General features: G+C 35.5%; 1 long non-coding RNA gene across 1 annotated transcript; it reads left to right on the top strand.

Moving 5' to 3' along the window:
• Nucleotides 1-37,414: 37,414 nt before the first annotated feature.
• LOC130851303 (uncharacterized) lies at nt 37,415-60,004 on the top strand. The gene is made up of 4 exons (XR_009053165.1): nt 37,415-37,430; nt 39,205-39,315; nt 55,424-55,477; nt 59,972-60,004. It is a non-coding gene; the product is annotated as an uncharacterized LOC130851303 (long non-coding RNA).
• Nucleotides 60,005-69,655: the final 9,651 nt, after the last annotated feature.

The raw sequence follows: 69,655 nt of genomic DNA, 5'->3' as shown, positions 1-69,655 counted from the left end.
TGCCTCAGTGGTGGATGGGTATCTATATGACAAAATATTGTTTAATCATTTCTCTTTGTTAAACTGTGAACAAAAAAAAAGTTTGCCATTTCTAATATAGGAGCCACTGTACAGATACTGATCTGGGCACTTGGAGTACAAAACAGAGCACAACATAGCAAGTAAGAAAGAGAGTTCAGGATTTACAGTGTAGTGAATTAGAAGCAGATATGAAGTGCTGTCAAAGATAAACAAAGGCAGACACTAGTTAAAGTAAATGAAGATAGATTTTAATCAGTAATACCTATTGCAATAAAGAAAGAAGTCCAGCATGCACTGAACTCAACTTTAATTTGTACAGAGGTGACTCAGTATTTTAAAGGGAGAATGAGAGAGTAGGGAAGAGAGCAATAGAATTTTTCGGGGAAGTGAAAAAAAATTACAGAAAGCAAGATAGGGGCATTTGGTCCATATGAAATCCATCTGGGTTCGCTAACCAGCACTTATCAAAACCACAGTCCTACCCTCCCACAGAGACTGGGAGAGGGGGCCTTATCTTCAGTTGTTGGCTGGAACAAGTAGTGAGTTCTTTTGGCAGCCTTGAGCTTTCTCAGGCAGGTACTTTGAGGGGACTAGGGTCATCCTAGGGATGCGGCCTTGAGCTGTTAGAAACCATACTAGTATTTATTCAAATCTTTAAAAGCCAAGGTTGAAACCTAGTTGAGAAGAGGACTCAGAGTTTAGTCAACGAGGAATGTTTGTCAGTGCTAAGGAGAAATGTGCCTGGGAGGTCCCTCAAGACCTCACATCTGAAACCTCTAGAGTGAGGCATTAAAGTTTTCCCAGCAGACACAGTGGGGAAATTAATGGGGCCAAATTTAGTCAAGGTATGTGGCTTGTGGGGTGGCAGGAAATTAGGTTGAAAGGTAATCAAGAGTGAGATCATCTCAAGCTATCGAGTTTGGATTTTATCCCATAGTCCAGTGCTTTCCAAAGTGTGGGACTTGTCTACAGATGACCTTTTGATGGTACAAGGATGCTGCATTAAATCATAATTAAGTCACACAATGAAAAAATAATTTCCTTTTCAATTATCTTTTAATCCCTCTAATTTAAGGAGGAAAACTTAGGTTGATACTGTTTGTATCTGTGTCAAATGGTATTTGCGAATAATCTTTTTGAAAAAGAGGGAGTAGATTCCTACTAAAATTTATTGACATTGTTTTATTTTCATTGAATTTTTAAAGCTAATTTCTTTTATAGTAACTAATGGAGGTTTTTCATTTCAATTAATAACATGAAGATTTCCTTTTAAACACATTTAAGTTTTAAAATGCTGAGTCCATTTAAAGACAAATATTAGGTACACTAGAAAAAGGAAGAGTCAAGATGAATCCCTTATTTTGGAGTTACTCAAAGGAGGGAATAGTGGTATCATTAACTGAGATAGAAGTTACAGAAAAATAATCAGAGCAAAAAAAAGCAAAATAAAAACCAAGAATAAGAAATGCCTTGCCAGTTGTTACCGGATGTCCAACAAAATTTATTTAGACCTGTTGTCTTCCAAGGACCCAGTGGTTAAAGGTCAAACCCAGCACACCTTCACATTCTCTACTATACAACCAATAAAAGCAAGCCATGCAAATAGCCTTATTTGCAAAACCCACCTTCTCACTGCTCTGCTTCACCTACATCATGCTCAGGTAACTTTTCGTTCTGCCAGGCATTAACTCTAGATTATGTCCTTGGTTTCTAGTGTACTTTGGCCTTAAACTTCAGAATTTTCTTTGGTCTTTATTTTACTGCTTTCACTTTTGGGCATTTGTGAATACTATCTCCAGCCAAGTTTTGTACCCTTGTGTATCAGATCCTGGCACCAGTGCTCCCTACAGTAACATATTGTCTTGTATATGTACCCTCTGTCTCAAAGGATGATCCCTCCCTCTTGCATGCTAGCTTAATAATGGGACTTTGTAACATATGGCTTTTTGTGTATCATTCATTAAGGTATCTGAGGTCAAGAATGCCAAAGCTTTCTTCATCTTTGGATATCAGCCAGCCATTTTCCCCTTTTTGGAGTAGTTTAAAGCAAAATCTCTCTTTGGGAGAAAGACCTCAAACGTTTTTCTTTCTTTTGAAATAGATTTCTTTTCCTTTTGCGTTTCTCTTTGAGGCATGAATCTGAAGCTATTCTCTCTGTCTTCTGAGATGCTGTATTTTATCATATCAGAAAGTACACATATTATATACGACTATCATCACCTTGAAGATGCCTTTTCCCTGCTGAATGGCTGTGGTGAGGTCAGTCTGCCTTTTGGTTTCAATAGACCCCTTCAAATTGAGTCTGAGAATAGCGAAGACTTTAAATGAAAAATTAGCACAGTCATATTTTCAATTAATCATGTATTATTTGTAATCAAATGAAGTGCTTCATGTTTCTCATTTTCAACATTTTTGGAAATTTTGTTACATTTGGAAATGAAGTAATAGATGCACATTCTTAAATAAGTAAAGTTTTAAATTTTCATATGAAACTTATAGGTATAATTAAACACAAGAATAGATGCTCCTTTCTGCTGATAATCTATTTATTTTTCAATTATGGGCTTATTTTTACTGAAATTTTGACATAGGTGCCTAAGAATTAAAGACCTGCAAATGGATTAGACTTGTAAAAACACAAGTACGTACTTCCTGAAACATACATAAAGAAATACTTTGTCTTGACATATTTTATGTTAAATTTAACACTTCCAGTTTTAAAAATAGATGAGTCATTTCCTCTGTCTGGGGGATGACTGTGAGTGGTGAAAGTCTGGATAACTATATTAAGGTCACAGACGTTTGTTAGAGTACAGGATCCACGTTCAGTTTCTAATTTCATCTTGACTTAAAATAAAGCTATGCTGTTATTAAGATAAATCAGTGAAGAAATAACTGAAGGTTAAATGAAGGTAAAATTTTAACTCTTTCCCTTGTTACCATCTGCAGTAGAAACAGGTGATATCCCAAGCCTTGGGTTTCTGAAATTCTCTTCTATGAGTCTGTAATGAGCTTAATTTCTTCCAAAGACATATCCTCCTTGTTTAATTTTTGGTCAGTTTGCAAATGCAGAACCAAGAATTTAAGTTAAAGAATGATGTCATAGCTATAACAAAAGAGATGTTAAAGAAAACTTATATGTCTATTCCAATCTTTATTTCAGCATTTCAGCAGAATAAATGTGAACTTCACCTACCCTACTTAATAGTTGTGACCTTGAGCAAGTTATTCAGTCTCTTTCAGCCTCAGGATTCTCATCTCATTTATTTCTTGTGAAGATTCAATTTAAAAGGTTATTGAATGTGGTAAATTTGTAAAATGCCTCAGATGTCAGCTAGCATATAGTTTTGTTTTTTTTCCCCCCAAATTTCCCATATTATCCTCATTCCTTCCTTGAAAGAGAGAGAAAATATTTTTCTTCTCAGTGTCATCCATTTCTTGATGGAAGATGATGTGTTAAAATCTATAAAGATGAATGATAGGTAATGATAGAAAATGACAGATAATGGCAAAAAGCAACAGATTATGATCTGAGTAAAATATCAGACTCCATTAAGCAAGATTGCCTTCTGCATTCACACGTATTACACATATGATAAGATAGAACAGTTTTTATTTGCTTAGTAGATGTACAACACAGTTTATTTGGAAAGTTCTTGATAAGTCCTTAGATGAGTTAAGTTTGTGCAGGTATAGTGTTGGCCTCACCAGGGGTTTAGGAGTAATCTGCGTGATGTAGAGATAAGGTTGTTTGTATACAAGGGAGCAGAGGAGGACAGAATTAAGGTATGAGAGGGATGAGAATGGGAACAAAGCAGAGGTGATAGGAGGTAGAAGAAAGCTGTTCTATGAATAACATTACTTTCCTCATGACCATTGAAGTTACTAGACTCACAGAATGCTTGTTGTGAGTGGGGTTTTGTGGATATCAGAAAAGTGACATGTCTAAATCCATGCCAAGCCAGCAGGCTGCATGGATTTAGGAATGGAAGCAACAGGGACCTAAAGCAAAGTAAACCCTAAGAAATTTACAGGTGTAGCAATAATCTTCACAGGGAGGATTTGGAGCATCAAACTCAAACCAGGGATTTGAATAAGACTCACTTGAATAAGACTCTCTGTGTGTGAGGGTCTCAGGTGACGTTTGCTTTTATCCATGGCCACATGACATTTCAGGCATCAGTATATAAAGAGTTATGATTTACATTACTGCATATATGAAAATCTGTGATGTAATATTCACAATAGAATTATCTTGAAATAGAAATGTAAATATCTTCTCCATACATAAAGCGAAATCCTTTAATAGAGTTCTAATTCTGAGTTATTCCATCATAACAGAACTAGTAAATGGAGATCCCACCCTTGCTCCTAGTTACCATCATTTGAGTAATATTTAGTCTTTGCTGTATTCAGGAAAGGTCTATTATGTACACTGACAAAAGATTTTTCAAGACCTACATATATATCTATAAAGACAAAGATAATCAAATGACCAACAAGGCTGTCAAATGAAAAGAAAAATATAATAGTGGAATGAGTAAAAACTGTTGCAGAGGGTGACTTTTGAAAGAAAACATAGAAATGGTTGACTTGCAATGCCATGGTTGATTGTAAATGATTTGTTTACACATGTCATTAAACATACCTGACTGATTTTTAAAGGAATGTACATTTTTATATGACATTTAAATCAATCAAAAGAATCTGAGAAGTGTTGGATTCTTACTCTGAATCTTAACAGATCTGTATGGAAAAGGCATACTTGTTATACTTAAGGATAATATAGAAAATGGCATATGCCTTCTTTTTCACTGCCACTGACCTAGCTCTGGTGAGGAACTTCAGGATTTCTGTGACAGTCTCATAATCATCTCTCTGTCTCTACTCTTTCTCTCCTCTGATTCATTCTCGATGACTCTGTGAGCAATGCTTTATAATCCATTGCTATTAAGATTAAAACGAAACTCTTTACAAGGCTCATTGTTCACCAGTTTCTCTTGTATATTCATACAGACATAATCGCCGTACATCACACATGTGCTATGGATACTGTCTCATCTTTGGGCTTTTATGTAAGCCTTCTGAACTTTCTTCCTCATCTCCCCAACACTTGCCCCTTCATTATTTTTTTCAGTCCCAGTTTCTTCCTTCAGAAAATCCCCCCAAGCCTTCAAGAGAGTTAATAACAGTTATACTTTATTGAGTTTTGTAGAGGGACTGGAGATGTCTTCACTGAGTAGGTAACATCTGAGTTGAGTATTGAAGGACTGAAGGGTCAGGCTGCTGAAGAATAGAAGCAAGTTTCAGGCAGGAGAAATGATCTCCATTAATATGAAGAAGAGGCGTGAAGGGATAAGGAGAGTCAGAGGAACAGACAGTAGTTTGGTATAGTGTAGGATATCAGGGCAAGGAAGGGGGAGGTTGTTGAGAATTAGGAATGTCCAATTGTGCTGGGTGTAGAAAGATTTTAATGCCTAACCAAGAAGTTTCAACTTATCATATAGGCTGTAGACCTTTACTAAGAGAAAGTTTAAATTTGCATTATGAGGCAACATGGTCAGACGTATTTTAGAAGATTATTCACCAGAAGTGGGGGTAAGGGATTAAAAAAATAGGCTAAGAGTGGTAATTGGGAGACAAGTTTTTGGTTAGGCACAAAGGAATGAATTGGAGAAAATGAGAGGGCAACAAAATAGTCTTAAAAGTGAAATAATCCTTGGCAGTATAGAAAATAGCTAAAAGGACAATACAGGTAATAAATGCTTATAAGATTTCAAGAAACTTTGTTTTTTCTTTAAACTTTGAGGGGAATTTATTGAAGGGGATATTAGATGATGACAGTGTATTGGTGGGGGTCATGGCTGGAAACAAAATTCCTCTCAAATGATTCAAATGAAGAGACATTGATGCAGCGGTTCTTAACCTTGGCTGTGTTGGAAACACTTGGGGAGCTTTAAGAAAACTAATGCCTGTATGCTGCCCCCAGAGGTTTTGGTTTAGTTGTTCTGGTTTGTGGCCTGGCCATTGGGATTTTTAAAAGCTTCCCAGCTGATTCTAATATGCAGCTTGAGTTGAGAACCACTGCTTTAATGAAAGGACTGATTTCAGAGTTGTGGGCAGTGTTAAGAAATAAAGGATGGTAAAACACCGGAGACTAGTAATGGAGAAGAGGAGGGGGTCATCACTACACTTGAGGCCAAGGGACAAAGAAGACAATAGAAATAGATTGACCCAATGAGAATTGGACTTGTGGAGAAGAAGCCATTTCACCGAGTTGTAGTTTGAGAAGGATACAGCTACTTCCAGACACTCAGTGCTGAAGCAGGGTGTATTTGTCAGGGTTTTCCAAGAAACAGAACCAATAGGCTATCTCTGTCTCTGTCACTACCCCACCACATACATACACACACACACACACACACACACACACACACACACACACATTTATCTTAAGAAACTGGCTCATGTAATTATGGGGACTAGTAAGTCGGATATCTGCAAGGTGGGTCTTCAGTCTGGAGACCCAGAAAGAGCCTATGTTGCAGTTAAAGTCTGAAGGCTGTTGGTTGGCAGAATCCCCTTTTATTTGGGGGAGGTCAGTCTTGTATCCTCTTTAGGCTTTCAGTTCATTGGATGAAGCCCATCCACATTATGGAGGGCAATCTGCTTTACTCAAAGCCCAACAGTTTAATTGTTCACCTAATCTAAACACCCTCTCACAGAAACATCCTGCACAATGTTTGACCACATATCTGAGTACTGTTGCACAGCCAAATTGGTACATAAAATTAACGATCACACAGGGAAGGAATAGAGAAGAAGTTGTCCAACTTCTTTTTCTTCCCTCTTTCTTTCCTTTGGCCACAGCCTCCCAGAAGGGAATAGTGTGGAGAAGAATGGATAGTGGATCTGAAGGGGCAAATGGAAAATGTTCTACACATACCACTAACTCATTTTTCATAGACTTGAGCATTATTTTGGATATGCCTTTTCTATTGTTACAATTCCAGTTTTGTTAGATTGAGCAATATTATAACATTCTTGAATTCATTGTTTTTAAAAAAATAGTTTTTCTTTTGACTAGAGTAACATAAGGAGGCCATATGTCACAAGCACTGATGTGGTTTTTATTAATTAATAAGAGCAGTATTGAAATTTATTGTCAGTTTAAAAGGAGATACTATCCTCTTAAATTTTATATGAGACAGTATGACAATTTTCAGATTTTTAGAAAAAAATGCATTGCATGTTATGTATTTTAGATGTTCAGAAGGAAAAGATGTCTGTGCATAAAGGTATAAAGAAGGTATTTGCTATACAACCTGGATGGTGATTGCAATAATTCAGGTGAGAAATAGTGTCCAAGTAAGCAGCTATAGAAATGAAAAAGAGAGCTTTTGAGTCCTGTGATATTTGGTCTAGCAGCCTCACCTATTTCTTGCTGTGTGTTATAATGTACTTCATTTATAAATGGAGGAAGAGCATGTTGATATTGATGTATCTGTAATTCACTGAAGTGGAGATAGTTGAGGGGCAAAGGAAAATCTTGTTTGAAACTTGGAAGAGGATTGTGGGATTGAAGTTTATAGACTGGGCAGTCATTGTACACCAATGGTAGGTGTAATAATGGCAGTGGAGAGGCTGTCTTAGACAAGAAGAGTGTACGGAAGGAAAGTAAACACAAATTAAACTCTGGGAGCCACTAATATTTAAGAGGTATATAGAGAACTAAATGAGGAATACTCAGAGAAGTGAGAGATAAGCTAAAAGAAAGAGGAGTTAGGAAAGCCAAACTAAGAAAGGATTTCAAAGCTGAGGTAATATCAGGTGATAAGGAAGAAGATGTTAACCTTAGTGAGAGCAGTTTCCATTGTTGCTATAAAATGTGAACTGCAGTAGACTGAATAGAGTGTGAAGTGAGGAACTAAAGATGGTGAGCCCAGATAGTTCTTTTAAGAAGAGTGGCCATTAAAGAAAGGAGAAGGAAATGAAGCAGCAGCTAGGGCAGATGAATGGAATTTCCTTCCTTCCTTCCTGCCTCTATCTCTCCTCTCTCTCCTGCTCTCTCACCCCTTCATCTATTTCTCTTTCTCTCTTTCTTTCTTTTTCTTTTCTTTTTTTTTCTTTAATGGAACAAACAAGTTAAAATAGCGCTTTGTACTCAGAGTTTAATATTCTGGAGGTGAGTTAATTTAAGAGGTTGACTAGACCCAGGGTATGACTTGTGGAAGTTGAATGGTGGTAAAGATCTTTGGGATAGAGGAGGTCAGTTGAGTAGCTATGATGTGGAATAGGATGTTGGATCAGTAAGGATGAAGACTGTGGGTCAAATGACAATATTATCATTAAATGTCAGGGAATTGCCCAAGCATTAGAAGATGAGAGCAGCAGGTTCAGGTAAATGGATGTAAAGCCATACAGCATGAGCTTAAAAGAAGAGACCCCTTGAATGAAAATAGATGTGCAATAAATAGAAAGTGGCAATTGGGAGCCAGGAGGATGCCAGCCCTGCCTCAGAAGCTAAGATGTTCATGTTGACATATGGAAGAATGCACAGCAAGCCCCTGCTGGAGAAGTCAACATGAGAAGAATGGACCTCCCATTGAGACAAGATTTCTATTTCTTTAAAAAGGCATTCAGGACATGCTCTGAGAGGGGTTAAAGATTTAAGGATATAGAGGGTTTGGGTTTGCTTGCTTCTTTTCAGAATGGAGAATTCTAAAGATCAGTGAAAGGGTCTGGAATGAGAGCAGAACTGGAGGGAAAGGAGCAGAAGTAAGGTGGGACACTAGGACTGATGGTCTTTATCTATGCTATCTAAGGTGGATAGGGAGGTTAAGAAGTTGTGGGTTAGCCAAAAGTGACGTAGATGGGATTCCATTTATTAATGGAAATTTGATTTCTAGTAATTTTAGTAGTGGCATGGACCCAAGTTTCCTGGCATCTGATTTCATAGATAGACTGCTTCCTATAGGTACTAAGATGACCCAGCCAACCAGGAAGGCATGGTGATCACTAAGTCCTCTTGTTGCTTCTTAGCCTCTAGCATGTGTCAGATGGGTCCAGGCTTCAGGAGGAATGAATAGTTGATACAGTTAGTGTCAGTCATTATATTAAGCATGACTAAATGCGGTGATTCCATTTTTTTCACTAATCCCTCAGCAGGACCTATGGGAATCTGAGAGATGCTTATGGGAAACCTGTGGTTGATCAGTGGGATTGTTGAGGAATGCTTATTTCCATCTCTTTCCCCACAGGAGTTAGCTGAAATTCCCCAGTAGCTTGATAACACAGAGTTAGTCCCTTTCAGTTCTAAGAGGGAAGAGGTAGGGATTTTCCAGGGGAAAGGAGAATCCCCAGTCTCAGTCCCACCATTGTTTATAATTATAAACAAAGGGACAAAATTCCTTGGGTCATAGCATATATTTTCATACCTCCACTAGAAATTCTCAGGGTATGTATTTTCACAATCCATATCCTGTCACCTCAAAAAACACATCTGGGTATTTGTATCTTATTGCAATTTTGTACATTCATGTCCTTCTTATCTAACAGATTATGTCTTTTTTAAAAATAGTTATGTGAACATACCATTTTTTAAAAATATATGATTCAGAGTGTATTTACTTCTTGATTTTTACTTCTTACTTTCCCCCAATATCTAACTTGGGACTGTGAGAGCAAATACTTTGGACTCTAAAGGCAATATTGCCATACAAGGAAAATTATTCCTGTCAATAGGCATTTATGGAAGCCACAGGGGAAGTACACTTCTATTGTATTTGAGATGGAGAGCAACTAAGTAGAATAATCCATAGGAAAGAATACTGGAAATGAAAATTATTGAAAATTCTTCAATATCAATTCTTCAACATTTCTACTAAAGTACATTTTGGAATCACTGGAAACAAAAATCAAAAATATACAAATGTATTAAGAAAACAGTAGGACAATGGTCGTAGCATCATACTTCATCTTCAATTTAGAAATTATTTTATGAAAATTATATTTGCATTTTAATGTGTCATTGCATTCATTTCAAGTTCAGTGCTATTGATGAACCCTAAAAAGGTTTATCTGGACATGATTGGATTCTGGGAAGATGATGCAGTAGGAGGCATCAAGAATTCATCATCCCACCTGGAGAGTAGTTACACAGAGTTTGGCTGATGTAACTATTTTGAAACCCTGAAGTCTAATGAAGGCTTGCTACTTCTAGGGGAAGGCTTGGACATTAAATTATGCTTAATTGCAATTTCAGCACTTATCAGCTACCCATCCACACTCCCCAGCCCAATGGCAGGCAACTGTGCATACGTTTCTGAAGCAGCTTGCACACAGCTTGCAGGATCCAGAGTGGCAATAAGAACCCCGTCCTTAAAATATCAGGGATCTATGTTCTGATCACTGATTGCTATTTCTGATCATGGATATGCAGACAGAGAAGTGGGCAACTATGTTTTTTGCACCACCCCTTATTGTTGGAAGCCACTCCTGCTTCCAGATGAAGTGAATTCCAGGAGACTTACAGGGCTGGCACTCCCCCAGCCCCACACTTTATTTTTCTCTTTTTCACATTTTTGGAGTCAGGCTTTAAAGATTAGAATATTCTAAAGCAACCATGTGTATGGCAGAAATTAGAAAGCTACCATCCATGCCCAGAGAAAGGTGGCTGCTAAGAAAAGACCTGGTAAGACCTTGAGTTTATACCTCACATTCATCTTTGACACAGGCACAGCCTACAGCAATCAGAACAAAACCAAACACCCCAGGAAACCTTGGGGAAGAGGGAGAATGTAATTTTCAGAATTACAGCATTATTAGATTCTAACGTCCAATTTCCCAAATAAAATCAGAAGGCACACAAATAAACAGGAATGTATCTCCCATTCAAATGAAAAAATAAAATAAACCAACATAAGCTTTCACTGAGAAAGATCTGATGGCAGATCTACTGTAAAAAGGCTTTAAAACAACAATCCTAAAGATGCTCAAAGAACTAAAGAAAGATGTGGAGAAAATCAAAAAAATTATGTCTGAACAAAATGGAAATATAAATAGATAGAAAAATCTATAAAGTAACCAAAAAGAAATTCTGGAATTGAAAAGTATAACAACTGAAATAAAAAATTCACTAGAAGGGTTCAGATTTAAGCAGGCAAAAGAAAGAATCAGTGAACTTAAAGATAGAAAATTGAAATTATTGAGTCTGAGGAACAGAAAGAAAAAAAGATCAGGGAAAAGTGAGCAGAGCCAAAAAGTGAATGCCACCATCCCCAAACCTCCATGTGTTCAGCAACCCTGTAGCTCTCAGAACAATATATAAAGTGGATCAACATATGTACAGTGGGAGTCCAGAAGGAGAAGAGAGAGTGAGAAAAGAGTAGAGAGAATATTTGAAGAAATAATAGCCAAACTTCTTCTAAATTTGATGAAAGACATGACTATATACATCCAAGAAGCTCGATGAACTCAAAGAGACTCACACTGAGACACATCATAATAAAACTGTTGAAAGACAACGAGTTGAAAGACAAAGAGTATCTTGAACACAGTGTGAGAGAAGTGACTCATCACATACAGGGGATTCTCAATAAGATAATCAGCAGATTTCTCATTAGAAACATTGGAGGCCAGAATGCAGGTTGATATATTTAAGTGCTAAAAGAAAAAACTGTCAACTAGGAATCCTATATCAGATAAAACTGTTGTTCAAAAGTGAGGGAGAAATTTAGACATTCCCAGGTAAACCAAAGTTGAGGTAGTTTGTTACCACTAGACCTGCCCTTCAAGAAATACTAAAGGAAGTCCTGTAGGTTCAAATGAAACTACACTAGACAGTAATTTGAAGCCATGTAAAGAAATAAAGATCAGAGTAAAGGTAAATGCATGAGCAATTATAAATCTAGTATCATTGTAACTGTGAGAGAAGAACACACTCCTTCTGTGTGTCTCCTTTATTCTCCGACTACTACTATACTCACAATACTTCTGACACTAGTTGTGTGGGTTTTCCACACATCAAACAATTCTCTACAACACCAACTGAGTGTTCTACAATTTAATTCTAACACTATCTTCCTGGAGATGGCATCAGCTTCCACAGTCTAAGGACTCAGTCCCAGAGGACTGCTCCCCCAACTACAGATGCCAATCTCAAGTCCCAGATTTTCACCCATACTTCTGACTAACTGGTTATAAATCAGGAATCCTATAACCCCCTTCCATGGGTTTGATGATTTGCTAGAATGGCTCACATAACTCAGGGAAACATTTATGTTTACTGGCTTATTGTAAAAGGATGTGATAAAGGATACAGATGAACATCCAAATAGAAGAGATGCATAAGGCAATGTATGAGTGAAGGGGCTCAGAGCTTCCATGCACTTACCAGGCATCCACCCTCTCAGTACCTCCATGTGTTCTGCAATCCTACATCTCTCAGAACCCTATCCAGTTAGAATTTTCAGGAATGCATGGTTGATTATTAACTTCTGTTTCCTTCTTGGAGGATGGAGGTGGCATGGGATGGAAAGTTTCAAACATATAATCATGGCTTGGTCTTTCAGGTGATGAGCTCCTATCCAGGAGTCTACCAAGAGTCACCACAGTAGGACAAAAGATGTTCCTATCACTCAGGAAATTACAAAGGTCTTAGGAACTCTGTGACAGAAATTGGGGTCAAAGACTAACTGTTATACTAAAGATTCTTCTATCACTCCTATACACAAAGTTTTTAAGGGCTATGTTTCAGGAACTGGGACATTATATCTATTGAATATATCTACATATCTATATCTATGTCTATATCTATATCTATATCTACTGGTCTGTGTTTCTCTATATCATTATCTATATGTATTTCCTTTTATTTGACAGTAACTTTGGCTTGTAACTCCACATTTTGGGTTCTACATAATTTAAGAGACTAATGCATTAACAAAACAATAATTAGTTTATGGTTTTGGACACACAATGTACAATTTTGTGACATCAAAAACTGAAGGTGGTGGGAATGGAACTGTAAAGGAGTAGAACTTTTCTATGTTATTGAAGTTAAGATGGTATAAATTCAAATTAGAGTGTTATACCTTTAGGATGTTGAATGTTATTGCCATGGTAACACAAAGAAAATAGCTATAGAATATACATAAAAGGAAAACAGAAGGGAATTAAAACATTTCACTATAAAAATATTAAGCACAAAATAAGACAGTGATGCAGGAGATGAGAGACAAAAAAAGCTATAAGACATATAGACAACAAACAGCAAAATGACAAAGGTAAGTCCCTCCTTATGGTAATTACTTTAAGTGTAAAAGGATCAAACTCTCCAATCAAAAGAGAGAGATTAGCAGAATGGATTTTTTTTTTAATCATACAACTATATGCTATCTACAAGAAATTCACTTCAGATCCAAAGACACAAGCAGGTTGAATGTGAAAAGGTGGAAAAAGATATTCCATGAAAATAGTAACTAAAAGAGCTAATATACTAAAATCAGACAAAATAGACTTTATATCAAAAAAGCTTACAAGAAACAAAGAAGGACAATTTATGTTAATAGAGAATTCAATATAGCAAAAGATAAAATAATTACAAACATTTATGTACTTAATAATAACAGACCATGAAAATATATGAAGCAAAAATTGACAAACAGTTCTAAATAACAGTTTGAGACTTTCACTGCTCCACTCTCAATAATACATAGAACAACCAGACAGATAATAAGTAAGGAAACAGAGGTCTTTTTTTTTTTAAGAACTTTTATTGAGATACAGTTAACAGACAATAAACTGCATATATTTAGAGTGTACAATTTGGTATTTTTTTTCTTATTAGTAATGTATATATGGCAATCCCAATCTCCCAATTCATCCCACGCCAACCCTCCCCACTTTCCGCACTTGGTGCCCATATGTTTGTTTTCTACATCTGGGTCTCTATTTCTGCCTTGCAAACTGGTTGATTTGTACCATTTTTCTATATTCTGCATATATGTGTTAATATACGATATTTGTTTTTCTCTTTCTGACTCACTTCACTCTGTATGACAGTCTCTAGGTCCATCCATGTCTCTACAAATGTCCCAGTTTCATTCCTTTTTACAGCTGAGTAATATTCCATTGTATATATATACCACATCTTTTTTATCCATTCATCTGTCAATGGACATTTAGGTTGCTTCCATGTCCTGGCTATTATAAATAGTGCTGCAATGAACATTGGAGTGCATGTGTCTTTTTGAATTATAGTGTTCTCTGGGTATAGGCCCAGGAGTGGATTTGCTGGGTCATATGGTAACTCTATTTTTAGTTTTTCAAGGAACCTCCAAACTGTTCTCCATAGTGAGTGTATCAATTTACATTCCCACCAACAGTGGAAGAGCGTTCCCTTTTCTCCACGCCCTTTCCAGCACTTACTGTTTGTAGATATTCTGATGATGCCCATTCTGACCCATGTGAGGTGATACCTCATTATAGTTTTGATTTGCATTTCTCTAAGAATTAGTGATGTTGAGCAGCTTTTTATGTGCCTCTTGGCCATCCATATGTCTTCTTTGGAGAAATGCCCATTTAGATCTTCTGCCCATTTTTTGATTGGGTTGTTTATTTTTTTGATATTGAGCTGAATGAACTGTTTATATATTTTGGAGATTAATCCTTTGTCTGTTGATTTATTTGCAAATATTTTCTCCCATTCTGAGGGTTGTCTTTTCGTCTTGCTTATAGTTTCCTTCGCTGTGCAGAAGCTTTGACGGTTCATTAGGTCCCACTTATTTATTTTTGTTTTTATTTCCATTACTCTGGGAGTGGATCAAAAAAGATCTTGCTGTGATTTATGTTGAAGAGTGTCCTTCCTATGTTTTCCTCTAGGAGTTTTATAGTGTCTGGCCTTACATTTAGGTCTTTAATCCAGTTTGAGTTTATTTTTGTGTATGGTGTTAGGAAGTGTTCTAATTTCATTCTTTTACATGTAGCTGTCCAGTTTTCCCAGCACCACTTATTGAAGAGGCTGCCTTTTCTCCATTGTATATCCTTGCCTCCTTTGTCATAGATTAGTTGACTATAGTTTATTATTCTGGGCTTTCAATCCTGTTCCATTGATCTATATTTCTGTTTTTGTGCCAGTACCATACTGTCTTGATCACTGTAGCCTTGTAGTATAGTTTGAAGTTAGGAAGACTGATCCCACCAACTCCATCTTTCCTTCTCAAGGTTGCTTTGTCTATTTGGAGTCTTTTGCATTTCCATACAAATTGTAAAATTTCTTGTTCTAGTTCTGTGAAAAATGCCATTGGTAATTTCATAGGGATTACATTGAATCTGTAAATTGCTTTGGGAAGTAGAGTCATTTTCACAATATTGATTCTTCCAATCCCAGAATATGGTATATTTCTCCATCTGTTTGTGTCATCTTTGATTTCTTTCATTAGTGTCTTATAGTTTTCCAGAGGTCTTAAACAATACAATAAACCAACTAGATCTAATAGACATATAAAGAACATGTTTGTCAACAGCAACAGAATACACATTCTTCTCAAGTTCATGTGGGATATTTTCCACAACAGATCATATATCAAGTCACAAATTAAATCTCAATCAATTTTAATAATATAGATATCATATAAAATATCTTTTCCAACTACAATGGGATGAAATCAGAAGTTAATAACAGAAAGAACACTGGACAATTCACATATTTGTAGAAATTAAACAACCTATTTTAACAACCAAGGGATCAAAGGAAAATACTTATAGTCAAATGAAAATGAAAATACAACTTATGAAAACTTATGGGACACAGTGAAAGCAGTGCTAAGGGGGAAACAATAGCTATAAATGCCTATGTTAAAAAAGAAATATCTTATATAAACAACCTATCTTTACAACTTAGGAACTAGAAAAAGAAGAATAAACTAAGCCCAAAACCAGAGGAAGGAAGGAAATAATCAATATTAGAGTAGAGAAGATGAATCTTTACCTAATATCACACACAAAAATTAACTCAGAATGTATTAAAGACTTAAATGTAAGACCTAATACTATAAAATTCTTGTAAAAAATATTGGGCAAAAGACTTATGACATTGAATTTGTCAATGATTTTTCTAAAATTCAACATCAACAAAAAACATACAATCTGATTTAAAAATGGGCAAAGGACCTGAACATTTCTCCAAAGAAGATGTATAAATGTTCAGTGAACGTGTGAAAACATGTTCAACATCACTAATCATTAAGGAAATTCAAGTCAAAACTACAATGAGATACCACCTCACACCCACTAGGATCACTGTTATCAAAACAAACAAACAAACAAACAAAATGCAGAAAAATAACAAATGTTGGCTAGGATATGGAGAAATTGGAACACTTATACACTGTTAGTAGGAATGTGAATTGGTGTAGCCACTGTGGAAAACAGTATGAAGGTTTCTAAAAACATAAAACAGAATTACCATGTGATTCAGTAATCCCACTTCTGGGTATATATCCAAAATAATTGAAAACAAAATCTTGAAGAGATATTTGTACACCTATGTTCATAGCAACATTGTTCATAACAGCCAGAACATGGAAGAAACCCAGGAGTCCATCAATGGATGAATGGATATGTAAGAAGTGGTATATCCATACAATGGAATATTATTCAACCTCTAAAAGGAAGGCAATTCTGGCACATGTTCCAACATATATCAACCCTGAAGACATTAAGCTTAGTGAAATAAGCCAATCACAAAAAGACAAATAATGTATGATTCCACTTATATATGAGTTACTTAGCATAGTCAAAAATCATAGAAAAAGAAAATAGAAATATGATTACCAGGACTAGGGGGTGGGGGCGTGTGATGGTGAGTTGTTAAATGGGTATAGAGTTCCTGTTTTGCAAGATGAAAATAATTCTGGAGATGGATGGTGGTGATGGTTGCACAACAATATGAATGCACTTAATAATACTGAGCTGTCTACTAAAAAATGGTTAGTTCTTGGTTAGTCATACAGTGTTTTGAAGTCATTGAGTAGATGACAGCTGAAGCCATAGATTTGTAATAGGTCACTTAGAGAGAGGAGGCAGAGTAAGAAACCAGAGCAGGACCCAAGGTTTTCACAAACCAACTGAGAAAGAAGCTTATGCAAATATCTAAAAAATAATTGCCAGAGAAAAAAGAAGAAAACTCCTGGGCAGTAAGTAGTAGCAGTCAAGCCTGGAGGAAAAGGGATGACCTTAGTCTAGTAAGCTAAATAAAAACATGTATGTGACATAGCAAAGTTCTGGCTAAATATCCTCGTTTTACGTATGTGCTTAGTTCACTCCTGCAAACTAAATTTCAGTAAAATTCATATTACAGAAATTACACGATATGCATATATCTCTACAGCTTAGGATATATCTGTAGCTATATTAATATTTGCATTTATATTTATATCTATATTTTAAAAGTATATTGTATATTTACGTAACCAATCTTTAAGAAATTCTAGGCAACATGTTTTAGCCAAAGGAGTAGTGACCCTCCTCCCAAATAAACCAAAGAATGATACTTTCAAGAAGAGGGTGTTATAAATATTATCAATGTTGTACAAGTTAAGTAAGATGGAAACTGAAAACTGATTGTAGGTAAGGTTTTTACACGATCATTGGTGAGCTAAAAAAGATGACTTTTAGAGGGATGGTGACAGAAGTCAAACTCAGTGGATTGAGGAATCAATGAACCTAAGGAAGTGATGAGGATAAATTATGTAACACTTTCAAGAAAGTTAGTGGTTAAAGACAAGGAAGGGAACCAGCAACAGTTTGTGTAATGTGTAGGAGGAAGGATTTTCTTTATCTGAATACAAAGATTTATACATTTGTGGGATGAGGGAAGCTGACTCTGGAAAAAGGCATATTGAAAATAGAGAGGATAAATTGCTAAGCTAACATCTCAAAGGAGATAAGAAAATCTAGATTTAGAGCACAGATTAGCCCACCACAGATAAACAGTATTCTCTCTTCCAAGATAGGTTATGAGGCCATGAGAATGGGTGTTATTACTGGAAAGTTAGATGTGTAGAGGGGGAAGCTCGAAGGCATTCATATTTGATGGCCTGTAGTTCTCTGTGAAATGGCAAGCAGAAGTATTTGCTGAAATACGAGAGTGAGAGTCATGGTCCTGAGACAATGCTAGAGATTTGGGACAGTCCCTCAGAGAATGTGAAAGGGAGTTTACCAGGAACAAGGCAAATGAAAATGAAAGTACTGATGATGAAAACTGTTATGTATCTAAGTTACAATCATCTGTCAAAAACTAATTTGAAAATGCAAGCACTTCTGCTACACTGAAAAAAACCCACTAGATTCTGGAATGTGAAAAATTCTTTTTAGATAGGTCTTATCTAAGTCATGTTGATGTTTATACCACAACTCTCTGACCCACATATATGAAAAGTCAGTGGGATATTTGCTTGGCATGAAAAAAAAAATGGCAGAAATGGAAAACATGAGAGTAGATGTATCGAAGAACTCATATTCCTGAAAAATAGAGTTAATTGAAATAAATAATTTAGGAGCAAGCTTTGTAGATGAATACTCTGAATTTGAATTGAAGCTTCACTAATTGCTAGGCATACTATGTCATTGCTGTTGCCTCTCCTTTTATCTACAAGATCAGAGTAAAAATAGTGCCATCTTCACTGGGTTTTGTGAGGACTATGAAATAATGCAAAATGCTTGTTTTCAAAAACAATACTTGACATATTAAATGTTGAATAAATTTTATTTAGCTATTTAATTTTTTTTTTCCTAATACCAGTTCTAAGGAAAAGTGAGGACAGAAATCTTTGTCCTCTAGTGGGAGGTTCATACCAATAATATTTCTGTTGTTCCTACTATGCTCTAACTTTTGTTAGATTATGGAAAGTCTCCTCTCCCCCAGCAACACCAAGTATGACAAACAACAAAAAGCAATATTTTGGGGGGTAGGGGTGTGGGGTGGGGTAAATGCAGGGACCAGTAAGGAAGAAGGAGGAAGGAAAGACTTTTAGTCCACATCCTTGAAGATAAATCACAGTACTTGCATGGATTTCAAAGGGAAAAATGATTTGTGGTGAACCCATAATTTTAATCTGCTAGAAATCAGTAGATCAATGAGTAGAGATTTGGTTTTCTGTAAGAGTATGAAAACTGAGAGTAAAAATCATTTTTCTAACTTCTCAAGTCCTTAATGATATGTGGAAGAAAACAAATAATGAATCGGAAGGTACAAAGGTTTTGTATACTGAGAAGTACACACGAGATAACGTGAAAACATGACCTGAGCAACACTTGGAAATTTCATTAAAAATATGCCCATCAACAGATGAATGGATAAAGAAGATGTGGCACATATATACAATGGAATATTACTCAACCATAAAAAGGAATGAAATTGAGTTATTTGTAGTGAGATGAATGGACCTAGAGTCTGTCATACAGAGTGAAGTAAGCCAGAAAGAGAAAAACAAATACTGTATGCTAACTCATATATATGGAATCTAAAAAAATGGTACAGATGAACCCAGTGACAGGGCAAGAATAAAGATGCAAATGTAGAGAATGGACTTGAGGACACGGGGGGTTGGGGGGAGGCAAAGGGGAAAGTGAGAGAGTAGCATTGACATATATACACTACCAAATGTAAAATAGATAGCTAGTGGGAAGCTGCTGCATAACACAGGGAGGTCAGCTCAATGATGGGTGTTGACTTAGAGGGCTGGGATAGGGACGGTAAGAGGGAGTTGCGAGAGGGAGGGGATATGTATAAATACAGCTGATTCACTTTGTTGTACAGCAAAAACTGGCACAATACTGTAAAGCAATTATATTCCAATAAAGAGCTTTAAAAAAAAATCTTCTTTCTTTGATCTGATATCAAGAAATTAGCCTTGACTGTGCTTCTTATACCTCAGGGTTCTTAGTTTTTTCCCCAGATAATGAGTGTTGTTATTTTATTTATTTATTTATTTATTTATTTATTTATTTATTTATTTATTTATTTTACAATGAACTATGCAGCTGGCATTTACTGAGCCATATCAGGAGAGGTCTAATAAGATCCTCTTCTTGGATCATAGTAGGACTCCCTCCCCATTCTGTAACAGAGCAACTGATACAATGTCAAAGTAATTAAGAAGGCAGAGTAGAAAACCAGCAAGTATATTAAATAGATTTAGAAGAGTTCCTTAGATTTGGCTGTGTGGCTTCGCTCAAAAGTCACATTTTCTCACAGCTAAAAAAGCAAAACAATACCGACTCCTAGGGTTGTGAGGTTCAAGCAGTATAATGTGCTTTTGAAAGCATATCCTATCTGAAGGGCTGTAAAATATGAAGTATTATTGTAATAATGAAACCATGCAACTCAGATTTAGTTTTGAACCCATGCACTGAGACTCAAACCTGGCTAAAACCCAGATTGGGACTTGAACCCACAGGCTTTTAATTGAGATCACATACCTGGCCTCAGGATTTAATGAAGCTCAGGTTCTTTTTTTTTTTTTAATTTATTTATTTGGCTGTGCTATTTATGTGGCATGCGGGATCTAGTTAGTTCCCTGATCAGGAATGGAACCCAGGCCCCCTGCATTGGGAGCGTTGAGTTTTAATCACTGGACCAACAGGGAAGTCCCAAAGCTCAGGTTCTTGATATCTCCTAGCAGAAAGAATTCAGTAAAATACAAAGTAAAAGGTAAGAAGTGGATTTATTTAGAGAGAAACACTTCACAGACAGAGTGTAGGCCATCTCAGGAGGTGAGAGGTATGGAAATATGGCATGGTTAGTTTTTAATGGGCTGGGTAATTTATAGGCTAATGAGGGGGAGGAGTATTCCAACTATTTTGGGGAAGGAGTGGAGATTTCCAGGAATCGGGCCATCACCCACTTTTTGAATTTTGATGGTCTGCCTCAGAACTGTCATGGTGCTGGTGCGAGTGTCACCTAGCTTATGCTAATGCATTACAATGGTCAAATAATGAGGCTCAAGGTCCACTGGAAGTCAGATCTTCAGCTATCTTGGGTCTAGTTAGTTCTAACCGGTTTTTGTCATGTCCTATGGCTATGCCATTCTTTTAAAGGTTGTGCCCTCTCCCTTCCCTCTTGTTTCATTAATAATATTTATTAATACCTAGCTTTAAAAATAACTCTCCACTTTAAGAAATGATCCTAGGAAGAAAGTTTTCCTCTAGTAAAAATACCAGTATCAAAATTAAACTTTCAAAAATACATAGGAAATCATTTTCAGTGATTTTTATAACAATAAAACTGAAAATGTTCACAAATTCTAGTTACTGGTAACATTTTGTAGCCTAAATTTTATAGGTGTAAGTTTGCAAAATTAATCAGCAACTTTCAGATAAAAATGGCAATCTAAGAATATGCTTACTTCTCCGGTTTTCCTACAGCCTTTGAAATGACAAAAAAAAAAAAAGATATAAACAAAGGAATAAATCCATAACTACGCTAGGACATAAGAGAGAGCCAACAGTCAAAAATTTCTGCAAGTTAGAAAGGATTTGCATTAGTTTCAAGAAGAAACCAAAGCGGACTTCCTAGGTGGCGCAGTGGTAAAGAATCCGCCTGCCAATGCAGGGGACATGGGTTCAAGCCCTGCCCTGGGAAGATTCCACATGTCACGGAGCAACTAAGCCCATGCACCACAACTAATGAGCCTGTGCTCTAGATCCCATGAGCCACAACTATTGAGCCCATGTGCCACAACTGCTGAAGCCCACATGCCTGGGCCCATGCTCCACAGCAAGAGAAGCCACTACAATGAGGAGCCTGCGCACCACAATGAAGAGTAGCCCCCGCTCGCAGCAACTAGAGAAAGCCATGTGCAGCAATGAAGACCCAACACAGCCAATAAATAAATAAATTTATAAAGAAGAAACCAAAGCAAATCCACTAGTAAAACCATTCTCCAGTAGAGACAGGAAAGTACTGCTAAAGGAAAGTAAAGGTGAGTGGTTTCTTTCCCCAGTGCATCCTAGAGAAATTTTAAGCTGATAGTCACCAAGAACAAGATAGTGTTTACCCTCTGAATCTCAAAATTGTGGGAGAACAGCATTGTAGAAGCAGTGAGTCTCCTGGGGATGAAGAAAGAAGAAGGATCTTGTAGAAGCGGGGACAGAGGAAGATAAGTATATTCAGAATGCCGTTAAAGACTCAAGTGAAGGGGATATAGAAAGGACACAGTTTTTCAACTTATACACTATTGAAATTTTGGGCTGGACATATTTTTGTTGTGGAGGACTGTCTTGTGCATTGTAGGATTTTTGCCAACATCTTTGGCCTGTACTCAATAGATGCCAGTAGCTCCCCTACCCGCACAACTGTGACAACTAAAAATGTCCATAGACCTTGCCTTCAGAGTTAGATGTTAGATGTCTCTCTATTCCTTTAACATCTGTTAGATGTTTCTCTATTCCTTTAACATCTGTTAGATATTGCTAGTTATTCATTGCTATTTTATGATTTGTAAGAAATATATATTTGGTCCAGATGACCGAAATATATATTTTTATGTGGTGTTTGTTCGTAACTCCTTGCTCACAGCTCCCAAAACCCTTGGCATTTCCTCAGTGTTAAGAGTGATTAGAGTGTATTTTGTTATATTAATGAGGTGACTTTAGGTAAGCACCTTAGGATGGGTTGCCAAAGAAGCCAATCTTGTGATTAGAGAGTGAAACTCCCACCCCCTCCTCAGGGAAGGGGAGAGAAGCTAGAGGTTGAGTCAATCACCAATAGCCAATAAGTTAATCAGTCATGCTTATGTAATGAAGTCTCCATAAAACCCCAGAAGTAGAGGGTTCAGGGAGTTTCCATTTTGTGGAACCAGAATACTTACATTTGCCACAATGCCAGGCCCCAACACTCCACAAGGACAGAGGCTCCTTTGTCTAAGATTTCACTTTATGTATCTTTTCATCTGGCTGTTGATTACTATCCTTTGATATTTTTTTGTAATAAATTGATTATCTAGTGAGTAAATGGGTTTTCCTGGGTTCTGTGAGCTGTTCTAGTAAATTAATCCAACCCAAAGAGGGGATCATGGGAATCTCTGATTTACAGCCAGTCAGTCAGAAGTACAGGTAACCGGGGCTTGCGATTGATGTCTGAAGTGGAGGGTGGTCTTGGACTGAGCCCTTTACTTGTGTAATCTTGATTCTATCTCTGGGTGAATAGTGTAATTAGGTATAGGAATCTAGCATATAATCTTGATCATATTCTTTTTATTAAATATTTGTGATCCTTTGTTATCTCTTCATATTTTTCACTGAATTACTAGGTTTATTGGGAGTCAGCTATCACAGATTCTCTCTACAGTTCTGTAAGTGCATTTCCCCACTTGGCCTCTTACCTGAGGGAAGGGCTATTATGGGCACTATGTCAGTGAGGGCAGAGTACAGCCTTGCAGAGTTCCTCTCAGGACTGATAGGCATAAAGTAGACAGGCAGTCTTGAGGGTCTCACAATTGGTAAAAAAAGAAAAAAGGAGTTTAATCTGAAGGTAGAGAGATTCAGTATATATCACTTGTAAGCAAAGTTGTCTTTCCTTTTTAAAATAATTCCTCCTCATCCATTGTGGACTTCCCTCCCTCCCTTTTTTTTTTTCAGGATTTCCATATCTGGCATGATACCCAACTCATGAGTCCTATTATAAAAGAGTCTGCATTTTAATTTTAGAGCGGATTACAAACACTGTCCCTACAGGCAAACAACTATTGTTGATAGGCCAGTATGATGGGGCTGGGGAGAGGTATTTCTGCTCCAGCTACCTAGTAAAGATATCTTTAATTAAATTATCTTTAATTAATTTAGTTCATATATAAATATATAGTATAATTAGTTATAAATTAATGTGGTTAATTGGATAATAGCTACTCAATTCACTCCTCTTCTCTGTGCTCATTCAATCCAAGATTGGGGTTTTTCTGGGCCTCCACTAGGAAGACAGTTCTCAGCTCAGTAGTTTTTTTTCTGTAGACTGGGTTGCTCTCTTTTGGTTTCTCTGTCAATTTTATTCCATCTCCTTTCTGTCTATAAAGCTCCTTTTGCTTTTACAAACTGTTGGATGAATCCCATCTGCTCTCAGAGCTTATACTCTACTACTTTCCTTCATTTCTAGTCTTCCAGTTATCTTCAAGTCCTCACCACTGTGGATTCCTAGAAAATAGAAAGTACAAAATATATAAATCATCAGAACCAGCTAAAGAAAAATAAAATAGAAATAAAGAAGCAAAAAAAGTCAAAGACAGTGCCCAAATTCCAATCAAATAAACATACCTGCAATCATAGGAACCTTTAAACAAGATACAAAATCAGTGTATATCCTCCAAACCATTTATATCAAGGTGAAAGAGTCATCTCTTCAGTTTCTTTAGAAAAAGCACTATAACTTGAATGACCAAGGAAGAAAGAAAAGTAGTTGAGTTATATTAGACCCTTGATTTCCTCTAAGTTACAACTGAAAATGAGCTATATGAAGTTTCTATCATCTTAAGAGACTGTGATTTTTAACTGTAGTTTGTTTTCTCCTCAGTAATTTGATGGATAGTAGATATGTGTTGTTAATTATTGGCTGCCTTCCAATGCTTTTAGGTTGCCCACTGCTTTCTTTTTTATTAACTCATTTGTTACTATAGACAGAACTTAAGGGTAAGCTAGTCAAATATTAAGTAAACAGTATTAGATCTTACACGTGAGGACACATTCTTCTACATTACTAATCCAAGGTACATATTTAGTAAATTATATTACACGTGTTAATCATTTTCTGCCTACCCACAACTCCAAATGATCATGACTCAACCTTACTATAGGCACAGCTAAACAAACCCATAGGTTGACCAGATGTTTATGATAATCTGCAGTGACAGACAGACTGGGTAAACATTAAAGAGAGGAACAATCAATTAGAAGTTTGGAATCAAAGTATTGAGGAACCTGGGTCATTCAGAATTCAGCCCAGAACTTATTGGTGATTATACAGAGTTGGGCTTTTAGCCAAGTTAGGTGTGGTAAAGATGGGCAAGCAGAGAAAGATGATAAAAAATATTATAGATTAAACATATTCATAGAGTAAAATAGATACATAGTCTACAGTTTTTAAAAGACTAAGTAATTTGGGTTTCCAGTCTTGTAGTCTCAGGTCACAGGAAGTCCAACTATAGTTCATTTTTGTCTTGGTATTCTGGGATATTTTATATTCTTTAATAAACCTCTTTTTAAATTTTGTTAGTTTGAATATGGTTTGCTTCTTGAAAATAAAGGAGCTTTGTCAGGAGCAATGATCTTAATTATCCAATGCTAGTCACAACATCTCTCACTAAGTGCTCAAGGTGACAAAGACAACAAATGTTACATATTAAAAAGAAGCGATGTAAGTCTATACATTGATAAATACTAAAGTCAGATATTTTGTAAATTTGATATTGGAGAAGTAGACACTTTTATTAAAAAAGAAAATACTATTTAACTGGATCAAACAATAAAAGCAAGCCTACCTATTAAACAATCCACAAGTGATATCATACTTTTTATTGCTCTTTTATTGTTTTCCAGTTTTACCCATAAAGAAGAGTTGGGTCAGTTATGGGGCTGTGAGAATCATTCATGCTTCAGTTACATATTCTTTGAAATTATGTTTTAGAAAATTATGCATACTGAGATATATATAATAAAATGAGAATTTTATAGAATCTCAAAAAGCAAAAATTTCCTCTCTCAAAATAGGTAGAAAATTTTAACACTAATATTGAAGAAACATGTTTATATTATTGAAACTGAGTCTCCCTAAAACTGAGTTTCCTTGCTGAGTTCATGATTAATCTCTCTATTCAAAACTTTATTCCCTTTGCTGTCTTGCCTGTTCCCCTCAGGATAGAGGATTATCAAAGAGAAGGGGGGACTGAAACCAAGCAAGACCTTGTGGGATCTTCCCAGATATAAAAGCCCCTCCATGTCCCACATTACTTGTTTGTAGGAAAAAAAGACTTTTGTTTCCTAGGCCTTCTGTGAGTTCCAAAGAGCAGGCTCAAGCAGTTAATAATTAGAACAATAGAGTCACAGGACTCCTAATTCCTCCTGAAGGGACATAGATAACAATGTGATGCATATCTTTGAGTTATTCTATAGAAACTAAGATCCCCACCCAGGTAGAAGATGGTGATTACCTGCTGACCACAAGCACTTAGACCCCAGACTGCTTGGAACCTGAAGGTTGAGATTTCCAAAACATCATCCTGTTGCCTCACCACCAGCCAATCAAAGGAAAGTCCATGAGTTGATCACACATCCTACAAACCTCTCCCCTAACACTGTCTTTAAAAAACCTAGCTTGAAAACCACTGGGAAGTTTGGGTCCTTTGAGCATTAGCTGCCCATTCTCCTTGCTTTGTTTGTACCCTGCAAATAAACCCTTACTTAATTGCAAACACCCACTTTCAGAGTTTGGCTTTCTGTGCTTTGGGCACAGGAGCCCTTGTTCCATAACATCACCAATAAGCAAATCATCACAAAGCCAACAGCACTTCAAGTATACACATAGTAAGTTTACTTAGTGACTTGATTTCCTGTCCCTTTCTTGGAATAAATTGGATTCAGCCTCTGGATTTTCCCTAAGATTCCTCCACCATGAGTTTAAACATCTTTTGGTAAAAAGTTGTTGGCTATTTTTAAAAGAATGTTTATTTATATGAGTAGGATTGAGTAAATGCATGTCATAAGTAAAGGGCAGAAAAACTGGCTTGCTAATTTTGAAAAAGAAAGATTGTATCTGTACCTTAGCTTTAGATTTACCAATCTGAGTCCTTTTCAGAACTTTTATTCCATTATATGAATGAAACTAGTTTGGATTTTGAGACTCAGAGGGTGAGTGACTCCCTTTGCTTCCTGATATTTGTGTGGGAAGTGATGAAAAGCCTAGGGTGAGATGTGTTACTTTGCACAGCTCTGGCTTCTTGATCTGTAAGGCAGTAACCTTACTGTCCATCATTCTTGTGTTCTCTTTTTAGATATTAACATATAACCGATTATTTAAAATCTATTTATTTCTTACTTCCTGAAATATTTAAGTGGCTTACAGTCAAAGCAAAAAAGAAGCAGGGCAAAAAATAGCCAAGAACACATGAATATAGAATAAAAGAAACAAGTAATAAAGTAAAGGAATGATTATTATGTTTAAATGACCTTATCAATGAAGTTACCAAATGCTTCTTGTTACTGAAGGCAAAGACTGGACTATGATGGGTTACATATAATTCTCATTCATTATTAGGATATAAACCACCTAGTGTTTCAGGACATATAATCCATACCCACTCCCAACTCCCTTCTGGAAGCTCTTAAAAAGTTGTCAAGAAGATCTTTATTTGGGGAACATAAATGGAATATGTATTCTTTATTTTTTTTAATGATTTTAGCAATTTAATAATTTGGCCTTTGATTAAAAAACTTAGGACTTAAAGTTAAATCTTCATCCTGTAAAGAAACTTATACAGGACCCTTGTTTATTACAATTTGCAAATATTTAAAATTTCAGAAACAATATAACTTTAAAATAAGTTCAGTGGAAAAGTATTATATGTTTGTAGGAGATTATTTCTCACCATGGTCACAGCAGCCCCTACTATCCTGTGTACTCTTTTGCAATGTGACTTTGCCTTTTTGGCCATCAAGAGATGGAGTCTACTTCTTCTTGACTTTGGCCTCTTGATTTATTTTGACCAGTAGAATGCAGCCTTTAAGCCTAGTACTTAAGGGGACTTGCAGATTCTGTTTCACTCATTTGGAAGCCAACTACCATGTAAAGAAGTTGAAGATACTCTCTCTGAAAGGGATGTGGAAAGAGGCCCTTGAGGATAACAGGACAAATAGAAGAGAAAAGGAGGGATCATAGCCGACAGCCAGCACCAACTACTAAAAATGTAAATGAAGACATCTTGGATGTTCCAACCCTAACTGAATTCCCAGCTGAATGTGGCTACATGAATGATCCCAGTCAAAACTAAGTGGAGCAGAAAATCAACCTACAGAATTGAAAGAAATGAAAGATCATTGTTGTTTAACTAAATTTTGGGATGGCTTTTTTTATGCAGCTGCAGATAACTTATGTGGGTTCTTTGCAAACATTTTTTCCAGTCTGTGGCTTGCCTTTTCATTCTGTTAACATGTCTTTTGCAAAGCAGAAAATTTTAATTTTAATGAAGTCCTGCTTATCAATTCTTTCTTTCATGAATCGTGTCTTTGGTATTGTATCTTAAAAGTCACCATCAAACCCAAGGTCATCTAGAATTTTTGTTATGTTATCTCTAAGGAGTTTTATAGCTTTGTGTTTTACATTTAGGTCCATAATCCACTTCAAGTTAATTTTTGTGAAGGGTATAAAGTCTGTGTCTAGATTCATTTTTTTTGCATTTGGATGTTCCAACATTAGTTGTTAAAAAGACTACTTTTTCTCCACTGTATCCTGAAAGAGGCTATTTTTGAATTAAAAAACAGTATGACAAACAAAACTGTGAAACTTTATGTGGTGATGGTATGGAGAAATATATATATATATTTTTTCTATCTTGTTACTATGTAAATGCTTCCTTATTATAAATGTGTGCAATCAATAAAGTACCAACTTCTGAAGATATATCTAAAGAACAACAGACAGACACAGATAACCACCTGGCTTTACTTACAGGGTATCCAGTGGAAATCTCATGATGATATTTCCTGGGTCTCTTCAGTATAATATGAATTAAATCTGTCATTTATGTGAGTTAAGAGATAGAAGCTATAAAAGGAAGTGTCCTAGAGATTTCTCAATCTTTAATTTATCCCTTATTTTGTTAAGCAATGAAGAGCTTTCTAAATTTCCCCAACTTGGCAGGGTTCTCAATTTTGTTCCCAACCATGAAGAAGGCAATTAAGAAACCCACGGGGCTCCCCATGGAGGGAATGTGAGCTGAGATCCCCAACAGAAATGGGGACATCCAGTAGGAATTCACCCACTTCCAAGGGAGTGTCCCTTTCCACCTGGGGAATACCTGGGGTGTTACTCTCCTAACTCTAAACCAGTGGGGTGTATGTGGATATACATAAAGTTTTCTTGAATTTATGTTGGTGACTAACTGATCCATGTTGCCAAGATCTGCTTATGACTTCAGATGACAAAGTTCTTGTTTGTAGAGTTGACTAGTATTTATTCTCTCCTTCTGCCATATGATTGTGAGAAATGAAGTTCCTAGCTCTGACCTACATCCTAGTTTCCACTTCTTCAAAGGCTCAAGAAAGAAAAAAGAGGGACTTCCCTGATGGTGCAGTGGTTAAGAATCCACCTGCCAATGCAGGGGACACGAGTTCAATCCCTGGCCCAGGAAGATCCCACATGCTGCAGAGTAACTAAGCCCGTGTGCTACAAGTACTAAGCTTGTGTTCTAGAGCCCACAAGCCACCACTACTGAGCCCATGCACCACAACTACTGAAGCCCGTGTGCCTAGAGCCCGTGATCTGCAACAAGAGAAGCCACGGCACTGAGAAGCCCATGCACCACAATGAAGAGTAGCCCCTGCTCTCCACAACTAAAAGAAAATCCGTGTGCAAAAATGAAGACCATAACACAGCCAAAAAGAAAAAAAGAAAGAAAGAAAGAAAGAAAAGATAGAAGGAAGGGAGGGATAAGAAAGAAAGAAAATTAAGAGATCGGTGAGTAGGGAGTTGATGAACAGTCTGAGTTTCCATGTAGGCTTAGATTTTGTCTGCTAGGTTGCTTCTAACTTGTCAAGTTATTATGATTTCTTTGCTAAATCCCCTAAATATGAATTCAAAACAGCTTGTTGCTTTAATGTGTATTACTGCTGAGTTGTTTTGTGGGTTCATCATGAAAGTCTGGTTTCAAAAACAGTATGAAAGTGAGGGTTGTCATTGTGAGGTTTCATTTAAAAACCAGAAATGGAAACAAGGAAGAATAACACACCGCAGAAGAAAAATGAAACCACTATATAAAATATGAACTAGCCAAAAAAAAAAAAAGTGGAAATGAATTTTATAATTTATCAGAGGCTTAGGAGACATACAGCAAGTGTATTTTGACCCCAAATTAGCTAAATTTATTCTTGCATCAGGTTTCAAAATGAAATACTTTCTCACAGTTCTGGTTTAGAATCCTTGAAACTAATAAATGCTGTATGTTTTCTATTTATTTAGCAGATAAATAGACACATTCCTAAGTATTCGTATAAACATAATTATTCTAACTAAAAATTCCCTGTGCTTAACTAGAGTACCATTTCTTCTGATGTTTTTCCCTTTGAATTAAAATGTTGGGAAGAAAATGTCATTGATATAACTGTCACTATAAATAACATTGTTGCATATTTGTAACTTTAAAGTTCTTAGTATTATGACTTCATGTTTTATGCACATTCATTTAGCTACCAAGTAATGAATATAGCATAGTAAATCTTTGGTATAACAAAAATTGATTTTTTGAGGGTAGGCAGTATTTTGGATGTTCCCATATGACTTGATATTTTTATAAAAGCTTTTAATTTACATATTGTTTTATGCTTACAAAATTGTGCAACACTAATGCAAGATTTACAAGTTTTTTTTTATATTTTTCCCTAATTATTATTCTCTCTCGCTTCTCTTTCTGTGTATATGTGTGTATAGATATATATACATATATAAGCATATAAATGTGCATATGTGTGAATATATATGGATACATATATTCTTTATATGTGTGTGTATGTCTGTGTATGTATATATGCATGTATGTATGTGTGTGTATATATATATATATATATACATATATATATATGAGGGTGTAAGAGTTGATGTCAAGTGTATATGAGATTGCTATATGGAAAAATTAAAAACATTCTGAGGCTTGTAGTGGTCAGATAATCAATATATTGTGTATAAATTTGAGACAGGCTTTGGTTTAATATAAGGAAGAATTTTTCAGCATCTCAGCTGATCTGAGATATGATACTTTGTTGACAAATAAATACATCCTTTACTAGATATCTATTAAGGATGTGGAAGAGAAGAATTAGATATTTTCTAAGTTCCTATAGTGATAAGAAGGAAAATCATTTAAATTTACAAAAGAGCTTCTTATACAGTTTTTGACTTAGAGTTTAATTTGTGGAGAGGTAGGGTAGATATCTTATATGACACTGTATTTTAAATTTATATGAGAAAAGGACAAATAAAATGGAAATAAGTAATTGTCAGTAGTATTATTACTTTACAAAATACTTTCATATCATCATATATGGAGTTAGTATAAACTCTTACATTTTTCACACCTCTGAAGAGAAAAAATATTTAAAATTATCTTAACAAATTGTAAGTTCCTAAAATTTCATCAAAAAATAAATCAGTGCTTAGCAGAGAGCTAAGAAAAGAGTAAATTATTTATAAATAATTGTTGAAATAAAAATGAATTAATCATGTTAGTAAGTTTTAGTGTTAAGTGCATTTTATTGTATTTTAAATGTTTTAAAATGGATAATCCACGTTTGGTTTTATGTGCTAACACTCTATTAATTATAAGTTGATTCCCTTATTCTTGAAAAATGCCAGATAAACCTTACTTAACTCCTCTTTTTTTAATCTGCCAAAAAATATTATCTAACAAACTAACATCTGTTTTGCATTACGGTGTGGCTTACTCTTTTTCTGGGCCTCTGCCCCCAATATACCCAGAGCAAGAAGTTGCACTCATACGTGCCATTATTATATTTTACCTATACCATATTTATACATATACGTATATACATGTACAGCTGCATATGCAAATGCTTATGTAATATGTATGTGTATCTATATGTAATCCAGAGACAGAGGCACTGAGAGACAAAGGGATGATTGTATTAGCTGGATCTTCTAAGATAATAAGAATTGACAGTTGCTGAGTATTTACTGAGTGCTAAGCAATATGCCGAGTACTTTAAACGCTTTTTCTTGCTAAATGTTCATGACTGTTTGAAATCCTACTGTTACCATCATTTTCAAGATCTCAAAGCTAATATGTGGTAGAATTGAAGTTCACAATTGATCAGTGTGATTCTGGCCATTCTTAACCATTGTACTATATGACCCACACAAAAGCAGTCTTCTCCCTTTCCATACCTAGACACAAATTCATGTCTCCATATCACAGTATGCCCCTATACGTATCTATTCCTATATCTACCAAGAGCAATAGTTGTCAACTGGGGGCAGTTTTGCCCCTGTGGTATAACCGACAATATCTGAAGACATTTTTAGTTATAGCTGAGAGGGTGTTTTTGTCAGAGAGGCCAAGGATACTATGAACATCCTAAAATTCACAGGATACCTCCCCAACCCTGACACACACACAGCAAAGAATTATCTGACCCAATATGTTAATAGTGACAAGATTGAGAAACCCTGAACTGGACAGACATATATTTGAAGAGAAATGTAAATATTTATATGTGTATACTTACATAATTATGTTTCTTTAGAGATTCTTTTAAGTTGTTAGAAGACAGTAGCCCTTACAATGTTTTAGAATTCTCCTAGCAGGTTATTTTGACCCACAAAACACATAATTTTATTTCTAATTCAGAGAACAGTATTGCCACATTGTCCTTGATACTGAACTGTTTTATGTGTCCAAAATGTCTTGACTTGGTGGTGTTGACTATGCACATTAAAAACAAAAACAAAACCAAAAAACTACAAGCATGGACAAGAAACCTGATGTCAATTAATCTTTATCTTAGTCCATCTGGTATGATTTGATGTGTATTGTGTTTGGAATGAGACAAAATAGACAGCAGTAAACAAGTCTTCTCTACACAACCATTTACTGCTTTTAAACTTCTTGAGGCCATCTCCATTCCCTTACTTGGCTACAGCAGACCACATTTCATGTATTCAGAAGGACGAACAAGTCATTGTCAAGCTATAGTTCCACTGGCCTACCAAACTTTCTAGTAATGTGAATCTTCTGAAATAGGGTTCAATTCTAATTCTAAGTTGCAATGTGGGTCATCAACAACCATAAAATTTCTGGGAGAAAGAGTTACTGGGAATGAAAAAAAGAACTGAGAATTATGAGAAAGATATGTATGAGTATAGATTGATGCATATGAAATAGTCAAAATTCGACATTTTTCCCCTGTAAAAATGGCAATTTCACATAGTTAGACCTAATTGGTTTTGGTCCTTGAACATACAGTGTAGTAATGAGCAGTGGCTCTGCAATTAACCTGTTAGTTGTTCAGACCCTGGGTCCACATCTTATTGCTTCTGAACTTGAGAACATTGTTTAACCTGTCTAAATCTCGGTTGCCCAAAGCCTTCAGTTTGCATAATTATTGAATAAGTATATTTTGTTTGTTTGTCTTTACAACAGCAGGGAACTTACCTATTTTTTCAAGTTCCATTCCCATTCCTTAGACAGTGTTGTACAGAGTGGTTGTGGTCAATGTATTTTAAACATTTGTTGAATGAATGAATGCATGAAGAATAATATCCACCTCATGGAATTGTTATGAAGCTTAAATCAGATTATGTATGTTAAAGTCCTTGGTATATAGTAAGTGTTAAATGTTAGCTGTGATTATTATTAATTCAAAAACAGCAAAAGATTCCAGATAAGTTTCAGAGGTTTATTTACATTTCTCCACATTTATCGTATTGTTCTCGTCAGTTTTACCCTTCAAGCGAGAGAGTCAAAATTAAACAAATAATTATATAAATTATTATTTGGCTCATTATGATAATACAGTAAGTAAAACATTTGAATAAGGGTGCAGGGCTGAACCTAGTTTGAGGATTTGAAGAGGTTTTCTGGAGAAAGAGAACTATTTTTTGAACTACAACTTGAATGATAAATAAGAATAAGCCAGGTGAAAAGTAAAGAAAAAGAGTCTAAAGTAGCAGGAACAGCATGAGCAAAATCCATTTGTTAGTGGAATTTGGTCTTTTGTGTTGAAAATCTTGTTTGAGTTCTGTTTATATCATAGTTCTTTCACATATTAACCAGAATTATTTATATCATTCCATGAGAATATTATGACTTCCTCCCTTCTCTCCTGGTCCATCTCTATGAAGAAAAGGGACAATCCTCCAGCTGGGAGAGGATGCTTCCCAAAACTCCATCTCCATGCCAACTCTCACCCAGAAACAAAGTTAGTATTGAGGAACCTTGTTACATAAAGACTAAGGATTTCTTTATTTCCTTTCTCTCTTTTACTGTTTTGAGCTGCCTTCTTCCCAATCCTTCACTTTATTCCCTATAGACTCTCCAATTAGGTACCTCTCTAGAAACCTGATATTCAAAGGAGATCTATCATACTTTCTCCCGTTTATTTGTCGAACTGTCAGGTGCTTCTTATATCTGTAGTATCTGCTCTAGATTAGCAGCTTGTTTATCTGCATTTAAACATTCAGGTTAAGATTTCTTTGAATGTAGTCTGTATACAATGTATAAAAATGTAGATTCCTGGATGCTATTTCTAGAATTACTGAATCAGAATCCTGAGAGAGTCAGGATCCAGGATAATGGATTTCTAATAATGTTTCTTCCATCCTAAAGTGCTGGCCTAGTTAATAATAGTTTACAGTGTTGCTCCCAATAGATATTTGCATATTAATATGGCATTTCTAGCCATTTTCCATTGGTTCTAACACAGATTAGAACAAGATACGAACCTGGACATTTAAGCTTTTGTTATTAGGGACCTTGGAGCCTTTGCCTGAAGGTTCGCTATAGACTTCTTTAGCCCCTGAGGCTAAAGTCTCTAGGTTCAAAGGATGTGAAGGTGGACTTCACACTGGGCTGCTGAGAGCAATTTTTGGGTTGTTTATTTCCATTCCAGGCAACACAAACGTATATAGACCAGTGGAATAATGACGGAGGTTGCTGATACTGAGGAGATTCAGAAGTTGTAAGGCCACAGTGTTGATTGGTTCTCTATGGAAACAGACAACACCCAGGACAGAGATAGGACGTGGAAATGAGTAGAGAATTCGGAGACAGGGGTAAATGTATTTATGCCTGGATGGGGAAGTGGGTATGGGGCAGGAGATGGACAGATAGTTTGTGTTCCTCTAACTCCCACTACCCCCAGAAATGTCACAGTAATTGAATAATCATTTATCAGAAAAAAGTTATTTGAAAACTTCCTCTGTCTTCTGTACAAGTATTGTACTGTGGAGTCCAGTGGTTGCCAAACACAATCACCCAAAATACTGATTCAAAAATATGGATTATTGAATGCCACTACATTTTTAAACTTTTTATTTTGAAATTATTTTACATTCAAAGAAAACTTTAGCCAGTGTCTCCCAATGGTAATATCTTGTATAGCCATATTACAATATCGAAACTTGGAATACCTATTTTCATAAGCTGTCTGGATGATGATTATTCAGTTAGCTAGAAATTTATTGAATAAATGAATGAGTAATTATTCAAGGAAATGGGTTAACTTGGCTATTTGTAATCCTGGAATATTTAGCAACCTAAAATCATCCTTTATCCACCCGTACATTAGTTTATTCGTTGCTCTGATTAGAGGAAAAATTCAGAATAATTCATTGAAATTCTTTAATCAGCAATCTTTTCCGCCTTCTTTTGAGGTTTGTAACCCCTCATTCATTGAACCGGTCCATATTGAAGACTTTTTCTTCAAGTTTGTCTGTCACCTCCTACCAACACTTTGCAGAGAAATGAAAGTGAGAGATATTGGAAAAGTGAATTTGTTTTGACTAGCACTATACAGATCGCTGCTGAAATCTTTTCATCTTTCTTCTGAAATTGATTCTTTCTTCAGAAAGTTTGTCTCATTCCGCCTTACTTTTCATTCCCCCTGTGCTACAATTTCTTCATAATAGTGGCACTAAATTAAAAGGATTTCCTCTCCTGGCAAGTCATTCAACTGTTAACTGAATCAGTTTTATCACCTCAGCATAATTTGAAGCATTGGGAAGTATGGATGCTAGTCTTAGTTCTGCCACTTGCTGGTTGTTTGACCTTGACCACCAAGCTTAAGCCATCTATTTAACATTATTATCATAAGAACAGAATGAATGCCAACTTGCCCGTTTACACACAGGCTTATTTTGTGTCATCCACAATGCATTGTATAAACTGTGAAATAAACTAAATATTAGATGTTGAGATTAAGAATAGTGATAATAATGGCTAGCAATTTTCAGCAGGAATCTCTGCTTTTTGGGGGAATGAGTTCTGTTGTTGTTGTTGTTTTTCCTTCTTTCTTCCCAATGTATCTTTTTCTTTTAACCCAAATTAGAAGTTCTTCAAAATTATATGCCATACTGTTTCATGATAGAGTTTGACATGCTATTTAAATTATATAAGTACTCACTCTCTTTCCTAAGTTGTATAAAAACCCATACATTTAGGCATTTTTTCCAGTTGGTGATGACAAAAATGGTGGTACTTGAGTGATTAAACTTCACAAAATGCCTATGTATTATCCTACAGAAGATGTTCCTGGAAAGCTGTTGGGCCATGGCCAGCAAAAATCCCTTCAGTCAGCAAGTTAGAAAATTCTGAGCTAGCATCACTCCTAGGACCATTCTGATCATGCTCACAGCAAAAGGAGAGTGGTTTTCCTGAAAAAACTGAGCAGTGACTTGCTACTTGTGACTGGACCTCTGATCCTCAATCTAGTTCCTCTGCATAGAACACACCAGAAATTTGTCATCACCACCTTCACCAAGTTGATATTAGTGGTGTGAAAAGCCCAAAACATCTCATTGATGCTTATTTCAGGAAGAAGAAGCTTCATAAGCTCAGGCACCAGGAAGACAAGATCTTCACAGAGAAGGAGAAAAAAGAGTTTACAGAGCAGCTCCAGGTTGATCAGAAGGCTGTGGACTCAAAAATTCTGCCAAAAACCAAAGTTGTTTCTCAGCTCCGTTGCTACCTCTGCTCTGTGTTTTCTCTCACAAAATGGAGTTTATCCTCATAAATTGGTGTTCTAAATGTCTTACAAAGAACCTAATAGAATAACTGATACATTAAAAAAAACACACTAAGTATGAGTGGTAGTATTCAGCAGATTTTTTCTTTTTTCTTTACTGGAATAAGAAAGGAGTCTCAGGAAAGGCAGTTAGGTGGAATGCCTTTGTAACTCAAGAACTTAATCGGTTAGGGGAACATGTGAGAAATCTTTCAATCAACGGGACGTTCCATGGTTACCACTCATGGAAAAGATGGTTCATCATGTTTCTTTAAATGGGTGCCCTGCTGTCCCCTCTTGTACCACAGGTCTCAGGCACACTGAGTCCATAGTGCCTTTCTGGTAGATGTTCTCATCATTCCTTGGAAACAGGCAAGACTGTGTGGGAGAAGATCATAAGTGCTGAAATGTGGGTAAGCAACTGTATCCATTGTTGGGTGTATCTTCTGTGTTTATCAATTCTGCATTTTGCATAAAAACTCAGGAAATGTTTACGCAGAAGTTCACAGTGATAATGCAATAATGCATTTCTTCAGTTGAAATAAACAAGGGATTTGAATCCAAAATAAACCTGAAGGAACTTTTATGAATATCCATCCTTGGATTCCTTCATTCAATAAATATTAAATCATTTCCTGTATATTCTTCCATTTATCTATTTACGTATCTGTCTTCTGAAATATTTTATACTTCTTTTGTAGCCTGTTACTTTAGATGTTTTTTATATATGACAGTATTATGAATTTCCCCAAAATGTAGTAGCTTATAACAATAGGTATTATTTTCATTTCAGGGGTCTAAGTGCAGCTTAGTGGGGCATCTCTGGTTTGGAGTCTCTCACAAAACTGTAATTAAATGTCCTCTGGGGCTGCAGTCATCTCGAGTTTCTCTAGGAGTAGGATTGGCAGCTTTCAAGCTCAGTCACGGCTCACATGGTTGTTGGCTGGAGATAACACTTCCTTGCCACATGGACCTCTCCATAAGGCAGCCCACAACAGGCAGGTGACTTCCCTCAAAGCGAGCAAGGAAGAGAGAAAGAGAGGGAGAGAAAGACAGAAGCCAGAGTCTTTTGTACCTTGTCTTTGGAAATAACACGCTGTCATTTTTACTTTATTCTGTTTGTAAGAAGTGAGTTACTAGATCCAGCCCAGGTTCATGTGAAGAGAACTATACAAGGGAATGAACAGCAGGAGACAGGGATCCCTGGGAACCACCAGTGTTCCAAGGATACACAATATGGTTCCTTGCTTTTGAGGTGTTTGCCATATGCAGCGTAGACAGCAAACACATTTACAAAAGGGTAACTTATAAGGCATTGCATGAATCACAGAGTTAGTGGATAGCAGAGAAGTTCACAGGAGGAAGAAGTCTGGGTTGAGGCAGTCAAGGAAGGTATGGTATAATGGGCTTACATATTTTGGCCTGGATGTATGGATAGACATTGGACATGTCCACAGAAAGAGAAAGGATACTCAAGGTTTGAGAATAAGCAGTTGCAAAAGGGTGGAAGAATCTTTAGGGATTTAAAGTGACTTAAAATGGCTAAAAGTAATGTATAATCAATAACTGTATTCTCTCTAGGATACAGTTTAAACTCCTTACTGTGTTATGTGCATATTTATATACACACACACATACATATATATATGTCTATATATATATAATCTGTATATGTGTATATATGTGTGTATATGTGTAGATGGATGGATAGATAGATATATAGTTAGATAGATAGTCTCATGGCTCTTCAGCTAGTACCCCCGTATATGTGTCCTAAGATCCAATCATGCACTGTTTCAGTGAACACTGCTTTCTTCACCTACATGTACTACTAGATATTATTCTCTTCAGGCTCTCTTATTCTCCACAATTGGTTTTGCTAATGTCTATTTATCATCCATATCAATAAGCACTATCTTCTAAAATATTTCCACTGAAGAAACAAGGAAGCCATGCCCTACCTCCTGCAGCAAGACTTCCTTCTCTTCCCTCTGGTGGATGTTCCACCTCCAGGCTTGCCTTGTCGAGATATTTTGTTTCGTACTTGTATGCCTCCTCTTTTACTAGGTGGCTCTTCCAGGACAAGAACTATGCTTTAATTTCTGTCTGTGACTGATATAGTGCCTAGTATTTAATAGGTGCTCTTTTTGTTTACTAAATGGAGGAATATAATCCAAATAATAACAGTGGGCTGATCAACAGTGAAGTAGATGAAACCAACCGGAACGGAGGGACTGGACTGGACTGAGGAGAAGTGATATTATTGAAAATAACCATTGACAGAAGCAGCAAAGTCAAGTAAGAGACTCTCTCTCCCTCTGTCTCCCCCTTCTTCCCCCTCTCTCCCCCTTTTCCCTATCTCCTTTTTCCTCCCTCCCTCCTTCCCTTTCTCTCTCTCTCTCTCTCTCTGCTCTCTGTCTCTCTTTCTTACTTCTTGGTGATAATTTAGATGTGCCCTTGACTGAGACAGGTGGTTTTTTGCTCATATACTATAAGGTAAAAGAGAGATGGTATGGTTTAATGGGATATTTCCCAAAATGTTTTATTAATATAAACTAATACTTACTAAACAAACAAACAAACAAAAGATACTATAGGAAATGATGCTAAGTTAAATAAGCAAAGGTTTTGTTATTGTTTTTAACTGCAGGACTTCACAGAACCTTTAAAGTGTGCACTGTTTATCTTTGGAGACACATTTAGTATGGGCGATTACTCAAATGAATACATCGACACTGTTTCTTTTTCGAAAGTATCTCTTGGTACCCATGGATAATTCTTTGAAAAATTCTGGTTTAGTGTATTTTACCCTGGACAGAGACCTAAATCCTATATTCCCGTGTGTTTTACTTGCCTCAAACCAAGCTTTACCTCCAGCCTATAAATGAAAATAATAAAACCTGACTTTCATCAACCTGTGATGGGATATTGTAAGATTCAATAAACTATACACAGCACAACATGAAAAGCAGATGTTATCCTTGCTCCCTATTGGATCTTCAATAGTAACATGCCACAGAGCACAATTCCCTAATGCTACCTTTTAAATCACTTGAAAACATAAAAATCAAACAGATTCTAAAATATACTAAAACTACTGCAGTGTATTTAAAGGCAACTTTAGAGAAGTAAGAGACAGAGATTTACACTTGCATGTAGAGAGGAAAGGACCAAAGGAGAAAAGTACCACTTTTTTTTGTCAGTTCTTGCTGTTTCTTTCAAAAATTGTGTGAAGACTGAGGAGAGGGGTCACCTTGAGTAACTTTATTCTACTGAAAGGGGAATGCACCTCCCCAGGTCCTATTCAAGTCCTGCTGAGATACTTTCTCTAAAGAGACTGCTTTTTTAATATGTCTATCTATTCACTGATGACTGACTGAAATATCAATCGATGCTAAATCTCAGGTAACAAGAACCAAAAGCTGAATTTCAAGTACAAGTTTAGAGGTGAAAGTGTAATTCTTATTGGCACTGTATTTGGTGGTATTTGGACTTGCTTATTCATGGAGGCCTTTTCTTTTTATTTATTTATTTATTTATTTATTTATTATTTTTTGGGGGGTACACCAAGTTCAATCATCTGTTTTTATACACATATCCCCGTATTCCTTCCCTCCCTTGACTCCCCCCTATGGAGGCCTTTTCTTAATCATCTTCATGGCAATGGTGGACTCTTCTCTACCCATCCTGCCATAGTCCACTGAGTGGTTATAGAGGAAAAGCCAAGAGTGATTGTAAGTGTAATGCATGGATGGCCATAGGACTGGATTTAACAGGAGGAGTCAAGAATTGAGGTCTGGTTAGACATGGAGGGTCTGGAATATAATAGGCTTAGGGCAGGCAGGCAAGGTAAAGTCCAGAAAGCTGTTCTTAGACAAGAAAAAATAGCCAAGCATGAGGGAAGCCTATCCTTCAATATGTCCAACTCTAAGTAAAGGGATTGGATATTGAACATTGACTTAATTTAATAGTAAACAAAAGCCAGAGGGAGGCAGTGAACCCCAATTTGCTTCTTAGTCAGCTATAGATATGGAGTGAGTAAGGATGGGCTTGAGAGAAAAAATACCAGAAATGAGGCATAAAAAATGGAGTACCCTGTGACATGGTGAATGGTTTCTTGTTTTCTCTCAAACAGTGCATGTCTGGAGGCTGTCTAGAGCCATGGTTGGTAGGACAGACCTCCTTACCAATCTTTAGGACCAATGTGATCCACTGGCCAGATAAATCTGCATGATTCTTACCTTTACATACCCTGGTTGTTGACCAGTTCCTTCCCTATATTTATTCCCTGTGCTGATTAATAGACTTCTGCTTCTTTGCTGTGCCTGAAGCCTCTTATTAGTAACTACCCATTCCAGCTGTCTTTTTATGCCAGGATTCTATTTTGTTCTTACTCGTAACTCCCTCCAGTAACTTCAGCCTGGCCCTCAAAGTGGTTCGTTCTTGGTATTGATAGTGGTGGTGGTGGCATGCCCTGTTACCTAATGCTTTTTCCTTTAAAAAAGAATAAAATTCAACCTCCCAATAAGTGCTAGCGGAAAAAAGTGATTCTGGAGGGGGCAAAAGGAGTACAGGCCATTTTGTTTTCTTAGCCACCTCTTCTGAGTTCCCATTCTTTTTCTCAATAAAAACTCCAGTCAGATTGTATTTTGATGCTTGTCATTCCACATACATCAGATGACAAGGCTGTTCTAAACTAATACATTTAGCTCTGGACGTGTAGCCTGAGGAATGTGCTGGAATCGGAGAACTGTTCCTGTTTATGTTGGAATTGGGGCACTGAACCTCACTTAATGGCATCCCATTTCTGTATGCACCAGTCTGATTGCATTATTTCATACTAACTTGTTTGGACTTGTGGGTGACAAACACACTGATGTGGCCCAGAGATTTTCAGATTCAGTCTTTTCAATTTTGCAATGGTTGCTTTCAGGTATTTTCATTTGTGTGTATTTGAACCTCGAAATGCCCCAACACAAGTGTAAATTTTTGTGACGAATTTTATGAACAGTGCACCTTCATTAAATAAGGAACAGGTGCTTTCAAAGATTATTGTGCGGTATACAGCAGTTCATTTAATATAGAAAATTGTGGAAAGTCAGTTAATAAACTAGTAAATATACTACAGCTGAGCATGAGAGAGGTATGATTTCATCAGATAGTAACAATGACATTAAAAAAAGATAATGCAGTCTTTTTGTTTGAGACATTCAGATTAAGGAGATAAAATCACAGCAGAAATTGTAATGACCTTCTACACTGTATATCTTCATCAATCTTTCACTTAAAGTTGAAGCAAATTTTCAAGTGCCAGGATTAAATCTACTACAATAATGAAAATATAATAGCTTAATTTACATTACAGAGATTATCAAAGATCTAAATGCCTCACCTTTTTAGGTCATGGCCACAGATGCTTGTAATAACAATACATTTTTCCTTTGCTTGTGAAGTAGTTTTCTCGTGAAAAAAGGCTTTCTTATTAAGTTATTATAAGTAAAGCTCAAATGTGACTACAGAAAAAATAGCAAATTTTTGCAGAGTTACTTTTTTTCCAGTTAGGAGTTAATGGGTTAAAGGGGTTAAAGTTGGCAAAAGCATGTGTGAGTCTATGTTGGCTGTACTGCCCGCATTCTGCATAATGCAGTTCAAACAGCACCTGATGTCCTTTTTATTGAAATTGAAGTAGTAATCATAAAATGATTCTTACTTCAGCATTTTTATTCTTTGAATTGTTATTAAAGGATTTTGGTGATTTTGTTAGCATTCAGAATTCTTCAATTTGCATTCAAATATCCCCTGGCCCTCTTAAACAAATACAGTTAAAGAACCTTCAGTTAATTTAAGCACTGATATTTTCATTCTGAAGAAAGGTGCCACCGTGCCCCCATTCTTGTTGACTTTTTAAATAAGCCACTGAGCAAAGTCTTCTTATTTCTTGTTCATAGTTATCAATATTTATCTAGCATTAGAATTATGTGCATTGAAAGAAGAGCAAGCAGTTATTAAAGTACTCCATTGACTAAAGGAACTTGTTGAATGTGTTAGAGAAAGAATTGATGAAAAATATTTCCCTTTGTGTGTCAAGGCTGTTCTTAAAATTAACACCATTACTTAGGAACAGGAAAAGAAATTCTGATTTGAAATGGATAGTTGTTACAGAATTTGTCAAGACTATCATTTGGAATGGATCTCATCACTTGAAGCATTTGATTTAGTAACATGGATGTTACTGAATATTCTTACAGTATGGGAACAAAAAGAGGATAACAATTGATGATAATTATCTTTCTTGTCAATTGATGACATTAAAAAAAAAGTTAAGAGATGCAACACAATCCTGAACAATGGAATGGTCAGTTATGCTGTAAAGATGGTATTACGTGACTCAACAAAGCAAATTTGAAAAGCAGTTCTCAGGATTGTTAACTACACCGGTACATGTTTAGTATACCAGCTCATAATGCTAATGGTGAGCATATGGTCTCATTAATTAATTTTCAAAGGACAAAATAATGATGTAAGTTGGAAGTGAGCACTGTAAAAGCTATGAAAGCTATGCTACAATTGTAAATGGAAGACAGACAGAAACTGCAAGGAATTTTATAAGAAAATTTTGTAAAACAAAAAACTCTTAAAGAGAGATAAGTCATCAGGAGAATATAACTAAAGAAATAGGCATATAATTTAGGTGTTTGTAATTTAATTCCAATTAACAACAAATAATGTTTTAGTATATCTTATGAAGTTTTTTTTTCTTTTTATTTCAGTTTGTATATGCATATCAAATGTTACAGGCTGAATTGTGTTTCCTCAGAGTTCCTACCCCCCGGTTCCTCAGAATGTGATTGTATTTGGTGACAGTCTTTAAAAAGAGGTGAATCATATGTCTGAGTGAAGCCACAATGAACCCACAGACCCTTACATGTATGCATTAAATCACCTGTTTTCCTCTATAACCTGGCACTCATTAAAGTTCATTAAAGCTCTTCATAGTAGATGCACAATATCTTCAAAAATTTTCGTTCAGAAAGAAACAGTCAGTCCTTCTATATCCTAGTTTACTTTGCTAGCACAGTTTCCCATCATGAAGATTTTACCGTACTTTCCTGCTAGAATTTAACATATCAAAAACAAGCCCTTTTTTAGTCATCTCTGCTTGTGGTCAACAGGTTTGAAGTCTTGGATCTTTTACTCATTAAATATGTGACCTTGAACAGGTTACTTAATTTCTCCAGATCTCAGTTATTGCTTTCATTTGTCTTTGTCTCTTCGAGTCTTCTTCCACAATAGGAAACTGTTGCTTGTGAAAGGGGGAAGAAGGGGGATAGTTGTATTATGGGATATTAGTTTAGTGAAGGCAAGTGTTGAAAACACAAACAGAGACTTAAAAAAAATCATCATATGCCAGAATCTTTAAATATGGTGAAATGTACAGCTTCAAGAAGCTCAGAGAACCCAAAGTAGGATAAATACAAATTATACCCATAAACATAGAAGTGAAACTACTGCAAACCAAAAATTAAAGGTAAAAATCTCAAAACAGCCAAAGAAAAACAGCAAATTATATATAAGGTGACAATGGTTTGAATTATCACTAACTTCTCATCAGAAACAATGGAGACTAGAAATCAGTGGAATAATTTTTTAAATGCTTAAAGGAAAAAAAACCCCTGTCAACCCAGAACTCTATATCCAGCAAAAATAATCCTATAAGAATGAAGGAGAAATAAGACGTTCAGATAAAGGGGAAAACAAAAAGAATTCATCATCAACAAACCTGCACTACAGAAACTGCTGAGAGAATTTCTCTTGGCTGACAGGAAATAACAGATGGACATTTAAGTCTTTAGGAAGGAATAAAGAGCACTTTCAGCTTTCAAACTCATAGTGGTTAATGACATTCACAATGAGATTTTACATGGGAGGACTGGAAAACAGAATTACTACATAAATTTGTTAATTGCATATGTGATGTTAGACATCAGTAATAGCTTTCTTTTCTTTTTTTTTTTTTTTTTTAATCTGTAACAGCTCATAAAAAACTGAGTATTCAAGAGGTAAACATAGGGTCACTAAGTCAATGACTGAATAGCAATTAGTTCAAACCCTTAACTTTTCAGAGTTTTAAGGCATCTCTTTGTTTTTCTCAGAAGGACACTTTTTTAAAAAAATGTCTCTTGGCTACTCCTAATCCTCTTTCCTAATTGTGAAAGAAAACCCAAGAGGAAGTCACAGAACTCACTACTTCTCTCTGTGCCAACTCTCTCAGACCACACAGAAGCAAAAGCTAGATGATTTGGCAGTGCTGTCAGACCTGAGGAGAAATTTGGCAATAGGACAAGTAGAAAGGGAAGCTGACTGTGGTGTCACTAGGTCGCAGTGGAGTGATTGCAGGCAGTACTAGAAAAAAGCCTACAACCCTGGGTGGGAGCAGCTGGGTAGGGAATTTGACCCATCGAGGGGAGAGGGAACATGTTGGTCCATTTGATGTCAGGGTAAAATGGAAGTTGGCATTTTACGGAGTTATTGAAACCACAAAGATTGCTTGTTGGATGAGGAAGGCGTAGTGCAGGCAGAATGATTGTGATCTATTGTAGGTTGCTGTAAGTACTACTACTTTCTAGGATTAAGGCCACGTAAAGTAATGGTATCTGCATATTTTGTTGGGATCAAGTCCCAACTTAAAACATTAAAAAAAAAGAACTAGATGCAAAGATACTTTCCAGAGTAATACTTCTTTATGTTATGGTTAACTTTGAAGAAATTAGATTTATCTATTTTAAAAGATTAGTTTAAAGCACTTTCATGTGTTGGGTAAGATAGATCCTATAAAGGCATAGCATTATTGTTATGGTCATTAGAAGTAAACTTAATATAAGGTAAAAACAATTTATAACTATACATTCTGTGAAATAGGAATAATAATATTAGTTAACTTTTATTGAACACTCACTATGATCTAGGCACTATGTTTGATGCTTTACATTTATGTTCTTTTTAAAGTTCAAAACAAAATCTGAGCAAGGTACTCTTTTTATTGTGATTTGCAGAGGAGAAAATTGAGGATAGAGAATCTAAGACAACTTGTTCATAGTTACACATACACAGGCACACCTCATTTTATTGCACTTCACTTTATTGCACTTTGCAGATACTGTGCTTTTTACAAATTGAAGGTTTGTGGCAACCCTGCATCAAGCAAGTCTGTGGCACAATTTTCCCAACAGCATTTGCTCACTTCATATCTCTGTGTCACATTTTAGTAATTCTCCCAATATTTCAAATTTTCTCATTATTGTTATATTTTATTGTTAGCTGTGATCAGTGACCTTTTTTTTCTTTTTCTTTTTCTTTTTTTTTTCGCTGTGTTGGGTCTTCATTGCTGCACGCTGGCCTTCTCTAGTTGCAGCAGGTAGAGGCTATTCGTTGTGGTGTGCTCGTTGTGGTGTGCCGGCTTTTCATTGTGGTGGCTTCTCTTGTTGTGGAGGATGGGATTTAGGCACTCGGGCTTCAATAGTTGTGGCATGTGGACTCAAAGTTGTGGTACAAGGGCTCTAGGTTGTGCGGGCTTCAGTAGTTGTGGTGCATGCACTTAGTTGCTCCACAGCATGTGGGATTTTCCCAGACCAGGGATCAAGTCCAGTCCCCTGCATTGGCAGGCAGATTTTTAACAACTGTGCCACGAGGGAAGTCCTGATCAGTGATCTTTTATGTTACTATTACAAGAAGATTACCACTCGCTCAGACAATGATAAGCATTTTTTAGAAATAATGTATTTTTAATTAAGGGTGTACTTTTTTTTTTTACACATAATGCTATTGCACACTTAATAGACTGCAGTATAGTGTAAACATAACTTTTATAAATTTTTTGGAAACGAAAGAAAAATTGTGTGACTTGCTGTATTGTAGCACTTGCTTTATTGCCGTAGTCTGGAACCAGACCCTCAAAGTCTCCAGGGTATGCCCATGGTAGGTTCCAGATCTGGAATTCAGATCCATGTGTGACTCTACTGTCAATCTTTTTAACTAGGATTCTCAGTTGCTAATCTAGTCCTCTTCAAAACAAACTGTTCCCTGAATGCAAATTAGAACCACAGTGATAAATCACTACCTACTTACTGAAATGACTAAAATTTTAAAAGACTGACACATGGTACAACTGAAATTCTCATATAGTGCTGGTATAGTATAAAAGGGTACAACCTATTTGGTTAACAGTTTGAGTTTCATGTACAATTAGCATGCACGTATGCAACCCTACAATTTCATTCCTAGGTATTTACCAAGAGAAATGAAAATGTACCTGTATACAATGTTAATATTAGCTGTATTTATAATGTTCAAAAACTGGAAACAGTCCACATGTCTATTAACTGGTGAATGGATAAGCAATTTGTGATAGTACATACAATGGAATATTACTCAGCAATAGAAAGGAATGAACTACTCATATTTGCAACTACATGGATAAGTCTTAAAAGTATTATAGTGAGCAAAAGACAGGGAAAAATTGCACATAGTATATGATTTCATTTATGTGAAGTTCTAGAATAGGCAAAACTAATCCAAAGTGATATAAAGTAGTTAACTAGTACTAAGAAAGTAGAATTAATAGGGACACCAGCAAAATCTTGGATGATATAAACGTTCTTTATCTTCATTGCGGTGTGGTTACACAGGTTTATATATTTATCAAAACTTATTGGACAGTACACTTAAAATGGGTGTATTATATTTTATATACATTTTCCCAGAATAAAGTTGATTTATTATTAAAAATACATTGTTTCTATTGCCTAGAGATTCCCAGCCTTTATTTCTTTGAACTTCCTGCATCATGTATATGTGAGTGTGTATGTATGTATATATAGTAGTATGTATTAATTTATTTATGAGATTGTGTACTGACCTGCTTGTAGACTAGATCACTTCACAAAATTGAATTGTATATATTTTTGTGTTTAGTGCTTTCTTATGTTTGTCTGTTTTGTCTTCTGTTGCTGATTGAATCTCAGTTATAACACTTTTTATTAATGTGATTATGCAAAAAGCCATATACCCTGCCATAATTTTCAAAACATACTGCATAATGCCAAATATTCAGACATAAGTAAAATGGAAATTTCAATTAACCAATAATATTTATTGACTCTCTATTAACCCAAAAACCTTTTAAATCAGCACCTCACATATATTAAACAACAGCAAAGAAGACTTTAATGGTGACCTTGAAGTGACAACTCCTAAATTATCTAATCATCTCATATAGATTGAATTGTATTTTTTGCAAGTTTTAATTACAATTGAAAGTCAGCATGCTATCATAGAGAAAATTTAAATTTTGAAGTCAAGTGCATGACTTGAATTTGAATTCCAATTTCACTACTTACCTGCTGGGTGACAATGGGCAATTGCCTAGGCTTTTTGGTCATCAATTTATATATCTGAAAAACAGAAATAATCTCATTGGATCATGACAAATAAGAAAAGTGCATGGCATATAATGGATGCTAGTATCTAATATCCATGATTGCTGTTATTTATTGTATTCAATATGGTATAGTAAAAAGAATGATAGTTTTAAAGTTGGAAACTTAGATTTAATTCTCTATAGTTAATTCATCAGCTTGGTGCCTGAGGCAAGCTTCTAGACCTCTTTGATTTTTTATTGACCATTTCATATAGTGGTTATAACAACAACTACATTGGTTTATTATGAAGTTTAAATGTGACTTTATAAATTGAAGTATATACAATACCTGGTACCGAACAGGACCATATAAATTTTAGTTGTTTTGAAATCCAGTTTTTATTGAAATTCTCCCAGCAACTGTATAATAACTGTATTAAATATTAATGATAGCATTCCACTCAGCAACTGTACCTAAAGATAGTTGTTGTGCAAACTTAGCTTAAGAGAAAAGAAACCTTGAGATTATAGACTGAACTTTTTTCATTTTATCCAAATCTTTGACATTTTAAAGATACAACTAAGTGGCCAGATAATGCAGAAGGCATTTTATGATCCTGTACTTCAAATGCTTGTTTGTGTCCTTTATTAGTTTTCTATGAAAGTCTAGAAGGTGAGAAACAGAAGGCAATGCCACCAAGAATGGCACAACACTGATCATTTCTTTTGACAGCACAACTGTTTCATCATAATTTGCTTAATTAAGCAGATGAATTAAGCAGATGTCAAAACGTACTCGAAGCTCCAGGGACTCCAGCTCTGTAAAATTATTCAAAATACAAGTTAAAATGAGATTTTTTCATGATAGAAATATTGTTATGATTTATTCCTCTGCTGGGAGTGCCTATTTCTAATTGGATATTTAATATCAGAGATAATAAAGAGATATAATAAATAACAGATAAAATATATAAACACATAAATACATATAATAAACAAATAAATCTCGTTTTAAAACAAGCAAGTAAACTCAGAAAATAAAGCATGATAATAAAGCCATATATTCTAAAAAAAAAAAGTGAACATGGAAATATTACACATTGTCTTATAAAAGTATAGATAGCAGCGTATCTTCCAAACTTTGAATTAGAAAACAATGTATTGCTTGGCTTATTTATTTGTGTTTGACATGTCATGGCACAAAGCCAAGAAGACGCAACAAAAGATCTACATTTCTGCATAAATTCTATCTGCCTACCTGCAGGTATAATTATTATGATTTTGGAACCAATATATGGTTGGATGTCAAGATGTGTTGACACTGTCATTATTTTTAGTTAAATAGGCACATGCATGTGAGACCTTTTAATTCCCAAGAACTTACTTTTCACATTTAATTAAGGAATTATCTTGCAGCATTTTAAAATCTTGTCTAAAAAATAGAGTTTATTTCATATAAAATGATAGAAGTTTAACCACTGGTATTTAAAATAATATAGGTTGATTCAATCAAATGTAGCTTAAATATTCTAAATAAGTAATAGCTTCCTTCATGATGCCTGTTACTGCCATCTCTCATTCTTTTTGCGTTGTCAAAAAGGTCAAACCACAGCACAATATACAGGGCATTTTCTACTTTGGTTATGTATAGGTTGCATAATAAAATAGTTGTAAAGGGTTTATAAGCCATAAAGAGAAATAAATTAATCAGGACAAAGCAACTGAATAATAAGAAAGGAACACTAGCTAAATAAGAATTACCATTTGAGGAGCAGAATTATAAATGTATTATATGGAGAAAACCCTTTGTTTTATAAATCTATGTTAAGTTCTATAAGTTTTAGAACTACTTTTCACAGAATATCCTTTTGACTTGTGCAGCTTTTTGAAAGAAGTTACTTGCCTGGGATTGCATGGCTTTAATATGGTAAAGATTTTATTTGAAACCAAAATATTCTGACTTTGTATTTACTGATCTTTTTGCTGTGTTGGATAGTCAAAATCATACAGAGCTGGGATTACTTATTTAACCAAAGGATTATTCAACTTTTGAAATAATTTTGAAAATTTATGTTCATCAAGTAATTTGGGCAGAGGGGATGGGTTCAAATTTACTGTCTAGCCAGCAGTTTATTGCTTATACACATAAATATTCATATTTAACAAACCTACCTTTTCCTACATTTGTGCCTTAAATGGGAATATCTGATCATTGAGTTGCTGTTAATATTTGAATAATGGATCTATATCAGTAAGTTAAGTAACCACAGTGCAGTATCACACAAAGGTGTGGAAGGCTTAGCTTCCTGTTTCTCAGTTCATTTCATTTTAATGCTAAGTTTTTATGAACTAAAATCACCCAACTATTTTCTAGGTTAAAAAAGAACTTTTAATAGTATTTAAAAGAAAAACTTAATGAATTGCCTGTGAACAATCTAAATATGATTTAATTACTCTCACTTCCAGCTAATTCTGCAAGAGTTTAGAATATGCTCATACCAGACAGCCATTGTATTTTTGCCTATCTGGTATCCATGTCCCTTTCTTCTGGCATAACAGCATCTTGACTTTCTTTTGGGGACCCACTCCTCCCTACTTTTAGTCTAGGCTTTAGAGGTGGGCACTCCAGACCTGATCAATCAAAATCCTTTAGGTGCTATTAGGAATGAAGAGCTCTTTCTCATTGGGGCTTGCTAAAGTGGAAGAAACCTAGCCTGAAGCTGCTGGGGCCATCTTCCTACCAAATGGAGAGAGCTTGATGAAATCAACACAGAGAAAAGGGAAGCTAAGAAATGGAGTGATGTAGATTCCTAATAGTATTTCTTCACACCAGTTGTAGCCAGCTTTACTTTTGTAGTGTAGTGAAGTGAGCCAATATTTTTGATTGATTGACTGACTGCCTAAGCCTGTCTGATTTGAGTTTCTGTGCTTGTAACTAAAAATGTACTAATCAATACAGTTTGTGGGTGGATGATTGTAACTTTAGTCCTTCAACATGGCTGAGTTCAAAGTTAACAACTCTGAAAAATTCATGAACATATATGTTGAACCTGAAGCATGTTTCAGGGCCTTAAATATGTTGCTGTGTGATAACAGTGACACATTCATTCAGCTATACCTCTGGTAATCCAGAAATATGAATACCTATGCTAGTATGCCAGCTCAGTGTTATACAAAGAAAAACAGGAGGATTATCCTCTGAGAATAGCAGGTAAAGTAGAGAATGCTCAAATTACATGAATTAAGGATCAATCAAATCAAATGAATGTTATTTACAATTAAAAGTATATGAAACTTTTCCTGAAAGTAGGTGGCCTATCCTTTGTATCAAATAGTACAAAAGCATTATGTTCCTCTAAAGAGGACAAAACTTTTTAGAACATTTTTTAAATTTCTTCTTTAAGTTACCTATAGAAATTTGCTCCTTTAAAAGTGGTGGCCTTCACGTTTGATTCCTAAGCTTCACCTCCCTTCCCGTCCACACTCTCACCATAAATATTTATGGTAGTTCACTCTACACCAGACACTGTGCTAAGTGCAAGGAATGCAGGAGTAAAGTCTGACATGTGTGCACGTCTTATAGATACCTTTAAATTTTTTTATAAAGTTAATATAGAAATGTTAGAAAGGTATTCTAAGGTCTAGCAAAATTATGGATGCTTCTATTTTCTAGGCAAGACCATATTGTAGTTATTATATTCCAGACAATGAGGTGGAAACTGCATAACACCATTTACATTATCATCACGTTAAGAAATGACTCTTAGCAAGCCTCTTTTTAAAAAATAAGATGGGAGTTTGATTTATGTTTTATCCCCTGTCAGAGTCAGTACCAAGTAGCACCTCTGTCACTGGCACTGCTCCTGCCCTTTGCCTAAGAAGTCATTTTCCAAATATCTGAAAATTCCTGGGCCCTGAGAAGTGGCATGGCAAACTTGGACATGAGGATTGATGACAAAGTGTTGCCTATGGTGCCGTGAAAGCACAAGCAGGCAAGCTTACCAAGAAAGGAAAGGCATTCTGACCTCTTTTATTATTCTTCTCAGGGAAGACATTTTTCTTCTGGTAACCAAAAAAACTGTCGCAACTTACTTTTAATGAATTTTGGATACTGATAAGCGAGTCTCTCCCTATTCTATTAAGTGACATAAAAGGCAAACAAGCAGGAATGACTGCCAAGCAAAACAAAACTTACTTTTATAAAGAATTTGTGGTATGCTACGTTCTTCTTCCTCATTAGATATATAGGCTATTTCTAGGAAGGGTCATGGTTTTTGACATTGCTTAGGAACAATATACAGCAGTCATGGTGGTCAATCTCATTCATTTCCTTTGATAGAAAAAGTACTTTTTGCATGCTGTTGTAAGGTTATTAGGTCCTTTTAAATGATTTCCCCAAGGATTTCCTTAACAACTTCATGAGTGCTGAGCCTGTGCCCAGTGAGTTGTGACTCTAGTCCCTTGACTGAATATATGCTAATTAATCTTCATCTAATCCTGGGTTAAAGTTTGCTTGTTGATTGCTCTGTTTACTTTGGGACTTCTCAGAATATTAAATATGCTAATAAAAATAATCAGCATTCAATAGGGATAGTATGCAGCATTTCCCCAAGTTATTTGATCACTGACTTTTTTTCCTTCTCATGGAATTTCTTAACACTCATGTTCTAGAGAACAATTATCCCAAAGTTAGTTGCTGATCTACAAATGAGCATTTTCTTTATTAAAATCAATTAACTGTTTCCATTTCAAGTAACGTCAGGAGTATTGCCATACTTAATGTGAAAATTAACAGACTTTGTATGAAAACAATGACTATGTCATTTTTCTTTTTTTCTCCAGCTTTGTTGAGATATAATTGACACATAACATTGTGTAAGTTAAAGGTGTACAGTGGGATGATTTGATATATATGTATATTACAAAATGATCACTGCAGTAAGGTTAGTGAACACATTCATTGCCTCATATAATTCTTTTTTGTGTTTTGTGAATACATTTAAGATATACTCTCTTTGCAACTTTCAAGTATATAATATGGCATTAACTGTAGTCACCATGCTGTACATTAGGTCCTCAGAACTTACTCATCTCATAACTGGAAGTTTGTACACTTTGGTCAACATCTCCCCATTTCTCCCATCCCCCAGCCCCAGCAACCACCATACTACTTTCTGTTTCTGCGAGTTTGACTTTTTTTAGACTCCACATATAAGTGAGATTCTTCAGTATTTGTATTTTCCTGTCTGAATTATTTTACTTGGCATTATGCCCTCATGGACATCCATGTTGTGCCAAAAGGCAGCACTTTCTTCTGAATAATATTCCATTGAATATTATTCCATTATGCATGTAATAATGTATAAATTATTCTATATATATAGTGTATATATATATATATATATATATATCACATTTTCCTTTGCATGTATATACCAAATAACATTCCAGTGTATCTATATACCACATGAACATGAATGATGCTGCAATGAACATGAGGGTGCAGATATCTTCTCAGGAAAGTGATTTTATTTCTTTCAGATATATATATTCAGAAGAGGAATGGCTGGATAATAAGGCAGTTCTATTTTTAATTTTTTGAGGAACCTCCATACTGTTTTCCATAGTGGCTGTACCAATTTTTACATTTCCACCAACAGTGCACAAGGGTTCCCTTTTCTTCATATCCTCATCAACACTTGTACCTTTGTCATTTTCATAATAGCCATTCTAATAGATGTGAAATGATATCTCATTATGGTGTTGATTTGCATTCCCTTGATGATTAGTGATGTTGGAAACTTTTCATGTATTAGTAGGCCGTTTAAATATTTTCTTTGGAAAATTATCTACTTAGGTCCTTTGACCATTTTTAAAATCAGATTATTTTGAGTTTTTTGCTGTTGAGTTGTTTGAGTTTATTATCAATTTTGGATATTAACCCCTTATCAGATATAGGATTTGCAAATTTTCTCCCATTCCATAGATTGCCTTTTCATTATATTTCATTTTGTTGATCATTTCTTTTGCTGTGCAGAAGCATTTTAAGTTTGATGTACTCTTGCTTATTCATTTTTGCTTTTGTTGCTTGCAGTTTTGGTATCGTATCCAAAAAGTCATTGTAAGGTCCAAAGTCAAGACATTTTCTCTGATGTATTTTTCTGGTAGTTTTAAGGTTTTAGGTCTTATATTTAAGTCCTTAATCCATTTTGAGTTAATATTTATGAGTGCTGTAAGATAGGGGTCCAGTCCATTCTTTTACATGTGGATATCCAATTTTCCCAGCATCATTTTTTGAAGAGACTGTCTTTTCCCCATTGAGCATTTTTAGCAACCTTGTAAATTATTAGTTGACCATATATGAATGGGTTTATTTCTGGCCTCTCAATTGTGTTCCATTGGCCTATGTGTTTTTTCCTAGTACCATACTGTTTTATTACTATAGCTTTGTAGTATAGTTTGAAATCAAGAAGTAGGACGCCTCTGGCTTTGTTATTCTTTCTCAAGATTGCTTTGGCTCTTCAAGATCTTTTCTAATTCCATATAAACATTAGTATTATTTTTTCTATTTATGTAAAAAATGCCTTTGGAATTTTGATAGGGATTGCATTTAATCAATAGTTGGCTTTGAGTAGTGGAGATATTTTAACAATATTAGTTTTCCCAATCCATGAACATGGAATTTTTTCCATTTATTTTTGTCTTCTTCAATTTCTTTCATCAATGGGTTATAGTTTTCAATGTACAGATCTTTCACCTCCTTGGTTAATTTTATTCCTAAGTATTTTGTTTTTGATGCTGTTGTAAATGAGATTGTTTTCTTTATCTTTTTTTAAGATAGTTCATTATTAATGTATACACACCCAACTAATTTTTGTATGTTGATTTTTTATCCTATAATTTTACTGATTTCTTTTGAATGTAACAGTAGAGAATTTTTGCATTTATATTCCTTGGGTATACTGACCTGCAGTTTTTCTTTTCTTGTAGTTTTCCTTATCTGGCTTTGATATCAGGGTAAGGCTGGCCTCATAAAATGAATTGGTAAGTGTTCCCTCATCTTCAATATTTTAGAAGAGTTTGGGAAGGTTAGCATCAACTATTCGTTAAATATTTGGCAAAATTCATCAGGGAAACCACCTATTTTTATTAACTGTATCCTATAATTCAGAGTTTTTCATTCTTTTTTTTTCTTCTTTTTACTCCTCTGACAAGATGATTTGAAACGATGTGTCTTCTTGTTCACTAATTCTTTTTTCTACTTGGTTAAATCTCTTGTTGAAACTGTTGAATCCTGCAGGACAGTCATTGTATTTCTCAACTCTAGTATTTTGTTTCTTTTTTAATGGTTTCTATTTCTTTGTTGAACTCTCATTTTTTTAATGCAATGTTTTCCTAATTTCACTTAGTTGTCTGTTATTCTTTATAGTTCACCTAAATTCTTTGAGAATTATTCTGAATTCTTTGTCAGATCATTCATAGATCTCTATTTACTTAAGGTCAGTCATTGGAGCTTTACTTATATCCTTTGATGGTTTAATGTTTCCTTGATTATTCATAATCCTGTGGCCTTGTGTTGGTGTCTGGGCATTGAGGAAGTAGGCACCTCTTCCAGTCTTTATAAATTGGCTTAGGCAGGGAAGTCCCTTTATGAGCCAGCCCACCCAGAGTTTCTGGGTGTGCTGTCTTATGCTTTCTGTGGGCAGACTTGCTGCTGGAGTCTTTGGGCAGGTAGTTCTGAGCCTGGGTCAGCAGGTGGGCAGATCTTGTGCTCAGGTCCATGGCTCCTGTCCTAGGTCCTGGGTCCATAGGGGCAGCCTGGATCCTGGGTCTTCACAGGCTGACTAGGTGCAGGGGCTGACTGGAGGTGATCCTGGTGCCTGTGTCTGCAGGGCCTGCCCCAGTCCAGGGCCTGGGGCCATTGGAATTGGCCTATAGCTTGAGGCCTCAGGGGCCATCATGGAGGCTTGGGCTGTGGGAGCCTCTCTTGCACTTGAGTGGCCTGAAATCCTGGGGCTGTAGTTGCCCTGGCACTGGTGTGGGTCTTGGGAGCCAGTCTGGTGCTTTGGGAGCATGCTTGGCACTGGAGTGGGCTAGGAGTCAAGAACCATTGTAGCTTGCCTAGCACTGGGGTCAGCAAGGAGTCTGGGTATGAGGGAACCTGCCTGGGGTTGGAGGAGTTACCTGGCACTGGTGCAGGTAAGTGCTGTGGTCTGTGGTAAAGTCAGGTGCTCTTTTCATTCTCTCTCCCCAATGAGAGGATATTTCTCTCTGCACTGGGCTGCTTGGGCCTAGAAGAGGGGTGTCAGGGGTAAGGTGAAAGTGTCTTTCCTACTCACTTCATCTTTTACTTGTGCTTTGTCCAGGTGCTGTAATTCCTCACCTGAAATCCTTACCTCTTGTGGAGATATTTTCATGCTTGGATAGTTGTTCACATTCATATTTCTGAGAGGGGACAAGCACTAGAAATTCCTATATCACCATCTTGCTGATATTACTTTCCATTCATGAACCTTCTAAAATACTCCATCCCAAGATGGCTTCCAGCTTTGAGCAATAGGACCTCAACAGCAAAAGTTTGGAAATATATATCATCAAAATCAGAAGTTGGTGGGAGAGGGAGGAAGTCCTCTTAGAGGCCATCCAGAAGTGTCTTTAAGTTTGTTTGTTAAGGAACACCTTTCCTTGGGCTGTTTCTGAATAACAAGTTAACTTTTAAAAGATAAAGATTTAGTTTTCACTTCTGGCAAGATGGAATAACAGGATCCAGATTATCATCTCACCTGCCTGGACTTTATTTCTTCAGCTACTGCTGCACCTGCATTCTCCCTCCTCTCCCCCTTTTTCAGGGTGGTCTCTTTTTCTGATGTTAAAGACTGCTTTTTCCTGAAGAATAAGAAGAACAGCATTAGCAACCTCCACCCTGAAGCATTTCACACACTTGCTCTTTCTCATTCTGCCTGACTACTTCACTGGAATGGTGGTAGGTGAGACGAGGTCAAAGCTGGGGTGACCTATAGTTTCTTAAACATAATAGATTGAAATAACCATTTACAAAGAGGAGGAATAAATGAATGAATAGTACTAAAGTAATATTTTTACTCCTCCCTCAAAGAAGAGTAAATAGTCCCTCAAAGAAGAGTAAAAAATTTTTTTGCATCGTGACTCTTCCTTACAACTCCTTTTGGCTATGATATAGAGGATTGTCTAGTTGATATTCCATTGTGTATACTTGTGCAACTGTGAGCAGGTCCTCAGAAGTTCTAGGCTCTTTTTCAGTTTCTGGCTTTGCATATGTTAATTCCTCCTTCTAAAATATTTTTTACCTCACTTTTCACTTACCTATCTCCTATCCTTCCTCCAGACGTCAGCTCAGATATCACTTCCTCCAGGAAACCTTACAGCTTAAGGTTGGGAAAGATGTTACTTCTATGTGCTCCCCCTAATACATTCTGCTTACATTTACTATAGCCATTAAGATTCTCTGTTGCAATTGCCTATTCTTTTCTGATTCTCCTATTAAACTTTAAGCTGCTTTGGGCATGGGCTATATCTTGTTCACTCCTTTATACCCAGAGCTTAGCATAGTGCATGGCACATGGGAGCTGCTCAGTAGCGCTCCAGTGATTAGTCCAAGGTTACATAGCTAATGAGTGGCAGATTTAGGATTCAGATCCAGTTCTGTCTGCCTGTGGGGCATTTGTTTTGTGCTGTTCTGAGAAACACTACCTCTCCCTCCCACCTAAACACATAGCTATTAAAGTATTGCGTAGTACAGACTGACAGTCTTTGTTAGGGAAAGAGCCACAGCTAAAGCAAATTATTCTAAATCTCTCCACTGAAGTGTGACAAAAGTTGGCACCACATGTGGTGTTTCTACTGCAGGGTGCTTTAGCCGAAGAATGGGCCCTGATGTGTTTCCATGTGGTGGAAAAATAATAATACCTATGACCCAGCCATGTGGAATGAATATGTCATGGGTGAATTGCACAAATACGTCCGCCCCCAATCAAACAATGTTATTCCATAAAATATATCTAAAACATAGTGACTTGTACATTTATGTTAGCAGAAATGAACTGTTTTTCTGGTGTTTTTAATAATGAAAGGAATTACATTTTTAATCTTTTCACTTGTGTATTTAACTACATTTTCATTGTGTGTTGTAGTTGTAATGTATTTGTGCTACAAGACAACTTGTTTTTCAGTCTCAGCTGCTATGATGAATTATGAACAAGTCTCTAAGTATTTTTTCTTCTTAATCATTTTGATGTTCAACTTTCAGATTGTGGTAGCATTACAGCCTGCTAGAGCTGAGAGGAAAAAAGAGATTTTGACAATAATTCCTACAGCTGTACAGATGTATTTTATACCCTCATTAGTGAGAAATTTTTTTTTGTAATTCAGATGGCGTAGGCTGGACGAATAATCCATTCATTGTAATTGTTCACTTCTTTTAATGGATTTAATGTCTAAAGCCCTTAATTGCCAAGTATCTATCTAGGGCGGAGGGAGTCAATCACATGATATTTTAAAAAGCAATTGAGTTTAAAAATTTTAATTGGGAGATTTAGCCTCAAAACACATATTTCTGAGATCTCCCGAAAGATCAGGTAATCTGGGACGAGATGCCCATGCAGCATAACATCCTGGATTAGTGTAGCTTCTGCCTGTCCCCTTTTAGGTACACGTATCTCTAATACCTTACACTCACACGTTTTCCCCTTTCTTGGCCCTCTTGGCACTGATTTCTTGATATCTGGACTCAAGTATTCCTGTCTATGTAAATAATGATAACTTTGTCAACCAATCTAGTGGGTCCAAATGAAATTTATTTTTGAGATTAAGTTATTGAGTTATTTAATGTTTAAATGATGGGGAGTATTTTTTTCAAAATAGGAGGACATCACAATAGGAATAAGTGAATTTTTGGCCAATATTATTTTGTAGATGACTAAATTTACTTTAGTAAGAATTTATGGAACATCTATGTAGTCCTGAGGATACAGCCATCTTCCTTCGAGGAACTTACAGATCTTCTCTGCCCATATTAATTAACTCTCAACAAACCAGTAATAGGACTGTGGATTTGGAGTAGGTTGCACTGCAACCTGTTAAATAAAACAGAGTTAGAAGAATTCAACTTTTTTAAAGCCTTATATTTAGAAATGCGTTAGTTCATAAATAAAGAGCATAGACCTCATCAAAATTAAGGGAGATATAAATCCTTAAATTATATTCTTCATTAAAAAAACTGTTTTATGAATAAGCATTTTTCTTCTCGGGGAAAAGAGCCCTTGAAAAGTGAGGTTCACTTGTTTTCTCAGTGAGCATAGAGATAGAAAGTAGGTCATTGCTTTCTTCACCAAATTAACTAAATACGTTAGCCCTTGAACTTTACAAAAAAATTTTTACATTGTTAATACTAGAATGGCCATGGTGTTCTTCATCTACTTCATAGCTGGGAAAGAGCTGTTTACATTGTTTTGTCGTGCATTATTGCCTTCAGAATAGTTCAATGTTTCTTCTATTTTCAAGGCAGAAGAACACAGAGATATCCTGATTCCTGGCACCAACTCTCTGGTATGGTCATTTTGTGGCATTTTGACTTTGGAATATCTCATTAGTTTTAATCTAATTTTTTATATTCATGGCAACATAATAAAATAAATCCAGAATGAATACACAAAATTATAAATCATTTATCAAACTTGAAGTCTATCAATTTATTTTTTTACTGCAATACTGCTTCTTAATCTCCTTTAAATATCAGTCCTTACAACCAATACATCTTCCCTATAAGATGGTCTCATAAGTAGAAATTTTACACTTACTGTTATTTCGCTACAGCCATGTTGACTTTCTTGATGCCTCTAACAAACTCTGCACACAGAAATCAGTATTTTTACTCATGAAGTAACCCTTGCATGAAACCCCAGTGCTTGCTTTCTATTCAGTAAATTCCTAACTTCCTCAACTGTAGCACAACCTCTGCTTTCACCACACCACCAATAGATCTGCTTTAGCTGAGATCTCTAAGGAGATGACATAAATAAATTCAGTAGATTCTCCTCAGTCCTTTTCTTACTTGATCTTGATCTTAATTATTGACCCTCTCTTTGAAACTTCTTTTACCTTGATTGATGCTACAGTGTCCTAGTTTATCCTTCCCTTTTTAGTTTGACTTACAGATTTTTCTTCATCCATCTATCCTTTAAGTAAAATAAATCACATTTTATTTTTGGACGTTTCATGCATTCACCTCTTCCCTGAGTGATCTACTAGCACATACTTATAGCTAAAGGCATACTCCTATGCCACTAATTCTCAAAGCCATATCTTCTCTCGATTTTTCTTTCTTACCCCACACTTTTATGCCCAACCCTTGAATATACATACTCATTTATATAGACTACAGTGCTTCAAATTCAACTCATAATTTTGCACTCAAGCCTGATTATCCTCTTTTATTTCTTATCCTGGTGAAGAATACCTTTATAAATGCAAAAACCCAAGGTAAAACCTGGGACTAATCCTGATCTCCTTTTTTTAATCTTGAGTCCAATCATTTACTCTGGGGAGATGAAAAATAGTTTTAGAGACCACTAACTATCTGTTCCAGTGGCCTGCTTTCCATCCCACCTGCTGCCATCTTGGAATAGTCTCTCCAGATCTTTCACCTTGGCAATCTAATTATTCTTAGGATCTGACCTCAGGCTCCTTTCACCTCCAAAGAAGACCCAGTCATTGATTTCTTAAAATGTAACTCTGTCTCATTACTCTCAAAACAGAAACAAAAAGTACCTTTCACAGGCTCATTGCCTATAACAGAGGTTTTGAAACCGTTTTTTTTGTTTGTTTGTTTGTTTTCATAAACGAAGGCTTAAGTGGAAGACTAAACAGATATAAGCTAGGAAGCTTTTATTTTCCAGCAGGCTCTGAGGGGATTCTATAATTTGAAAACCACTGGCCTACAATATAAAATCAAAATTGTTCCATATGGCCAACAAGGCCCTACTTATTTTACTTCCCCCTGCCCTCCCATCCCCTTTCAACTTGCTCTCCACCACATTGATCTCTCTGCCTTTCCCTAAACTGGCCACTTTTGTTTTGGGCCTCTCTACTGTTCCACATCATCTATGGGCTGCCTGAATGTTCTTCCTTACCTTGTATTAGTCATAACATCTGGCTTATCTTTGAGACCCAATTAAACTGACCCCTCAGAGGCCTATCTCATTGCTCCCTTTTCCTGCCTACACTCTGTTCCCCAAACGACATTGATCATTCCTGCTTATGAGCACCGAAATATTTATATATATATGTATTTGTATATGTTATAAATACTTTTATTTTATACATATGTTTACTTCATTTTGATTATGAATTAATTTCTCCCATTATATTGTGAACTTCTTGAAAGTAAGTGCTGTATTCATCTTTGTATGCCCAGCCTCTAGGAGAATGTTTTGATCAAGTTCAACATCTGGTATCTTTGACAATGATTCTAGGTAAGATTCCTTTATCTGGATATATTATTTACAACATTTAGTTTTCTTCCTCAAAAACACAAATGTACTTATCCACTTTTGCACAGTTCTTCAGTATTCTACTATAGTTTCTTCAGTTATGATATCAATAAGTACAAACCAAATAATTCACTTTCATAGATTCTTATTTAAAATTTTGAAAGTTTTTTTTTTTAGAACATCCATTCATTTTTTTAATTTCACCCAACAAGCATTTATTGTGAACCTATAGTGTGCTAGGCATGGAGAAGTAGAGAGAAGTGAGAAGAGAGAGAGAAGCAAGGATATTCATCTCTTTGTGTTATGTTTTGCTGTCCATGGTTATAGCTTTCAAGCTTAACACATTTTGGATCCTTTAGAGAGAAACTAAATTTGATGTTTAATACACTAATCCTTAGAATAAATAGTGAAATTCAAGAAAGGGAGAATATAGTCTTCACAATTCTGCTTTTACTTTGTTTAAATTGAAGTACAGTTGATTTATAATATTATATTATTTCCATGGATACAGCATAGTGATTCAGTATTTTTACAGATTATAGTCCATTTAAACTCATTATAAGATACTGGTTGTAATTAACTGTGCTGTACAATATAGCTTTGTTGCTTATCTATTTTACACATAATAATTCGTGTCTCTTAATCCTATGCCCCTAATTTGGCCCTCCCTTTTTTCCCTCTCCCCATTGGTAACCACTAGTTTGTTTTCTATATCTGTGAGTCTGTTTCTGTTTTGCATATACATTCATTTGTATTTATTTTTTAGATTCAACATATAAGTGATATCATGCGGTATTTGTGTTTCTCTATTTGACTTACTTCACTAAGCATAATATTCTCTAGGTCCATCCACATTGTTGCAAATGGCAAACTTTCATTCTTTTTTATGGTTGAGTAATATTCCATTGTATATGTATACCACATCTTTATCCATTCGTCTGTTGATAGGCACTTGGGTTGCTTCCATATCTCAGCTATTGTAATAGTGCTGCTATGGACACTAGGATGCATGTATTTTTTTTGAGTTAGAGTTTTCATTTTTTTCTGGATATATACCCAGGAGTGGAATCACTGGATCATATAGTAATTCTGTTTTAGTTGAGGAATCCCATACTGTTTTCCATAGTGGCTGCACCAATTTACATTTCCACCAATGGTATACAAGGGTTCCCTTTCCTCTACATCCTCTTCAACATTTGTTATTTGTAGACTTTTTGATGATAGCAATTCTGACAGCTGTGAATGATATCTCATTGTTATTTTGATTTTCATCTCTCTAATAATTAGCAATGTTCAGCATCTTTTCATTTGCATATTAGCCATCTATATATCTTCTTTGGAAAAATGTCTACTCAGGTGTTCTGCTTATTTTTTTCATTGCCATTTTTTTTTTCATATTGTGTTGTATGAGTTCTTTATATATTTTGGATATTAACCCCTTGTAGATCATATAATTTGCAAATATTTTCTCTCAATCCATAGGTTGTCTTTTAGTTTGGGGGGTTTTTTGGGGGGTTTTTTTGTTTGTTTTTTGATGGTTTCTTTTGCTGTGGAAGAGTTTTAAGTTTAATTAGGTCCCATTTGTTTATTTTTCCTTTTGTTCCTTCTTTGCCTTAGTTGACAGATTCAAAAAATATTGCTATGATTTATGTCAGAGAGTGTTCTGCCTATGTTTCCTTCTAGGAGTTTTATGGTTTCTGGTCTTACATTTAGGTCTTTAATCCATTTTGAGTTTATTTTTGTATATGGTGTGAGGAAATGTTCTAATTTCATTGTTTTACTTTTAGCTGTCCACTTTTACAATCACTGCTTATTGAAGAGACTGTCTTTTGCCCATTGTATGTTCTTGCCTCCTTTATCTTAGATTAATTGACCATAGGGGTGTGGGTTTATTTCTTGGCTGTCTATTCTGGTCCATTGATCTATATGTCTATTTTTGTGCCAGTCCCATGCTGTTTTGATTACTGTAGCTTTGTAGTATCATCTGAATTCAGGGAGTGTGATACCTCTGGCTATATTGTTTTTTCTCAAAACATCATTGGCAATTTGGGGTTATTTTTGGTTCCATTTGAATTTTAGGATTATTGGTTCTAGTTCTGTGAAAAATGTCCTGGGTATTTTGATAAGGATTACATTAAATCTGTAGATTGTCTTGGATAGTGTGGTCATTTTAACAATATTGATTTTTACAATCCAAGAACATGGTATATCTTTCCATCTGTTTGTGTTGTCTTCAGTTTCTTTTGTGTTTTGTAGTTTTCAGAATATAGTTCTTTTGCCTCTTTGCTGAAGTTTATTCCTAGGTATTTTGTTGTTTTTGATGAGATTTTAAATGGGATTGGGTTTTTTTGTTTTTTGGTTTGATTTTGTGTTGTTTTTTTACTTTCTCTTTCTGATGGTTCATTATTAGCATATAGAAAAGCAACAGATTTCTGTATACTAATCTTGTATCCTGCAATTTTGCTGAATTCATTTATTAGTTCTAAAAATATCTTGGTGGAGACTTTAAGCTTTTCTGTACAAAGTATCATGTCATCTGCAAATAGTGACAGTTTTACTTCTTCCCTTCCAGTTTGGATGTGTTTTATTTCTTTTTCTTGTCTAATCGCTGTGGCTAAGACTTCCGATACTATGTTAAGTAGAAGTGGTGAAAGTGGGCATCCTTGTCTTTCTTCCTGAATTTAGAGGAAAGGCTTCAGCTTTTCACTGTTGAGTATGAAGTTAGCTGTGGGTTTGTCATTTGTACCTTCTATATCCACTTTGATGAGAGTTTTTATCATGAACGGAAATTGAATTTTGTCAAATGCTTTTTCTGCATCTATTAAGGGGATCTTGTGATTTTTATCCTTCCTTTTGTTAATGTGGTGTATCATACTTATTGATTTGTGAATATTGAACCAATCTGTATCCCTGGAATAAATCCAACTTGATCATGGTGTATGATTCTTTTTATATATTGTTAGATTTGGTTTGCTAATAGTTTGTTGAAGATTTTTGTGTCTATATTCATCATAGATATTGGTCTGTAATTTTCTTTTTTTGTAGTGTCTTTGTCTGGTTTTGTTATTAGGGTAATAGTGGCCTTTAGAATGAATCTGGGAGTGTTCCATCCTCTAATTTTTTGCAATAGTTTGAGAAGGATAGGTATTAGTTCTTCTTTATATGTGTGGTAGAATTCCCCTGTGAAGCCTTTCAGTCCTGGACTTTTGTTTGATGGGAGGTTTCTTCTTCTTCTTCTTTTAATTACAGATTCAATTTTACTACTAGTGATTGGTCTGTTCAAATTTTTTTCTGTTTCTTCTTGGTTCAGTTTTAGCAAGCTTTGTTGTTCTAGAAATCTGCCTATTTCTTCCAGGTTGTCCAATTCATTTCATATAACTATTCATAGTATTCTCTTAGGATTTTTTGTATTTCTGTGATATTGGTGGTTTTTTCTCTTCTTTCATTTCTTATTTTGTTGAGTCCTCTTTCTTTTCTTTGTGAGCCTGGCTAAAGGTTTATGAAATTTTTTTTTATCTTTTCAAAAACAAGCTCTTGTTATTGATAATTTTTATTGGTATTTTTATTTTTTTGGTCTGTATTTTATTTATTTCCACTCTGATTTTTACTATTTTCTTCCTTCTGCCAACTTTGTGCTTTGTTTGTTCTTCTTTTTCTAATTCCTTTAGGTTGGAGATTAGGTTGTTTATTTGAAATTTTTCTTGTTTCTTGAGGAAGGCCTATATCTCTATAAACTTCCCTCTTAGAACTGCTTTTGGTACTTCCCATAGATTTTGGAGTGTTGTGTTCCCATTTTTCTTTGTCTCAAGATATTTTCTGATTTCCTCTTTGATTTCTTTGTTGACCATTGGTTTTTTTCAGTAGCATGTTGTTTAGTATCCACATGATTTTCTTTCTGTAGTTGATTTCTAGTTTCATACTGTTGTGGTCAGAAACAATACTTGATATAAATTCTATCCACTTAAATTTTGTGGAGACATGTTTTGTGGCCTACCATGTGATCTATCCTGGAGAACATCCATGTGATACACTTGTAAAGAATTTTTATTCTGCTGTTTTTGAATGTAACATCCTATACATATCAATTAAGTTTAATTGCCCTATTGTGTCATCTAAGACCACTGTTGCCTTATTCATATTCAGCCTGTCTCATTGATTTTCTGGGCTCAGGATTGTGGGAAGGTAGTCAGAGGGGACCTAGCAGCCTCTAGGGCATGCCCCTGTTGCATGCACTCCTTATGACCAGAGTTCAGGCTTCTCCAACCCTTCTACCTCACTCAGCAGTTCTCCAACCAGCCAAAGAGGATTCTCTCTTCCAAGGTAGGACCCCAGGACTGGGATGTCCAGTGTGTGGCTCAACCCCCTCCCTCCTTGGGGTGGATGTCCACTCATGTAATCTCCCTTTCTTCTGAGTCCCCTCCCAGGGGCACAAGTCCTGTCCTTACCACTTTTCTTCCCTTCTTACCCAATTACATGTATATCTTTCTTACTGCCTTGGTTGTACAGGAGTCCTTCTGACAGTTTCCAGTTAGTTTTCAGTGAGAATTGTTCCACATGTAGATGTATTTTTGATGTATTAGTGGTGAGAGGTGAACTCCACATCCTCTTACTCCACCATATTGATCTTCGTCCTGCTTTTACTTTTAAATGTGTCTACTATATTGAAGTCCATAACACTTCAGAAGATTGTATTCACATGATGCAAAACTAAAGCCAGAATTCATTTTATGCCTAAAAATTCTATGATGTCTTTCTTATATTAAGGTAACCATGAGAGTTCCTTTAGATTTCAGTATTTCATATATGTTATTTATGTATATGAACAAAATCATTATTATCTATTTTGATGAGGTAGTTTATGTGGCTGAAGTTCATTAAACTAGGAATTAAAAAGTGATTATTATGGTTATTCCCATAAAAAGTGCTGAGATGATTATTTTTTGTAAACCCTCTGATTAAAGATCACTCATGGCTGCCAAACTCAAGCTATTTATTGCTTGAAATGTTCAATTTTTTATTTAATAAGCATGGAAAACACTTGGCTTTCTTTGGACTGCTCTGTATTTTTAGAAAAGGAAAAAGGGAAACTAATATTTATTGAATGTCAATTATGTACTAGGATGGTGCCAGCTGTTTTGTCTTTAATCCTCCCAGCAAACATTGAAGCAAGAGGTATTACTTCTGTTTTTTCTAATGTGGAAAATGGATCTCAAGGGAAGTGAAGTAATCTGTTGCAGATTCCTCACTAGAAATTGGCAGAGTCTAATTTAGAATTTGGCACTCCAGTGTTCATCCATATTCTTTCTTTTTTCAATGTTGCCTCAGACACAACTGTTCAAGGCCAGCAATGAATAATATTAACCAAGAAAATTGGCTAAAATATATCATTTTAAAATGATAACACTTCTTGCTATTTGTCTCATTGGCACATTCTATCTGTATGTAACTCTAATTTACTTTTCACCATCTATAGCTCTTCTAATTCTTTCCTAAGGCTGTGAAGCTTATTAGAGTTGTTTTCATAATGTAAAGTGCAGGACCTATAGGTCTACTAACTAGAATTCACAATTTAAAAAATTATTTTGGTCATCATTATAACAATAATGTACTTTTTTTATTGTATAAGAAGCAGTGTGGAATGAACAATCCCTTTTTCTGCCTTACTTGACTCCAACGCAAACTTATCCTTCTGATTTTCTGTTCCTTTAAATTATTATGTGTTTTATGGTTACTAGGGCTTTCAGAAATCTCACATTCTTTTGTGCTGATATAGTACACTGTAATCCAGTTTTTGTATATCATGGAAAGAGATTTGCTGTCCAAATATGAGACTGCTGTACGGGAAGTCAGTTCTAGAGCAGAATATGTTCAGGCCTGGAACTAATGTGAAGTTTAATATTTTTTATTGAATTGGGAACTTTATATTATAATTTTATTTCAAAGCATTAAAATATATTGTAATTGGCATTTCAACAGTGGGATACCATGTAAAAATTTTAAAAGATGTGTCTGTTACCCTGATTTCCATTATTTCTTTCTGGATCATATTAAATAAGGTTGGATTTCCAAATACTCAGATACAACTAAATATACTTCATTAGTACTTATTCACAAACTTACTATAATACTGCACATCTGTCATGGGAGTAAGATGGCTGCAAACTGTTCCTAGGCAAGCAAAGAATAAGAAAAATACAGCGTGTATTTTTCATTGAGTTTTCAAGTAAAGGAAGCCTATTATCAAGACAAATTGGAATCTGAACCAGTGGAATAAAGAATGAGAGGAATTAGGTCTATATTTTAATGTGCTTATTTTTATGTTTCCATAAGCTTTGATAAAAAACCTAAATTAGCAATACTTTAAATTATAATTAATAACTGAATATTTGAAATACTTGTACTATAAACAACTTTATTATGTTATACAATTTCAATTAGATTTTGCTTCGAATTCTTATGTTTCATTTTGCAGAACAGAGAATCAAAAGAGGAAACTAATATTTGTAGGTAGTAATAGGATAACAAAATTACCTCAGTGCTTATCCTTTTCTCTCTGCTAGTCACTATCAATTTCCTAAGTGTAAAGATTTGTCCAAAGACACTGTCTCCCTCTACTAGCCATTGCCTTCCCATGCCCCCATAACCCTACCCCCTAAACTAAACTATCTGAATCTGTTAATAGGCATTAACAAGGTATAATTTTTAGTGAACTGGACCAAGAACAGCAGAGAAGAATCTTCCCTTCTCATCTATGTCATTTGGCACACGTGAAAGCCACTCTCTTTGCCTGAACTCTCATATTTGATGGCAGAATCAAGTCTAAAAATCTAGCTTCCAGGCTGATATTTATGCCACACCACACTGTTGCTTATACTGAATTCAACCAGTGATTTGTCTAGAGTCTGTGCTGTGCATATAAATATATTGCCTCAATATTTTACATATTTAAAGAGATATTCATTTATTCCACAAATATTTATTGAGCAAATACTGTGTGCTAGAGATATAGCTATGAATGAGATAGACAAATTCCATGCTTTCCTCAAGGCTTAAATTCTAGTAAGGGAGATAGGCAATAAATAAACTGACATATCTGTAATATAATAATAGATATTTAAATCAGGGTATGTAGATAGAGTATTTTGGATAGTAACTTTGTGAATGCATTGTGTGGCTGTATTATTTTTTCAAGTGAAGATGGCATTGAGACATTTTGGGGGAGATATTAACAAAAAGTATGCTTTTATCCATCCTGGCTTTTGAACTTTATTTAGTATATTCACACATTCATGAAAAGACACACACACACAGTGTGTTAGTAAGAGTCACACAACAATGTCTTTTTTGATGAATTGTTAAAATACAATTTTAAATTCAGACTCATCTCTTTTCATTGTGTTGTCATTGTCTATTACTCCAATTTATTTCAATGACATTGTCATCTAACAGTGTTAACATATCTAAATGTCGATGTGAAATTTGAAAGGACAAGAGAGATAAAAAAAATACAGTAGAATGATTTCCCAAAGCAGAAAACACATTCAGTTGTCCCCAGTACTTCTGTGAAGAAGCTTTTCCCATTCCTGGAGAATTCCAGTGTGTGTGGCCAAGAATGGTCTTAGGCTCCATCTTATCCTATTTTATCAGGAAAGAGTAGTGCGATATTTATAGCTCTTGAATGGTCATGAGGCAAGTG

This window comes from Hippopotamus amphibius, chromosome 4 (assembly GCF_030028045.1).
Source record: "Hippopotamus amphibius kiboko isolate mHipAmp2 chromosome 4, mHipAmp2.hap2, whole genome shotgun sequence".
NCBI classification, from domain to species: Eukaryota; Metazoa; Chordata; class Mammalia; order Artiodactyla; family Hippopotamidae; genus Hippopotamus; species Hippopotamus amphibius.
The sequence above is the reverse complement of the archived record's forward strand: the minus strand, read 5'-3'. Positions and strand labels throughout refer to the sequence as shown.